The sequence below is a fragment of the Homo sapiens genome, chromosome 1 (genome assembly GCF_000001405.40).
Source record: "Homo sapiens chromosome 1, GRCh38.p14 Primary Assembly".
In the NCBI taxonomy this organism is placed as follows: Eukaryota; Metazoa; Chordata; class Mammalia; order Primates; family Hominidae; genus Homo; species Homo sapiens.
Genome location: NC_000001.11, coordinates 5,058,524 through 5,118,198, shown reverse-complemented (window position 1 = coordinate 5,118,198; position 59,675 = coordinate 5,058,524). Strand labels below are relative to the sequence as shown.

The window sequence follows — 59,675 nt, the reverse complement described above, 5'->3', positions numbered from 1 at the left end:
TGATGGCCTGGATACGGTTTTGTATGAATTGAAAAACTAAATGGAATAACAGAAGGAGAAAAACAGGTATAAAAGTTCTAAGAATTGGGACGACTCAGGATATCTGATTAGAGAGTTCTTAAGGAGATTCGGCATAGTCCTGCCAGCAAAGATTATTTATTTACTTCAAGAGTTAAGAGTGGCAGTTTGGGGATAGCACCAGGTGATATCAGCTGTGATGGCTTGGAAAAACAGTGTAAACCGGCAGTGTAAACAAGAGCAGGGCATGTATGAGTAGTTGAGAACGGTGAATAGGAGTATGACTAGACAGAAGATAGTAGGGATGACAAGTTTTTTTGTTTTTTTTTTGGGGGGGGCACAGTCTAAGTTGGTCTGGTGTCTGGAATGAGACTGGGGCCTAATAAAAAGGAGCGTCTATACAGGAGCTTAAATGGACTGTACCGTGTAGCATTCCGAGGACAGGCCTGAATTCTGAGAAGGGAAAGTGGTAAAAATATTGTCCAGTCCTTTTTAAGTTGGTGGCTGAGCTTGGTGAGGTGTGTTTTTAAAAGATCTTTAGTCCATTCTACCTTTCTTGAAGACGGAGGACCATAAGGGATATAAAGGTTTCACTGAATACTAAGAGCCTGAAAAACTGCTTGGCTGTTTTGACTAATAAAGGCCCTTCTGTTATCAGACTGTATTGAGGTGGGAAGGCTAAACTGAGGAATTATGTCTGACAGAAGGGAAGAAATGACTGCGGTGGCCTTCTCAGACCCTGTAGGAAAGGACTGTACTTATTCAGTGAAAGTGTCTATTTAGACTAAGAGGTATTTTAGTTTCCTGACTCAGGCATGTTGAATAAAGCTAATTTGCTAGTCCTGGGTGGGGGCAAATCCTTGAGCTTGACGTGTAGGGAAGGGAGGGGGCCTGAATAATCCCTGAGGAGTAGTAGAATAGCAGATGGAACACTGAGAAGTTATTTCCTTGAGGATAGATTTACACGATGGAAAGGAAATGAGAGGTTCTGAGAGGCGGGCTAGTGGCTTGTACTATAGCATAGCCTGCCTTTGCTGGTGTGTGGTGATTAGGCCTGGTGGAACTGCCATCAATAAATCAAGCGTGATCAGGGTGAGGAACAGGAAAGAAGGAAATTTGGGGAAATGGGGTGAATGTCAGGTGGATCAGAGAGATACAGTCATGGGGGTCAGGTGTGGTATCAGGAATAATGTGGGAGGCCGGATTGAAGTCCGGGCCAGGAACAATGGTAATTGTGGGAGACTCAACAAAGAGTGAGTGTAGCTGAAGGAGCCGGAAAGCAGAAAGTATATGCATCAGGTATGAGGAAGAAAATAGATTTCAGAAGTTAAGAGAACTGTAGAGAGTGAGTTGAGCACAGTTTGTGATTTTGAGGGCCTCTAAAAGTATTAAAGCAGTGGCAGCCGCTGCACGCAGACATGAGGGCTAGGCTAAAACAGTAAGGTCAAGTCGTTTGCACAGAAAGGCTACAGGGTGCGGTCCTGGCTCTTGTGTAAGAATTCTGACTGCACTAACTATGCCTAGGAAGGAAAGGAGTTGTTGTTTTGTAAGGGATTGAGGTTTGGGAGATTTATCGGACACAATCAGCAGGGAAAGCACACGTATGTTTTTATGAGAACTATGCCGAGATAGGTAACAGATGAGGATGAAATTTGGGCTTGACTGAAGTAATGGGGGCTGTCTGTGAAGGCTTGCGGCAGTATAGCCCAGGTAATTTGCTGAGCCTAATGGGTGTCAGGGTCAGTCTAAGTGAAAGCAAAGAGAGGCTGGGACGAGGGGTGCAGGGGAATAGTGAAAAAAGCATCTTTAAGATCAAGCATGGAATAGTGAGTTGTGGAGGAAGGGATTGAGGACAAGAGTGTACGGGTTGGGCACCACAGGGTGGATAGGCAAAACAATTTGGTTGATAAGGCACAGATCCTGAACTAACTTGTAAGGCTTGTCTGGTTTTAGGACAGGTAAAATGGGGGAATTGTAAGGAGAGTTTATAGCATTTAAAAGGCCATGCTGTAGCAGGTGAGTGATAACAGGCTTTAATCTTTTTAAAGCGTGCTGCGGGATGGGATATTGGCATTGAGTGGGGTAAGGGTGATTAGGTGTTAATGAGATGGTAAGGGGTGCATGATCAGTCGCCAAGGAGGGAGTAGAGGTATCTTATACTTGTGGGTTAAGGTGGGGGGATACAAGAGGAGGACGCAAAGGAGGCTTTGGATTGGGAAGAAGGGCGGCAATGAGATATAGCTGTAGTCCAGGAATAGTCAGGGAAGCAGATAATTTAGTTAAAGTGTCTCAGCCTAATAAGGGAACTGGGCAGGTGGGGATAACTAAAAAGGAGTGCTTAAAAGAGTAGTGTCTAAGTTGGCACCAGAGTTGGGGAGTTTTAAGAGGTTTAGAAGCCTGGCCGTCAATACCCACAACAGTTATGGAGGCAAGGGAAACAGGCCCTTGAAAAGAAGGTAATGTGGAGTGGGTAGCCTCCGTATTGATTAAGAAGGGGACGGGCTTACCTTCCACTGTGAGAGTTACCCGAAGCTCGGCGTCCGTGATGGTCTAGGGGGCTTCCGAGGCGATTGGGCAGTGTCAGTCTTCAGCTGCTAAGCCGAGAAGATCTGGGAAGGAGTCAGTCAGAGAGCCTTGGGCCAGAGTTCCAGGGGCTCTGGGAGTGGCTGCCAGGTGAGTTGAACAGTCCGATTTTCAGTGGGGTCCCACACAGATGGGACGCGGCTTAGGGGGAATCCCGGGCAGCGGGCATTCCTTGGCCCAGTGGCCAGATTTCCGGCACGTGTAGCAAGCTCCTGGGGGAGGAGGTTCTGGAGGAATGCCTGGCCGCTGCGGTTCAGGCGTTTGGAAGTTCTTGTGTGCTGGAGATGGGGCTGGGGTTTGTCTCACAGTGGAGGCAAGGAGTTGCAAGTTTTTTCTATTATTGTACACCTTGAATGAAGGCGAGGTTAATTAAATCCTGTTGTGGGGTTTGAGGGCTGGAATTTAATTTTTGGAGTTTTATTTAATGTCGGGAGCAGATTGGTTAATAAAATGTATTTTGAGAATAAGGCGGCCTTTTGACCTTTTAGGGTCTAGGGCTGTAAAGCGTGTCAGGGTTGCTGCCAAAGGAGCCATGAACTGGGCTGGGTTTTTATATTTGATGAAAAAGAGCCTAAAGGCTTCTGATTTGGGATAAAGAAAAGGGAGCATTAACCTTGACTATGCCTTTGGCTCCAGCCACCTTTTTAAGGGTAAATTGCTGGGCAGGTGGGGGAGGGCTAGTCACGGAATGAAACTGTAAGCCGGACCAGGGGTGAGGAGGGGAGGCGACAAAAAGATTACAGGGTGGAGGAGCAGAGGCTGAGGAAGAATTGGGACCTAGCTCTGCCTGGCGAGGAGCAGCCTGGGGAGGAAGGGAGAGGTCAGAGGGGTCTGTAGAAAAGGAAGATTAGAAAGACTCAGCGACGCTTGGGGTTGGTACTGAGGGGACAGGCGGGAGGGAAAGAAGGAAGATTTGGGATGAGTTGCACTGGGCACAGAGACTAGGAAAGGACTGATGTGTAAAAGAATGCCTGGACGTCAGGCACCTCAGACCGTTTGCCTATTTTGCGACAAGAATTATTTAGATTTTGCAGGATGGAAAAATTCAAAGTGCCGTTTTGTGGCTATTTGGAACTACTGTTGTGTATTGGGGTCAAGCAGCATTGCAGAAGACTTTTGCTGTGAAATGGTTCTGACATCTGCCTGCTTCCCTCATCTTATAAGCATAAAATACATCCTCTAGCAAGTGTTTATATTTATATCTGTCTGCTAGTCATGGTTTTACCTTTTTCTAAGAATTTCCTTTTAACACATTCAACAAATATTTGTTAAACAGCAGTTATGCACTGATATGGTTTGGCTGTGTCCCCACCCAAATCTTACCCCTCCAATAATTCCCATGTGTTGTGGGAGGGACCTGATGGGAGATAATCGAATCACAGGGGCAGTTTCCCCCATACTGTTCTCATGGTGGTCAATCCGTTTCACCAGATCTGATGGTTTTATAACCATCAGATTGGCTCTCATTCTCTCTCTTGCCTGCTGCCGTGTGAGATATGCCTTTCACTTTCTGCCATGTGGCCTCCCCAGCCATGTGGGGCTGGGAGTCCATTAAACCTCTTTTTATTTATAAATTACCTTGTCTGTCTTTGGTATGTCTTTCTCAGCAGCATGACAACAGAATAACACATGCACCAAGGATAGTGGTAGGTCCTGGGGCTGCAAAGGTGAATGACACAGTCCCTGTTCATAAGGCCATGGCATTTCCCCACCATAATAGGAAAAGGCTGAGGGAGTACAGCAAATGCCTTCACTAATGCCTGTAGCTCACCTACCTCTAAGCTGACTTTGTAAGATCTGAGGCCAGACCAGTCAATATCAGCCTAATGTCCTGACTTGATGTCCCCAATGATGGATACAAGTCATATTTTATGTGGCTGTGGTCATCTGGACTATACGTAATTATGTACACTGCTTTTTAAAAAGGTATGTTTTATAATTAAGGAAAACTACATGCTCACTGCAGGAACTTTGGGAAATCCAGAGGAGCATGAAAAAAGAAAATCTCCATAATTCTCATAAATACCGAGAAAAACCCCCAACACCCTCACTTCCTCCCCTGACCACCAAGCAGATGCCTCTACCTCCTCCAGCCTCCTATCTCTTTTCCTTCCTCTCCCTCTGCCTCTCAGTAAGGATGATCTGAACCGCATTTCCACTCCTTGCCTCCCACCCACTGTCAGCCCACACCAATCCGCTCCATTACTCACCTAGGAGAGAGACCTCCTGCTGAAGCTGTCAGTGACCTCCTTTGCCTTAAGTCCAGTGGACACTTGTCTCCTCAAGGCTTTCATCCAATGCAACCCTGTTGAGGTTGAGCACTGTCTTTTTTGAAGAACACCGTTTTGCCCTGGCTCTTCCACTCTTCCATCTTTTTTGGATTTCCTTCATATTTTCAGTCTCTCGTTGCCACTCTCATGCAGTGTAAACCAAAAATAAAATTCTAAGGCCCCTCTGCAGCCATCTGAATGGACCCCTCTTCTTGGCCAAGGGCACTCCAGAGTCAACCTGAAAAACTAGTTCAGGCCATGATGGGAAGGGAAGCTGGGCATACCTCATTATACCCTCCTTCATTTTGGAATTACTGATAGAATAGCCTCTTTCAGTCTGATAGGAAACAGTTACAATCTATTCTCTCTGAAGCCTGCTGCCTGGAGGCTTCATCTGCATGATAAAGCCTTCGTCTCCACAACCCCTTCTTGTGATCCAGACATTCCTTTCTATTGATAATAATTCATCCAACCAATCATCAATCAGAAAATCCTTGAATCCACCTGCGACCTGGGAGCTCCCACTTCCAGTTGTCCTGCCTTTCCACACTGGACCGATGCACATCTTCTGTGTGTTGATGGATGCCTTATGTCTCCCTACAATGTAAAAGCCAAGCGTGGCTCCACCGCCTTGGACACACTCAGGATCTACCGAGGGCTGTGTCATGGGCCACTGGTCACTCATATTGGGCTCAGAATGAATCTTTTCAAATATTTTGTGGAGTTTGACTTTTTTTTTGACAGCTCATTCTTCTACCCAGTCACTCAATGTGGTGGCTCCTTAAGGCCTCATTTAGCCCTTTCCTTCCTCTCCCTCCCTCTCCCTCTGCCTCTCCCTCTGCCTCTCCCTCTGCCTCTCCCTCTGCCTCTCCCTCTTCCTCTCCCTCTTCTTCTCCCTCTTCTCCCTCTGCCTCTCCCCCTTCCTCTCCCTCTGCCTCTCCCCCTTCCTCTCCCTCTTCCTCTCCCTCTGCCTCTCCCTCTGTGTCACCCTCTTCCTCTCCCTCTTCCTCTTCCTCTGCCTCTCCCTCCCATTTTCCTCCTGACTTTGCTATGACCATTGCTTCAGCAGCCACACATTCTCCAAAGACCCCAACAATGTCTCCAGCCCATTCCTTTTGTATCTCAGATCCACACACCCAATAACAACTTGTGTTTGTTGGGGTCTTTTTCCTGCCAAGCATGTTTCTAGGCACTTCCTTTGTATTATTTCATTTTATCCTCCTGACTACCCTAAGGTTGGCATTATTACTGATAAAAGTGTTATACAAATAAAGACACCCACCGATGCACAAAGACATAATGTAACTTGTTTAATGTGACAGAACTAATGAGTGGTAAAGTCAGGATTTAAAAGCAGGCAATCTGACTCTTATGCCTACAATACTATGCTGAGATACCAGCTGACTGTCCCAAATATTCACCCATATACCTCAAAAACACCTCTTCCTTAATCTAGACCTTATCCCATGCTTTATAAATCAGTGAGTGACATCATCATCCATCTAGTGAGTGACATCATCCATCCAGTGAGTGGCATCACCATCCATCCAGTGACTGACATCATCCATCCAGTGAGTGACGTCATCATCCACCCAGTGAGTGATATCATCACCCACCCAGGGAACATCACTGGCTCCCATTTAGCAAATGGCACTGTCATCTTCCCAGGGAGTGGAAGTGCTATTCCTCCAGCAAACAGCATCGTCATAACCCAGTGAATGACATGGTCCTTCACCCATCTTGGGGATGGACCTGCAAATCTTAACTTGTAGACTCCTCATTTCCTCACACCGGTTGATAAACACACATCTGCATGATAAAGCTCTTGTCTCCACATGTAGTGGAGATGACTGCTAAAATACCTCTTGAAGCCCTTATGGAAGTGTGACCCTTTCTTTCAGAGGATTGTTTCAGTTTAAAAGTAAACAGTGATTTGTCTGGTTATTTGGCTAATGTCTGAACATGGGTGCTAGACCATAAGCCACATGAGATGAGAGTTTGAACTTCTTCTTGATCTCCAGCCACAAGCTCTAGGTGCTCAATCAATATCTGTTGGAAGAATTAACTCACGGAGTTTCTCAGTCTTTTATGGTGATAGTTAATGTAAGTAAAGGATACTGTGTAGCCTGATTTTAAGTGTAGATAACGCCTTTGCAGTAGACAGAGATAGACAGAGTGAATGTTATCAAACCCAACTGGGGTCTGCTAGCCCAGGGGAAGAAAACCAAACAGGGACACTGGAATCACAGCGAGAGAAAGCCAAAGGGAGGCATTTATTGCAGGGCACCAAACGGAGCACTGGGCAGCTCATGTTTAAGACCTGAACTCCCTAAGGGTTTACAGGTAAGGATTTTAAAGGTGGGGAGGCAGAGGTTACAGGCAAAGTCATAAATCAATACATGGAAGCTATATATTGGTTTGACCTAAAAAGGCGGGACATCTCAAATCTTGAATTGGAGGAGGACAGGTCATCGGTGGATCCAGAGATTTTCTGATCTGCAATTGGTGGAGGAGGTAAAATGTTGCCTGAAAATTTGGGATCAGCCGACAACAATGTTAGCTCAAGCTCATGGGTGTGGCCTCCACCTTCTGCGGGTGCAGCCACACAGGAAGAAACTGAGACCACAGAACCCCAGTCAGCGTTCAGTCCTTGGTTCCCCCTTATCTGAGGTCTATGGGCTAGCGAATCCATTTAGTGGGAGTCTGAGTTTCTGAAAAACAACTCAGAGACCGATGTGAAGGTTGTTTCTTTCGTTTCTATAGAGAACCAAAAATTCTCTTGACTTCCTTGGCTATTGTTTTAAGCTACTCTTAGCTCCTCACTTATCAACTTGCTCATTTACTTCTGAAGGTTAGCCAGGTGCCTAGAATGTCCCTGGAAGGAATTCAAGATTTTCCTTTATTTCCATGCTTGGGTGGGTCCACAGACCCCAACAAAAGGTCCCTGCTCCATCTCATGAACAGCAGCTTTAGTGTCAGATGTATAATTGTATCATTATCAGTCTCAAGAAAATTCAGTGGCTCTGGCCCTTTAACATGAGATTTAAATTTGCAGAATATGATTTCTAAAGTTCCACGGGGATAAAAATAGCTATTGTGTTTCTTCCTGTTTCTCCAGTTTTTAGAAGGAAAAAAATATTATTCATTTTATAGAGTGCCCAAATATTATAACTCACTGGCTTAAAACTGTGTTTGCATGTTTTGTTAATTGGCAGAGTCCTATTTCCAACTAATTTCTGTGTGAAACCATAAGTGAGATATTTTATCAGTTTAAATATTTTAAAAATTAAAATTAGTCATATTTAGGGATAAATTCAACCACCGAGAAAGATGAGGACATTCTAATAAATATCGAAATTACAATCAGGGATTTTATCTCCGTGGGGCTGCCGTGTCCATCTCGGCATCTCAGTGATTTCGGTCTGTGGGTTTTTTGTTGCACAGTGCGGAGACTATCTGGATGTCTCACCTAATTACTTGTTGCCTTGGTGAAACTCCATTGTGGCCGAGTCGTGCTGGGCAGATGCCTGTTTGTTCTTGCCATTATCTCAGCTTGAACACAAGCTGATTTACAGTTTTTCCGCATCCTCATTCCACCAACCCACCCCTTTCCAAATGAACTATCCCCCAAAGCATGGGCAGGTTGTCCATATTTTACTGAAGCCTTCTTGAAGAAATAAGGAAGTGGATTCACGCTGCAAACCACACAGTAGGAACGTCTTTAAGAAACTTAATGTCCTTTGTTTACTCTTTGCACCTGATTCTCTCATCTAATGATGTCAATGGTCACATATCTCTTTGTCCTATATTTTTTATTTATTTTTTGTCATGTTGGCCAATTCAGCTAATATGATTACAATATTCCGTGCTACATACTGAATGCCCAAATCTCATACTTGGTATTAACTTTAATCGTTCTGTTCCCACTAATTCTTGAGATATTAAATTTATTATATAAATTTTAACTTCTTCTTTGAAATTTATTAAATTTACTACATAAATAATAATATAAATTTGTTATTTTATTAAAAATCAACACCATAAAGCCACCAGCTACATTGCAGTAATAAACATTTACTGTGTTTTGCTCTGCTTAAAAAACAAAACAGAAAAACTCACATAGACATCCCTGCTCACTCAACAGCCCTCTGTGCCTGCAGACCACCCCTCATTCTCTTTCTTGTCTCTCCCTTGCCAGGGTTTCTCCAGCCTTTTAGTCTGAGCGTTTCTCTCTTTCTGTCCTTTCCCCCAGCTTTCTCTCTCCCTCTGGCTCTCTCTCTCTCCCCACTCTCTTTAGTGCAGAAATAATTCAGCTCCTTAGATTCTCTGCCTTTGCATCCCACGCTCTGTCTAATACTAAAGGCCACCACTAGAACATGACTATTTACCCTGAGCAAACATGAAATCCAGTTGAAGAGTCACCTGCCCTCCAAGGCAAGGAGCATTGCAAATAACACATTTATATAGATTTCCGCAACAGATCTGTTGGCTGCTTGAAAAGCAGAGTCATCAGACGTCTTTTTGTTTCAAAGTTTAATCTATGAATGTTATCTATTCTCCTACTCCTTCCGGAGAATATAAAAGTCAAAAAAAGAGCCTGTAAGATTTACAGTAAGTGTCAGAAACACCTATAATGGTATACAATCCGGATACCTGATATTTCCCAAGTGATAGCTGTTGACAAAGTTTGTTTGCTTGGCCAAAATTTAGCCAGGCACATCACCGTACCTCCTTTTAAAATCCAGTTTTAGAAAAGAGCCTTGCTAAGTTAGTTTAGCCAGAATTCCCCACCCTCAATATCTGATTACCCTCAATTGATACCTCATCCTCCACCATCCCCCACGTGATGTCTGACCACCCTGGCCTGCCTTCAGCAAAAATCCTGTTAGGTTGGTTGAGTCAGAATTCCCCTTACCCCAGAACTGAGCCCAATCTGTCTCCTCTACTGCAAAACCCCATTGCAGTGGTCCCCGCACCAACACAATGGTCCTGAGTAAAGTCTTCCCTACTGTGCTTTAACGAGTGTTAACGAATACTTTTTTCTTTGACACGCTACAGGGTCATACATGGATCTAACCAAGCATAAATTCTCTATTGACCATAATACTGTGTACAGAAGTTAACCAGTTTCTACAGTGTTGTGAGAAAGTACATTAAAATGCCCAAATTATAAGTGGATACTTGCAAGGTGCAAACTGCTCAGTCAGTGATATACCTAGAAGTTTAAATGAATGAGGGTTGGGGGAGCAGATCAACTCTCAGCTTACCCAAGTTCATTACCCAAGATAATCTACTGGGAGTGTCTTCAATAAGTTCAATCTTAGTATTGAATACATCTCAATACACACTTTGTTTTTATAATGTTTCAGACTTCAGAATTTCATTTGTAGCACCTCAGAGGTGCTTGTATGCCACCCTGGCATCCCGTAGAATACAGTTGAAGAATAAAAAAAAAGGGATAATTTAAGCCACTGTTCAGCAAATACAGGACTAGAACGAGAATAGGTGTTTCATATATTCACCTTTTAAATGTCATCAATTTTTGGAAAATGGCTCATCTGACTTGTGATATAAAATATATTTTATAAAATAGACATTTTCAGGCAGTGTAGAAATAGATGAAGAATCACTTAGCTAGCACTTGTGAAAATATAATCGAACTTTGCTTTTTGAGTTTGGTGTCAAGAAAACAAAGTTCTTTAAAGTCACTCTTTCTTGGGTTCACTACTGGGATTAATCTGGCAGGTCTGATAGAATGAATTATATGTGACTCATGTATTTCCTGAGCATTTATAACTCTCACAATTTCTTTTAATTACCTTCATGCATGTAAGACAGATTTGTTAGGCACAGAATTTGAGTATACAACATTTACCTTCAAAACCCTATGGACATTGCACACTAAGAAAAGACAATAATTAACTTGATTTTTTTCCTTCTTCTGTTGTCCCTCCCTGGACTCCCTCCGCCTGCCCACTGGGCTGCAATATCTACGACCTTCTCCCTCCTCATTTTCACCTTGGTGACTTCTTTCTCTGTATTTTAGGAGATTGACTCATTTTTTCTTCACATCATTTGTTTAATTTTCCAAATGTCATTTTTGCTCTTTATTCCCTCCAGAGCTGATTTTGATTGTACCATTTGACAAGATTTTATAAATTGCGAAATGTAGTATGGCTACAAAAAAAGTGGATGAAATATGAATGGATGATTAAAAGTGCTAATGAAGTGCTAATGTAACATGAATATTAATTTACCCACCAGTGAAGCCAAGAAATAGCTCATAGTCATGAATGACTCTGCCCCTTGAAATGTGTTCTTTCTGGTCTCAATCCTCTGTTTACACCTCCCTTTTATAACCATACCCCAAATTTTCTGTTTACCTTTCCCTTGGTTTGATGTATATATACATATGTATTACTTAGTTATTCCTGTATTTATTTTTGTCAGTTTTGAAACTGTATGTATACAAGTAGACTAATACTCTGTGTATGCTTCTATGAATTTATTCTTTTACTTTGCATAAAGACTTGTCCATATTGATGCACATGGCTGTAGTTTATCATTCTTACTATTACACACTCAATGGTAGGTGGCAAGTGCCTGTAGTTCCAGCTACTTCATTTAACAACTGGCTCTCTAGGTAACCAAAGCTCTGATTTGTACTGTTTACCCATTTCCATGGTGTAAATACCTCCAGCACAGCTGATTTCAAGCCACAATATAAAGCCACTTTAAGCAGAGTTGGGAAGAGAGGTACACAATTGGCTCTTGCAAGACAGGATGAACTGGCTCAAGCTATCACTCTACATGAGTATTTCACTGTGACAATCTACAACTTATTTATCCATTCTGCAGTTGATGGAGGGCTGGGTTGTTCTTAATTTTGCTGCTATTATAAACAATGTTATTAAAAACAGGTTTGGCTATGCTTCCAGTGCATAGGTACAAGTTTCTTCACGATCTAAACTTGTCAGAGGCTATGAGCATGTTCAATTTATGGGTATATAAATTTATATAAAATATAAACTAGGTAGTTTATATTTTGGATGCTGTTGCAAATATCTTTTTAAACCTAAATTTCTGATAGAAATTTAGAAATGCAATAGAATTTGCCTATAGATTTTATATCTAGAAATTTTTACTAATTTCTTCTGGTAATTTAGGTATTTAATCTGTGCATTCCTTCAATTTTCAATTTCAGCCTTCTTTGTCAATACTGTCATAAAGAGTCTGGCTCTATTTTTGATGCTTGCTCCCAGATTTAACAGTACCTCTCTGACTTCCTCTTCTACCCTATGTCTGAGATCCGAGCAAGCTGATAAAAAGACAATGGCCTTTCCAGGGCCAATGGTGCAGATCAACAATTCTGTCTCCTTTCCCACATTCTGTGGTCTCTCACAGTTAGGCACAGCCCTGTGACAAGTTTCAGCCAATGGCTGTGAGTGGAAATAAGTTGTGTCAGTTAACCAAAGAATAGAGGAACCAGCACTCCACTTCCAGCTATATTTCCCTTGCTGCTGGGATCCATTATGGATGATGTATCCACTGTCAGCGCCAGTCCCTGAGTGACTGGGGTGGTGAAGGACACCTTCCACTTTCTCACTGGTCATGTTGTGTGAGGCAGAAATAAACCTGTGAGGTTTAAGTACCAATTTCATTCAGGCTTAATAAATACACATTTATATAAGTCTTGACATAAGGCTAGGTTTATTATTTATTCTTTAAGAGTACCTTCACTATCTGGAGACATTTTTACTTCCTTGTAAATTTAACATTCATCTTTCTATGTTCCATAAAAAACCTTGGAAGAGTTTTGAATAGAGTTTAATTTGGGCAAAACTGAGAGGTGGTTATTCAATCTGTAAAAAATATCTTTTATTAAAATTCTATAATTTTTCTCTCTGAAAAAATTTTATAATTTTGTTAGGTTTATTTCTAGGTAGTTTATATTTTGGATGCTGTTGCAAATATCTTTTTGAATCTAAATTTCTGATAGAAATTTAGAAATACAATAGAATTTGCCTATAGATTTTATATCTAGAAATTTTTACTAATTTCTTCTGGTAATTTGGGTATTTAATCTGTGCATTGCTTCAATTTTCAATTTCAGCCTTCTTTGTCAATACTGTCATAAAGAGTCTGGCTCTATTTTTGATGTTTGCTCCCAGATTTAACAGTACCTCTCTGACTTCCTCTTCTACCCTATGTCTGAGATCCAAGCAAGCTGATAAAAAGCCCTGGGTGCTCTATCCTTTGTCACCAGCTGTGAAGTTCAAGCCACTAGGCCCCCAGCCCCACCTATATCAATGTTCAGATTAGTTTTATCACATAACTACAATAAAAACCCCAGGTCAAGGCAGGGCGCAGTGGCTAATGCCTGTAATCCCAGCATTTTGGGAGGCTGAGGCGGGAGAATTACTTGAGCCCAGGAGTTTGAGACCAGCCTGGGCAACATAGTGAGAGCTGGTCTCTACAAAAAACACATTAGCCAGGTGTGGTGGTGCGTGCCTGTAGTCCCAGTTACTTGAGAGGCCAAAGTGGGAGGATCATTTGAGCCCAGGGAGTTGAGGCTACAGTGAGCTGTGATCATACCACTGCATTCTAGCAAGGGCAACAGTGTGAGACCCTGTCTCAAAAATAAATAAATAAACAAGCCCAGGCTCTGCTCTCCCCAGAAAGCCTCGATAAGTGAGGAATAAGCCTCCCATACCCTATGTGTACAGGCATGGTGCTATCCATCCCCATTGTGAATCTCAACCACATTTTCAATAGGGAGCTCATGGCCTCTCTGCAGGGTAACTACAACACAGCAACATTTTTGTTTCTTTCATTCCAATTTTTATGTCTTTATTTTTCGTGCCTTATTGAACTGACCAAACTTCTTACTTATAAAGTTAGAAATACAAGTGGAACAGTGAACATCATGATCTATTTCTTCACCATTAAGAATAAAATTTGCTATAATATTTTTTTAAGTTACTCTCTACCAAATTAAAGAAGTTCCTGGATTTTCTAAGTTTGGTATGAACTTTTGTCATGACTTGATGTTAGAAGTTATCAAAAAGTTTTTTTCTGCGTCTGGTGGAATAATCATATGATTGTTTTTAGTCTATGAATGTGGTAAAACGCCTTAGGTAATTTCTCAATACTGAATCCACCTTGCATTTCTGAGATAAGTCCAAGTTGTTTGTGGTTTATTGTAATTTTAAATCATGCTGGATTAAGTTTATTAATATTTTGTTTAGGATTTAAAAAAAAAAGATGGGGCTGTAACCTTCTTTATACTGTTTGATACAGATGTTGCAATTATGGTCGTGCTAGTCTCCTCAAATAAATTTGCAGGCATTTTATCTTTTTCCAAAGTTTGATATATTTTAAACTTGGAATTATTGCTTCTTAAATATTTGCTGTGGGATTTTTCATTTTTCATTTGTTTACAATTTTAAACGTATTGGAATGTGTGTGTGTGTGTGTGTGTTTTTTGAGATGGAGTCTCACTATGCTGCCCAGGTTGGAATGCAGTGGCACAATCTTGGCTCACTGCAAACTCCACCTCACAGGTTCAAGTGATTCGCCTGCCACAGCCTCCTGAGAAGCTGGGATTACAGGTGCCCAGCACCACACCCAGCTAATTTTTGTATTTTTAGTAGAGACAGGGTTTCACCATGTTGGCCAGGCTGCTCTTGAGCTCCTGACCTCAGGTGACCTGTCTGCCTTGGCCTCCCAAAGTGCTGGCATTACAAGTGTGAGCCACTGCACGCAGCCTGCAATGAATATATTCATACTATTTTCTTATTAGTTTTCATATCATAATTTTATCCTTAATATTTTTTATTTGTACTTTTTCCATCTCCTACATGAACCTTGCCAAAAATGACCAGTTCTATTAGACATATTTAAAAACCAACTGTATTAGTCTGTTCTCACATTGTTATAAAGAACTACCTGAGACTGGAAAGTTTATAAAGAAAAGAGGTTTAATTGACTCAAAGTTCCACAGGCTGTACAGGAGGCATGGCTTGGGAAGCCTCAGGAAACTTACAATCATGGCAGAAGGTGAAGGGGAAGCAAGCACATCTTCACACAGCGACAGGAGAGACAGCATGAAGGGGGAGGGGCTACACACTTTCAAACAACCAGATCTTGTGAGAACTCTATCATGAGACAGCACTAGGGAGATGATGCTAGACCATTAGAAACCACCCTCATGATCCAATCACCTTTCATCAGGCCCCACCTCCAACACTCAGAATCACAATTCAACATGAGATTTGGGTGGGGACAGAAAGCCAAACCATATCACTGGCATTTTCAGCTTTGTTGAGTTCCCATATGCTTATTTTCTAATTTTTAATTTCTTATTTCATATTTTAATATCTTACATAAGCTTATTTTATATTTATTCTATTATTCTTTCTCTGCTTTCCTAAGATAAATTATTTTCTAATTAATTTTCAGACTTTCTTCTATTCTAATATCATTCTTTATGGCTTTATATAGATGGACCTAGCATGTTTTGATATGAAGTATTTTTATTATATATCTAGTCCACATCTATTCTAATTTCTATTATGGCTTATTCTATCATTAACAAGTTATTTATTAGTGCATTTCTTGATTTCTAGACATATAAAATTTTCATAGTTATTTTTAAAAATTGATTTCTAGGCTAGGTGCTGTGGCTCATGCCTGTAATCCTGGCATTTTGGGAGGCTGAAGCAGGTGGATCACCTGAGGTCAGGAGTTCGAGGCCAGCCTGACCAACATGGCGAAACCCCGTCTCTACTAGTAATACAAAAAAATTAGCTGGGTGTGGTGGCACGTGCCTGTAATCCCAGCTACTCAGGAGGCTGATGCAGGATAATCGCTTGAACCCGGGAGGTGGTATATTAATCCTTTGTTGTTTATGGAGATTTAGTTTACAATTTATGTGTTTGCAAAGACTATGTTTTCTCTTGATTGCAGAATTCTATATGTCTCTTAGGTCAGATTTTAAAGATCAGCTTATTCAAATAGGCTACATATGAACTACTTTTTAGTCAGAGTATTCTATCAATTCCCAAAAAAGTGTTAAAAGTCTCCCAGTATGATTTTGTATTTGTGTGTTTCTCTTTTAATTGTTTTTTCCAAATTTTGCTTATGTATTATGACCTATGGTATTAGGCACATATAGTACCTATGGTATTAGGTACATATAATTGCCCCCCTTATCCATGGAGGATCCATCTCAAGACCCCAGAGGGTGCCCAAAACTGTGGGCAGTTCCAAATCTTATATACACAATACATTTTTCTATACATATATTCTGTATTAGTCCATTTTCATACTGCTATAAAGAAATACCCAAGACTGGGTAATTTATAAAGAAAAAGAGGTTTAATGGACTCACAGTCCCACATGGCTGGGGAGGGCTCACAATCATGGTGGAAGGCAAAGGAGCAAAGCCGTGTCTGACATGGTGGCAGGCAAGAGAGCTTGTGAAGGGGATGTGCCCTTTATAAGTCTCTCATGAGACTTACTGGCTATCACCAGAACAGCATGGGAAAAACCCGCCCCCATGATTCAATTACCTCCCACCAGCTCTGTCCATGACACATGGGGATTATGGGAGCTACGATTCAAGATGAGATTTGGGTGGGGACACAGTCAAACCATATTACATACATACAATAAAGTTTAATTTATAAATTAGACACAGTAAAAGATTAAGGACAATAACAAATAATAAATAGAGCATGTATAACAATATACTGTAGTAAAAGTTAAGTGAATGTGCTCTCTCTCTCTCAAAATACCTTATTGTACTGCACTCACCTTTCTTCTTGTGCTGATGTGAGATACCTCTGTGATGAGATAAAATGAGGTGAATGATGTAGGCATTGTGATGTTGTGTTAGGCTACAGTTGACTTTCTGATGCTCAGTCAGAAGAAGGATCATCTGCCCTGGGTGATTCTGGGTCCTTGGGCCATGAGGATATTGATGGTTGGATGTCAGGAGCAGATGATGTTGATGATTAATGGGGATTAATGTATACAGTGTGGATATCTCTTCCCATGTTACTCATCTATTCCTAATCACCTGAGGCACTGTTCCATGTCATTGTCACCTTGGAACCCAAGTTAACAGGGCAGGTTCTCTCTGGCCATCATGGTGGCTCTATGATATAGATGACATAGCGGTCACATGCTCACTCCTAAGGCTTTCAATCAAAAGCGGTGCATATCACTCTGCCCACCTCCCATTAGCCAGAGGAGGTCAAATGACCATGCCTTAGTAAAACATAATGGAGAGGTAAAATCCTATGGCAAGAAAAGACAGAACATTTGTGAACTATAATCAAAATCTATTTTTCATATTTGTGTACTAATTCTCAAGTGAGAAGAATTTTTACTGGGCTTCATATTCACACGCAAACATGTTGCATTGCTTTCGATCCCATTATTTCTCAACCTAAGTGTAATTTGGAATTCATCCTAAGAAGTACAGATGGAAGGGGAGAAAATGAACATAGATTATAGTCAAATTCTCAGTGTCATTCTTGTAAAGTAGCTCTTCTATGCTGAGATGAAATTTTCTCTTGTCCCTGTTACCTGCAGTCAACACCTGCCAGGATATAGGATCCATTCCCAAAGCGACCCCTGCCTACAGTCTTACCTAATTTCTGTCCTCTCAGTTCTTGCTAGAGAGGGTAGAAATACCTCTATGCCTGACAAAAGAAGCTCCCCCACAGTAAGGGGATGGCTGTCCAATTTTCTAGCTGATAAAGCAGAAGGCATTTATGTAAAAGTTGCCAGTCACTTTCAAATAATAAGACTTGTTTATTAATTTTTAGTGACCCTGCAAAGTTGATTTACTATATTTACTATTTTTTCCAACCCATTATCATTAGCTTTGGAAGTAGAGAAACTTGCCCCCAGATTCTAGAAAATGTTGATAATCAAATCCAGTTCTTGGTGGTAGCATGAATTTTCTTCCTGCTTAGTGCCGTCCAAACTCTTGGTGAGAAGCTTTTTGCCAGATGTCGTTTTAAACCAGAAGCCACTGCAAGCCTGGAAAAATCAGCTTCCTTGGGGTGTTTGAGATGTAATCGAAAGGACTATTTCCAGAAGCACTTCCATGTGTAAAACAGCATATGGCCGGTGCTTCAGCCTGCCTGGAGGGTGTTGGTGTCAGCATGAACTCCCATGCCCACAGTGGAGGTTGTATACCCAGTGAGAGGGACTTCAATATCAATGTGTTGAGGTGATTATGATGATAGTGGTGTGTCATAATGGTGATGATGATGTAACCAACAAGGTTCTTCCATATTGATGTTTCTCTATGTTGCTGCACCTAGGGTTCAATAATTACTTGCAAGACAATGTCAGATGAGTCCTCTCAATGCAGTTACTTTAATTAAATGGAACTTCTGATATTTTGGTTTTCCTCCCTGTTTGAACCACTGCTGGAACTAATGGCTACTAATTACACGCAGTGTTTACAAGAGACACCTAGAGGCCCTGACAGGTGGCAGTGGAGAGCCCTTTAGTTGAAGGACAAGAGGAACAGGTTGAGCTGAACCCAGGAACAGGCTCATTGGCTGCAACCTGAGCCTCCCATCTTGCAAATATTTATGTGGATAGCTGAGGTATCAGGATGAAGCAATCGTTGGCACTTCCCTTCCCATTTTAAAGATGACAAACAAATAGCTCTTCTGACAGCTGGGAGCTTGAAGAACCATATAGAAAACAAACAGTCAGGCTTTGAGGACTGGAGAGTTTTCAAAAGGAAAGCAAAAAGGCCCAAAAGGAGATTAGAATGAGAAGAGAGAGAAGCACAATGCTTCAAGGAAGGTTAAGATCTTCAGCCCCGGCATGTTGAAATACTGATGGATAATTGTAATTAGCTTTCAGAATTTTTAATTATAGAAGTGGTATAAAAAATCACCCGACCCAGCTTCACTAATGAGAGTCCTTGTGCTGAGACACACAGGGAGGCTTTTGTTAGGTGCCTTTGAAAATGTGGCTGTTAATTAGGTGTCTTGCAGAGGCAGGATTGCAGCAGAAGAGGCAACATTTATACACTGAAATTCGACTCATCAAAAGAGGCAGCCAATACCATTAAAAGGACTCAAAGGAAAAGCCAGACATTGGTGGGCTTTGGTTTTGACTATCAGATTGTGCAGAGTCACTCGTCTCAAAAGTGACAAAGCCATAGTGCACACCCCAGTCTTTCTGACCCCGAAGCTCCTGCTGTTTCTAATACACTGAACTGTTTTGCACAAACAGGCAAGCAACACGTATCGGCCATCTGGTCAGAATGCTCTCTCCAGCACTTTTCTTGTGAATCAGCTGCTTGGGTGTTGTGTAAAAAATGGAACATTCTACAGATTGTCTGTCTTCTAAAACACAGAAATAACAGGAATCTCATTGATTGAATGCCACAGAATCTGGAAATCATTGGTCCTCTCTTGGAAGTCTTTTTACTTTTATCTAGGTCCTAATTTTCCTATACTTTATCATTGATTTTTTTCATATAATATGCCAGCTAAATGGGATATCTTTTTTTTTCTTTTTTTGAGACGGAGTCTCACTCTGTCACCCAGGCTGGAGTGCAGTGGTGCGATCTCGGCTCACTGCAAGCTCTGCCTCCCGGGTTCACGCCACTCTCCTGCCTCAGCCTCCTGAGTAGCTGGGACTACAGGTGCCCACCACCACGCCTGGTTAATTTTTTTGTATTTTTAGTGGAGATGGAGTTTCACCGTGTTAGCCAGGATGGTCTTGATCTTCTGTCCTCGTGATCCACCCGCCTCGGCCTCCCAAAGTGCTGGGATTACAGGCGTGAGCCACCGCGCCCAGCCTAAATGGGACATCTTTTAACACTCCTTCCAGAGGTATTTAGTGAAGGAAAGAGGTATTTATTGAAGGATCAAAGACCTCCCGTCAGCCCCCTATATCTATGCTTTTTTCTTTCTGTCTTAAAAGAAACCTATATATTAGCTCGGCAGGGGCACACTGTTTCCAGCCTGTGCGGCAGCTAGGTGTGACCATGTGACCAAGTCCTGACCAATGGTGAGTAAGCGGCAATATGGATGCCAATTCTAGCTTGTGCCATAAAAATAAGGGGAACACCCTCCCATGTTGTCCCTTTTCCCTAACCCCACTAGCTGGAATGTGGGTGGGTCATGGGTCAATTTCCAGCAGCCATCCTGAATCACGAGAAGCTGAACGGCTGAAATCACAGAGGTCACTGGAGGGTGGAGCACCCCAGAAAGGGTAGGAGGCTCCACACTTATCTGGAAAGGGTGGAAAGGATGATGGAATGAGACAGAAAGAGCCTGCACCCTTGATAATAGTGGGACCACCCCTGGGCTGCAATTAGAACTTGAGAAAAATGTGCTGTCTTATTTAAGCACACTGATATGGTTTGGGTCTGTGTACTCACCCAAACCTCATGTCAGATTGTAATCTCCAGTGATAGAGAAGGGGCCTCGTGGGAGGTGACTGGATCATGGGGGTGGATTTCCCCTTGCTCTTCTCGTGATAGTGAGTGAGTTCTCACAAGATCTGGTTGTTTAAAAGTGTGCAGGACCTCCTCCTTCACTCTCTTTTCCTCCTTCTCCGGCCACATGAAACGTGCCTCCTTCCCCTTCACCTTCCGCCATGATTGCAAGTTTCCGGAGGCCTCCCCAGTCATGTTTCCTCTACAGCCTGTGGAACTCTCAATTAAACCTCTTTTCTTTTTTCTTTTTTTTTGAGACATAGTTTCGCTCTTGTTACCCAGGCTGGAGTGCAACGGCGCAGTCTCGGCCCACTGCAAATTCCGCCTCCCAGGTTCATGTGATTCTCCTGCCTCAGCCTCTTGAGTAGCTGGGATTGCAGGTGTCCGCCACACCTAGCTAATTTTTTTTGTATTTTTTTTTTTTTTTTTTTTTAGTAGAGATGGGGTTTCACCGTGTTAGCCAGGCTGGTCTCAAACCCCTGATCTCAGGTGATTTGCCTGCCTCAGCCGCCCAAAGTGCTGAGATTACAGGCACGAATCACTATGCCTGCCCTAAACCTCTTTTATTTGTGAATTACCCAGTCTCAGGTAGTTCTTTATAGCAATGTGAGAACAGACTAATACACCACTCTTATTTTGGGTCTTTTTGTAACAGCAGCCAAGGCTGCATCCTAACTATTAAAGGTTGGCTTATCAGTAATGCCACTGTACCTATTAACCTTGAAGACAAAGTCCATTTTATTAAGGCTGCCTTACATTTATCAAATAAGGTTTGTCCTTGAGTCCTAAGAATAACTATATTAAGAATAGGGAAAAAACAAAGTGCTTCTTCTATTCTCTACTCTCACACACCGTTCTACACAATGCTTCTAACACTAGATGTGTGGAGAGTTTTCTCTACACACCAAGCAAGCAATTCTCAAGCAGACATCTGCTGGGTGCTCCATAATTCAATTCTGACACTATCTCCCTGGAGATAGTGTCAGGTCTCATAGGTCAAGGGCTCAATTTTATAAGGTTGCCCCCACTCGAAATGCCAATCACAGGCAGTATAAAAAGTTGTCACCTATACTTCTGAGTGACTGGCTATAAACTGGGGTTCCCATAACCCCCTCCTCAGGTTTGATTAATTTGCTAGAGCAGCTCACATAACTCAGGGCAATGCTTTACTTACTTTTATCCATTTATCATAAAGGATAAGACATAGGATGCAGATGAACAAGCAGAGTGATGCACCAGGCGTGGTATAGGGAGCGGCATGGGGTATCAATGCACTTTCTGGGGCGCTTCACCCTCCAAGGACCTTCATGGGTTCAGCTACTCAGAACCTCACCTGAATCCTTTCCTTTTGGGTTTTTATGGAGGTTTCATAATGTAGGGTAGGCATGATTGATTACATTGTTGGCCACTGATGATCAGCTTGACCTTCAGCCTCTCTCCTCTCTCAGGAGCTTGGGGGAGGATTGAGACTGAAAGTTCCAAGTCTCTAAGCACATGATTGGTTCCCCTGACACGCAGCCCCACATCGTGAGGCTATCTCAGGGCTCACTATGTTCTCTTTATGTTTAATGCATTTGTGTCAGATTTAAGACAGTGTTCTCTATCCCAAGTTAATGAATATTTCCTAACATTATTTTCCAGAGTTTTATTATTTTACCTTTCACATTCAGATCTATAATCCACCTGAAAGTAATTTTTATGGCATGATATGTGGATTACATTTTACTTATTTTTTTCCAAATACAAATCGAAGTGTTCAGTTGCTTCCTCACACTTCCTCCCACCAATATCTCATCTCCTCTTTTCTCTCCCAAGATAACCATTTTTCCCATTTCTTTCTTTCTTTCTTTTTTTTTTTTTTTTTTGAGATGGAGTCTCGCTCTGTCGCCCAGGCTGGAGTGCAGTGGCGTGATCTCGGCTCACTGCAAGCTCCGCCTCCCAGGTTCACGCCATTCTCCTGCCTCAGCCTTCCGAGTAGCATTTTTCCCATTTCTAACACCTTAGTGCAGCTTTTCAGTTTTGAACTTTATATAAATGAAACCGTGAAGTATATTTTCCTTTGTGTTTAGCCTCCCTCATTCAACATCATGTTTGTAAGATCCGTTCATGTGTTGGATGAAGTTTGGATTGTTCATTGTCTTCGCTATAGAGTATTTCATTCTCTAATTATTCTAATTTAATTGTCCATTCTAACACCAATACTCTTTTGGATTGCTTCCCTTTAGAGGCTCTTATAAATAGTACTTCTGTGAACATTCATGTAGATGTCTTGTGCTAAGCTTGTGAATGTATTTCTGTACTGTGTATATCTAAAAGAGAAATTGTTAGAATATCACATACATATGACTTAAATAGGTAATGTTAAACAGTTTTCTAAAGTGGCTATACTAGTTTACACCTCCACCTGTAGTGTATGAGAATTTGAGTTGGTATTGTCAGAAATTTTAATTTTAGTTATTCTGGCAGGTGTGAAGTAGTGTCACATTATGGTTTTAATCTTCATTTCTCTGATGTCTTGTGAAGTCAAACACCTTTTCCAATGTTTCCAACCCTTGGATTTTTTCTTAATGACATATCTATGCAAGTATTTTGCACCTTTTTATTTCGGTTGCCTGGCTTTATTTTTATATTAATATTAAAGGGTCCTTTATATTGTCTGTGGCTTGTTTCACTCTCTTTACAATATTTTTGGATGAACAAAACTTCTTAATTTTAATATAGTTCATTTTCATTCATTCTCTTTATGTTTAATGCATTTGTGTCAGATTTAAGACGGTGTTCTTATTCCAAGTTAATGAATATTTCCTAACTTTATTTTCCAGAGTTTTATTATTTTACCTTTCACATTTAGACCTATAATCCAACTGAATGGAATTTTTTTATGGCATGATATGTGGATTACATTTTACTTATTTTTTTCCAAATACAAATCCATTTGACTCAACACAATTTGTTGAAAAAAATTATTTTCTGCCACTGTTCTGCAATGCTACCTTTTTTCATAAATTAAGTGTCCATACATGCATAATCTCTTCCTGCATTCCACTCTGCTTCACTGGTCTTGGGCCAGTTCCACACTGTCTTAATCATGGTAACTTTATAAGTCTTTGTATATAGTAAAGCAATGTCCCTACCTTGGCCTTCTTCAAAAGTGTCTTGGCTCTTTCTATCCTTTCTTCTTCTTTGAGTTACTGAAAAAGTTGTTCCACAGTTTCTCAAGGTGATTATACATTTCTGAATTTTTTATAGTTCTATTTATTTTGCTTTGAAGCTTATTCATAAGTGATAGAATTTTGTAAGCTTCACACTTTCATTAAAAATTGATGCTTTTCTCATAATAAAATGTCTTTGTATCTCTAACAATGTCTTTTGACTTTAAATTTACTTTTCTTTTATTAATATAGCTACCCAAGTTTTCTTTTGTTAATCTTGCCTGGTTAATTTTTATACTTTTACTTTCAAACTTTCTGTAGTCATACTTTATTGATTTCATATTTTATCAGTAAAGTATGAAAATCATACTTTATTGATCATATTGTACTGATGTATTATTCTCTAAGTAGCACGTTGCTATTTATGTAGTCCATTTACGTTTAATGTAAAACAGATAATTAGGTTTTAAATTAATCATATTATTAGCTCTTTTCTATTGTTCCAGCTAGCTATGTTTCTTTGTCTGCCCTTTTTCATCTTCCTTTGGATTTGTTAAGATTTTTTTAAATTTCTTTCTTCCCTCCCCCGTTTTGCTAAGTTGTTACAAATATCTTACTGTTCTTTAACTGGTTAATTAAAGAATATAATCTGCATCCTTGTCTTATCAAAGTTTAATTATTAGTTTGTACTTTTATCTCTTCTTGGACAATGCAAAACTCTAATAATACTTTAACTTCATTAGTTCTTCTCCTGAATTATATGCTATTATCTCTGTGCATTTTAATTATATATATACACATGTATCTTCATCTTAGTGTTTCCTTTGATTAAGGCCTTTATCAGGCCTTAATCAAAATTTTATGATTTTTATTTGCATAAAATTTCTTCATTCTTGAAAATATTCTCACTCCTCATAGAATCTTAGGTTTACACTTTTTTGTCAGCACATTGGATGAATGTGTCATTGCATTGTCTTCTATGATAGTTTCTTCTGTGATATTAGCTGTCAGTCTAATTTTGACTGCTTTAAATGTAATGTGTTTCCTTTTTTCTAGCTTGTTTTTAGAGGGTTTTTTTGTTCTTTGTTTTTTGATTCCAGTAGCTTTATCCTGATACACCTATGTGTCATTTCATTTTTATTTATTCTGCTGTTACTTTTATTTATTTTTAGGGCTTCATGGATTTATGGCTTGATGTCTTTCATTAGTCCTATGACATTCTCAGAAGATCTTTCCAAATATTGCTTCTAATCCATGCTGCCCCTTTTCTTGCTCTGGGGCTCCAGTTTCAGATAATTATAAGTGCTTTTTTATATCCCTTAGCCTCTGTTTTGTGTTTTCATTCCTTTTGTCACTCTTCACATTTCATTCTGGATATTTTCTTCTGACCAATTTTCCAAAACTCTGGTTCTCTGGATATTTTCTTCTGACCAATTTTCCAAAGCTCTGGTTCTCTTTTCAGTTGTGTTTAATCGATTTCTGACATCATCCATTGAGTTTTTAATATTGATCATTGTATTTTTAAGTTTCCATTTGATTCTTTCTTATGGTTTTCATTTCTTTGTCAAAAATGCTCAATCTTGCTGTTTTATTTCTTGAACTAATAATTACAGTTATAGGTCAGTATCTGGTACTTCCTTTCCAGGTTCCCTTATGGGTCTATTTCTTATATCTGTTGTTTCTCTTGGTTTTTATTTTAATGTTGTCCAGGTTTTTTCTCAACTCAGTTTTTATTATTACTATTAAGAGTTAAGAATTGTGCCCCAAAACTTTGTAGACATAATTTGTGGCCTTAGATGATGCTAATTTCCTCCACAAAGATATACACTATTTCTGGTAAGCAGTTTGGGACACTAGTAATTAAGGTTTAACACAATCCAATTTTAGAGTCTGAACATGATGAAAAGCAAGGCTTAGTCCCTGAGAGAGATAACTTACTTACAACCCAGCCTTACTGCTATTAATAGCCTATAGTCCTACAGGGTCTCAATACCAAGGAGATGGATTTCCAAGGGCTCCCCAGAGTGGAGCCTGTGTTATAATAAGAAGAAATATATTTGTGTGTTTTTGTTCTGTTTTTGTTTTTTTTGTCCCTGGTTCCTAGCACAGAGTTTTTAAACCCTTGGAATTTCCTGAGTGATAAAAATGTCTTGTTCCTCATGATGAACTCCTTTGGATTACCTGAGTTTATGCTAATGAGGTGACTTATGCTATGACCCCTAGATAGCCTCAGCATGGGGCTGGTTAGTAGAAAGAGCATGTAATTAGAGGGGTAAAACTTTCAGCCCCACCCATCACCTTCTGGGAAGGAAGAGGGTACTGGAGACTAAGCTCTATAAAAACTCTTGAACAAGGAGATTTTGGTAAGCTTCTGGGTTGGTGCTTGGGGGTGTCATGCCCAGAGAAAGCATGAAAGCTTCATACATATACCCTCTCCATACCATACCTTGCCCTCTGCATTGCCTCCATCTAAAGTGTTCCTGAGTTGTATCCTTTACCATAAGCCAGTAAATGTAAATAAATGGTTTCCCTGATTTCTGCAAGCTATTCTAGCAAATTATTAAACCTTAAGAAGGAGTCATGGGAGTCACCCATTTTGTAGCTGGTTGATCAGTAGTAGGAGAGGTCTGGACTTGCAATTGACATCTGAAGTGGGGAGGTAGTTTTATGGGACTGAGCACTTAACTCATGGTATGTGAGGCTAACTCTAAGTAGATAATTTCAGAAATGAATTAAATTGTCAGACACCTAGCTGATATCAGAGAATCTGCTGGAGAGGGAAAAAACCCCACACATGTGATATCAGAAGTGTTGTATGAGTGTAGAGAAACTGATTTTTCAGAGCTGTCAACTGTGATTTTTGCTTCTCCATTCCCTTGTGACTCTAAACAATGCTGTTCAGCTTCTTAATGTCTCAACTACCTCTTCCAAATGGGCAGACACCACTTGTGAAAAAGGAATTCTAAATGCCAAGCTTACTTCTATGGGTTTCTTTCCTTCTCTAAATTTTATTCTCCATAATTCCTCACTGTATTGTTAGTTCAAACTCTTCTGTTAATATTTTCCCAGATTTTCTATTTTTAGCAAGAAAAATTGACTCCAGTTTCCAGTTCCATCATTACAAAAAGAGAAAATCCCTGTTTAGCTCACTTTAAGCCAGCCTTGACCAACCATACATTATCACAAACATACCTTTTCCATGGAAATTTTGTTAAGGTATTGTAGAATGCAGTTTTGGAAAAAGTTTATGTAACTTATCTAGCATTTGGAGTAAAATTTTCCTATGGCATTTGGGAATTAAAAATGATTCAAAATATTATATTAACCATTTTTCTTTCTGAGAAAACACTGAACATTATGAACATTATTTTTTCTTAATAAGCTAAGGTCATTAGTGTTTGCATACTGCTGTTCATATTGTAATACTTACATACATTCCTATCTATATTTTTGTTGTCATCGAGTTATATTTTATTCACTATGCATATGCTGAGAAAATACTGAGAGTTATTTCTTTTATTCAATGGACCAAGGTCATGATTATTAGCATCAGTTATTACAGCTTTAAAACAGGGCTGCATTCAAGGGCCACTGTGGCTTCTTCATCTGCAGCATTTATTCAGCACTTTATATGTGTGAGACACTATCCTGAGGAATCTGTTCTTACTCATGTAATCCCTACAATGGCCCAATGAAACAAGTGCTGTTATTATTCCTGATTTTCAGATAAAAGGTGGAGACTACAAAGAGGTTTAGTAACACACCAGGTTGCACCCCTCACAAAGGAGGGCAGATGCCCACCTCTCATCACAGGCCCATGCTGGGGCCATGCACACAGATTACCTGGAATGACTGGCCCACAGAACCCATCATTGGATCACAGGCCCATGCTGGGGCCATGCGCACAGATTACCTGGAATGACTGGCCCACAGACTCCATCACTTGGGGGTGTTTGATGGTTAGTTTTCATTTCTCATCTCTCTCTATTTTTGTTGGGTGTCTATCATTGAATTTCTAAAAGTTAAGTACTCACACAATATGTCTGCATTTGTCCCACACACAGAGAGAGACAAAGTGAGAAGGCGAGTTAAATACGTTTTGATGAAGATAGGTAGGTACCCTCCTTTGATTAAAATACAGAGTTTTAGTGACTAAACATCTGCTTTAGTTGCTTATAGGGCTTTGCTTTGTTTTTGTTTTGCTTACTTCCTCATTTTTTTAAGTTTAACAATTGTTATGTTGATTGCATAAAAAAACAGAAGATTAGAGTTTTTGTTCCTTTTTTCTTCGTTTACCACATCTGCATACATATTATACTACGTCTCTTCATTTTGAAAGAAGAATCCCTACAGCAAAAACTTTTGATCTGAAAAGACAGGTTTATGAACACAGTCCAGTTAAATAGCAACCCTGCCTTTAGCACTGCTCATAGCAACCACCTGCCTGCCTTGAGATCTTTTTGGTTTCCAAGACCTGGCAGTTTGAGTCTGCGGTGGAAGGAAATAGGAGAGCATCATTCCAGGCATTATGGATTGGTGTTTATAATGGAGCGTGAGTTGCAGGCAGATACCACACCAAGTTCAAGGGGAATGCAGAAAAGCCAAGGAAGACATTTGTCCTGGTGCCCTAGAGAAACCCTCAAGCCACGGACACAGGAGGGCACATGTTCACTGAATCTTTGCTTACAAGAGTAAACCAGGAAACAGCTCACACACCAGGAAAGGATATGAGGAAATAAATCACAGTATACAAACACAATGAGATTTTTCACATCATTTAGAATATGTTAGTTAATAATAATTCGTAATGAGTAAGATTGTCATGTATCAGAATAGGCAAATGTTTTAAACAAAATGTTGAATTTAAAAATATAGCTTCAGCATAAAAAATATATATAAATATGATATATGTGTAGTTTACATGTATGGTATATGCAGTTGACTGTTAAACAATGTGAGGGTTAGGGGTGTCAATCCCCTGTGCAATTGAAAATCCATGTATAACTTTTTTGTTGTTAAATTGAGACAGGATGTCTCTGTCATCCAGGCTGGAGTGCAGTGGCATGATAATGGCTCACTGTAGCCTCCATCTCTAGGACTGAAGTGATCTTCCCACCTCCAGCCTCCCAAGTAGCTGGGACCACAGATGTGCACCACCATTGTAGAGAAGAAGTCTCCCTATGTTGCTCAGGCTGGTCTTGAACTTCTGGGCTCAAGCGATACTCTAGTCTTGGCCTCCCAAAGTGTTGGGATTACAGGCGTGAGCCACCATGCCTAGCCAAAAATCCATGTATAACTTCTTCTGACTCCCCCAGAACTTAGCTACTAATAGCCTACTGTTTACTGGAAGCCTTACTGATAACATAAACAGTCAATTAACACATATAGCATACATGTATATAACACATGTACCATACATAATACATGTAGCACATTTATGCTACATGTATTCTATACTGTATTCTTACAATAAAGTCAGCTAGAGAAAAAACATTAAGAACACACCGGGGACTGTTGTGGGGTGGGGGGAGGGGGAGGGATAGCATTAGGAGATATACCTAATGCTAAATGACGAGTTAATGGGTGCAGCACACCAACATGGCACATGTATACATATGTAACAAACCTGCACGTTGTGCACATGTACCCTAAAACTTAAAGTATAATAATAATAAAATAAATAAATAAATAAAAAAATTAAGAAAATCATAAGAGAGAGAAAACATATTTACTATTCATTAACTGGAAGTGGACCATTATAAAGGTTTTCATTCTCATTGTCTTCATGTTGAGTAGGCTGAGGAAGAGGAGGAAGAAGAGGAGTTGGTCTCACTGCCTCAGAGGCAGCAGGGGGACCCATGTAGTTCAAACCCCTATTGTTCAAGGGTCAACTATATATATATTGTATATGTCATATATAATATATATATCATATATATCATATATTATGATGATGACAGCATCTTGTTTCTAATTTTAGATTTGGGGAGTACATGTGCAGCTCTGTTACAAGGGTATATTGCATGATGCTAAGCATTGGGCTTCTATTGAAAACCTGTCACCCATATAATGAACATAGCACCACCCAATAGGTAGTTTTTCAGCCCTTTCCCTCTTCCCTTTTTTGGAGTTCCCGGTGTCTATAGTTTCTATTTTTATGTCCATGTGTGTCCCATTGTTTAGCTCTACTTACAAGTGACAACATGTAGTATTTAGTTTTCTGTTTCTGTGTTAATTCACTTAGGATAATAGCCTCCAGCTGCATCCATGTTGCTGAAAATGACATGACTTTTATCTTTTTTTTTTTTTTTTTTTTAGACAGAGCTTCACTCTTGTTGCCCAGGCTGCAGTACAATGGTGCGATCTCAGTTCACCACAACCTCCGCCTCCCGGGTTCAAGTGATTCTCCTGCTTCAGCCTCCTGAGTAGCTGGGATTACAGGCATGCGCCACCACACCTGGCTAATTTTGTATTTTTAGTAGAGATGGGGTTTCTGCACATTGTTCAGGCTGGTCTCGAACTCCCAACCTCAGGCGATCCACCCGCCTTGGTCTCCCAAAGTGCTGGAATTGCAGGTGTCAGCCACCATGGCTGGCTGACTTTGTTCTTTTTTATGGCTGTGTAGTATTCCATGGTGTATATGTACCACATTTTCTTTATTTAATCTGCTGTTGATGGGCACCTGGGTTGATTCCATGTCTTTGCTATTGTGAATTATGCTGTGATGAACTTACAATTGCAGGTGACTTTTTGGTAGAATGATTTGTTTTCCTTTGGGTATATACCCAGAAATGGGATTGTTGGGTTGAATGGTAACTCTATTTTTTTGTTGCTTGAGAAATCTCTAAACTGCTTTCCACAGTGGCTGAACTGATTAGGCATTCCCACCAACAGTATGTTAGCATTCCCTTTTCTCTGCAACCTTGACAACATCTGCTATTTTGTGACTTTTTAATAAAAGCCACTCTGACAGGTGTGAGACGGTATCTCATGGTTTTGATTTGCATCTCTCTGACGATTAGTGATGTTGAGCATTTCTTCATATGTTTGTTGGCCACTTGTATATCTTCTTTTGAGAAGTGTCTGTTCATGTCCTTTGCCCACTTTTTAATGGGGTTGTTTTCTTCTTATGGATTTAAGTTCCTCATGGATTCTGGATATTTGTTCTTCATTGGATGCATAATTTGCAAATATTTTCTCCCATGCCATTGTCTGTTTACTCTGTTGACAGTTTCTTTTGTTGTGTGGAAACTCTTTAGTTTAATTAGGTCCCACTTGTCATTTTTGTTTTTGTTTCATTTATTTTTAAGGACTGAGTCATAAATTCTTTGCCTAGGCCAATGGATGACAACATTTTTCTATGGCTAAAACATACTAAACTGGGCCATATGTATGGATACAGGAATTTATAGTACAAGTATAAAACCATTGATGAGAAGGATCCAAACCTACTCTAATATAGTGGTCATATTTGGAAATAGGCTCAGGCAAGGGTCTCAAGGGAGCTTCAGGCTTGGGGTGGACACAGAGATGCATCACCCAGGCTCCATTCTGGGAGGGCTTTGCTGCCGAGCAGCAGGAAGTGTGTTGGCAGACAGGCCCCGGCTGAAGCTCCTTCAGCGGCAGGCCCAGCAGCCAAACTGCCCTGCTCCAGGTCTCATCTTCCCAGGGCAGCCACACCCAGGGACTGAGCAAGGCAGGGGGACAGAGGCCACTCGCTGCTGGGCGACTTGCTCCAGGGCTCCTGGTCAGTACTCCGTTGAGCTGCCTGGTGGTTCCCTTTCCCCCTCTGCTCAGTTCTGCTCTCTCTCTCATCCCTTCCTTTGGGATCTAGTATCCCAAACTCAGTCTCAGTGACTGCTCTCTGAAAACCCCACCTGCAACAAACTGTATTGGCACTGTTACATTTCTTTAAAACCATTGTTCTAAATATAAACAGTAAATACAGCCATGCAAGTGTGTTCTGTCCTTAGGGAGCTGAAACACACAGACTTGTTTATTTGATCACATCTACATTCACTAGGGAGAAGATCACTAGAGGTTTACATATTTACAGATTTTGAGTTTTATTTTCCTTTTATTAACATAAATACAGTTTTGCTCATTGAAGTTCTTATTTCAGAGCCTGACTTTCTCATCGAAACCATGGCTGCTTGGACCCAGGCTCTCCCCATGAGGTAATAAATGTGCAAGCACTTTGCAGGGAAAATAAGTGCCTGACACCTGACATAAACACGTTTGTTTCCTTTTTATTCTCATCATCATCACCATCATCGTCATCAAAACTACCTAAAAACACAATGATGGAGCAGTGGAGTGAAAATGACAAGGTGTGTGTGTGTGTGTGTGTGTCTGTATGTGTGTGTTGCCATAGTTTCCGGATAGCCTATTAGTCTATGTTAGTCTATTCGTCGGCTTGGGCTGCCCATAACAAAACACCACAGTCTGGGTGACTTAACCCATTTCCCATTTAGGGAAAAAAAAAAAAATTGCAGCTTGCTGCCAGTGCAGTATTCTTGGGGCAAATGGGAAATGGGTTAACAACAGAAATTTATTGTCTCCGTTTTAGAGGCTGGAAGTCTCAGATCCAGGTGCCAGCTGAGAGGTGAGGGCTCTGTTGCTGGCTTACAGACAGCCACCTTCTTGCTGCATGCTCATGTGACCTCTTCTTTTTGTACCTACAGAGAGTGCCCAAGCTCCAGCATCTCTTCTTCTAAGGACACTAATTCCACTGGATTAATTCCACCCTTATGAACTCATTTAACGTTAATGACCTTTTATAGGCTGCATCTCCAAACATAGTCACATGGGGGTTAGAGTTTAAACACACGACTTTGGGAGGGACACAAATGGTGAATACAGAGAGGACTGAGTTTGATTCCCTAAGAAGCAGAATCTAAAGTCTTGAGTTGTTGAAGGTGAAAGCACTGACACTAGAGGAAAGGACAGGATGCGAGGGAGAATGCAGGAGGAGAAGCCTGCTAAATCTTTAGCATAAAAAACACAGTCAGGAAGCTAGAATTCAGAGGGAGACCCATCCATGCCAACCTCCATGATGTCAGGTGTAGCCTTTTGCTTAGTCAGAGAACTTGCCCCTACAGAAGGCTTAACTCCTGCACACGCACCACACAGTAGTAACAAGCCCCCAACACCTCACAGCAAAAATCATCAGTGAAGACAAAGGCAACAAGAAATGCAAGAGCAGAGTCATTTTTGGAGAATGATCTTGTCCAGGTCCAATGAGAGAGGGAGTTGGGACATGCCAGTAGAAACCAGAACTGTTATTCTCACTCATCTGCTGAGATCCAAGGGTCTCATTTCTTTTAGGGTTTTCCTGAAGGCATCCATTTTCAGCCTCATAATTTTTAGGCTCTGTCACAGCAGTTTATGAGAGTAATTATGTTTATCCTTTATTTGGCTAAAACTAATGAACCAATGATAAACAACTCAGCATTTTCTTCTCTGTTGAATAATGAATATTAATTAACCTGTCAAAAAAGGACTGGCACTCATTACCAAATATAGCATTGACTCATTTGCATGCCAAGGCATGGAAAGGCTGCCACGGGTTTTGAAAGGTAAGTGTGTTCAGATGCTGTCAGAGCACTTGCATTGCCTATGGAACCAGTTTGTGGTCTCAGCCACAGGAGCTACGAGGCACCGAGTTTTGGCCCCAAACACCTGACTGGAATTTGAATCTTCTGTTGGCATCATAGCCGCTCATCAAACTTCTCAGTGGTTGATTTGAAAATGTCTGTGCTTGGAAAATGTGCCACCAGCAAGCACCAGGAACTCGGCCAAGGGCAACTGCAGTGCCATCTTTGGTGACATATGGTGGTATCTGCATTTTGATAGAGCCAACATATGGATTCTAGGCTTCTCCTCTTGGGAGGAAGGATGGTGTGGTGAAGAAGGAGCTGTTGATCCATGAATTGGGCATCTGCATAAACACAGTGTATTTGGCCTGGGCATTGAGTTGGCTTTATTCTGAGCATTCTTCAGGTGGCATTTGGAAAGGCTGTATCTCCCATTAGATAAGCAATGGGCGGTTTGACCTGGCCAAAAGGGAGCAATAAAATAAGGATAAGTGTCATGTTGTTTTTGTATTTTTATAAGACTTCAGGAAACACTTTTTAAAATACAAAACAGAACTGACTTGCAGGAAATAGTAGGAAATTCAATGATTTCATATTATGAGGCAGAATTTTTAAAAATAAAAATTAATCTTGAGTGAATGGGAATGTGAAAGGAAGAGAATAAAATACTAAATTTTTTTGGCCAGACATTCCTCGACTAATGGCTCATTCCTGTAATCCCAGCACTTTGGGAGGCTTAGGTGGAAGGATTGCTTAAGGCCAGGTGTTCAAGTCTAGCCTGGGTAACATAGTGAGACCCCCATTTCTAAAAAAATTTTAAAAATTATCTGGGCATGGTGGTGCATGCCTGTAGTCCCAGCCACTTGGGAGACTGAGGTAGGAGGATTGCTTGAGTCTAGGAGTTTGAGGCTGCAGTGAGCTATGATCTTGACACTGCACTCCAGCAGGACAACAGAGCAAGACCCTGTCAAAAAAATATTAACTTTTCTGGGATCATGAGGAAGGACTCCCTCACTTTATCCCTTAACTCAGCCATAGTTTCAAGGGACCATGTGGAATCAGGAAGGTCAACTGGGCATGTCCTGACTTGCCCTTTAGGACCTGGGCTGGTCTCTGCCCCTTCACTCAGAATGCTGACACATAGGACACTCAACTGAGAATCAACTGCTCAGGGCCAATTTTTTTTTTTTAATTACCAAAGAGAAAACCAAAGTTATAAAGCATTTATGACTCAGACTGACATTGCCCCTCATTTATCTACTCCCAGGCCTGAACAGTGCTCTTTCTACTCTATCAGCTTAGCTATGCCTTGAAATTGAAGAATAGAGACGAGAGCAAGGGGTAGGAGAGAGAGAAGAAGAGAAAGAGACAGAGAGCGCGCACGAGAGAGAGAGAGAGAGAGAGAGAGAGAGAGAGAGAGAACAATACCGGGAATGAAACAGTGGTGTCATTTTTGTGCATGGTAAGGTAGTGTGGGGTTTAGAGGGAACATAGTCCACACCAACATTCTCACTTCTGACACCAATTGCAAATTCAGGAGGTTTCCAAAACCATTCTCAATTTCAATAATTTTTTAGGACTTGCAGAACTCAGTGAAAGGTGCTGTTATAGTTTATCATGAGAAACTGCTGCATATTACAATCAGCCAAGGGAAGAGGCACCTGGGCAGAGTCTGGCAGGTTCAAAATATAGTTTCCAGATGATATAGTTTGGCTCTGTGTTCCCACCCAAATCTCATCTTGAAGTGTAATAATCCCCGTGAGTCTCAGGAGGCACCTGGTGGGAGGAAATTGAATCTTGGAGGTGGGTTTTTCCTGTGTTGTTCTCATGATAGTGAACGAGTCTCACGAAATCTGATGGTTTTCTGAAGGGGAGTTCCCCTGGACACGCTCTCTCTTGCCTGCCATCATGGAAGACGTTCTCACGAAATCTGATGGTTTTATAAAGGGGAGCTCCCCTACACACGCTCTCTCTTGCCTGCCATCATGTAAGACGTTCTCATGAAATCTGATGGTTTTATAAAGGGGAGGTCCCCTGCACATACTCTCTCCTGCCTGCCATCATGTAGGACATGCCTTTCCTCTTCCTTTGTCTTCTGCCATGATTGTGAGGCCTCCCCAACCATGTGGAACTGTGAGTCCATTAAACTTCTTTCCTTTATAAGTTACTCAGTCTCGGGTATGTCTTTATTAGCAGTGTGAGAACAGATGAATACACAAGGTGTCTCCTCCCTATAGAGCCCTGGACAGTGCTAACTCCTCCAAGCCATGACATGTGACAATGCACCTGGACTATTTTCCACAGGGAAGCTCACCTGTGCCTTGGTGTCAGGAGTCCACCCTCATTGTGGCTTCATGAACAGCTGCCCACATGGCTGACCTTTAGCCTCCAGCCCTCTAGAAGAGGAGTATATACTGCATGCCCCAAAGCCCTCATCACAAAGCACATTGCTAAGCTGCGCAGTGGCCAAGGCCCCAGGTAAATAGACACATCCTTATCAGAAGGGAAATGCCAAGGGCCTACACAGCATGTCTCAGCAGCTGGGGACAAAAACCAGAACTTTCTTCGGGCAAGGTTAAGTCATTTACTGTACAGGCAGTGACAATTAGCCCAATAATTTTGGGCGGGGTTTATTGAGGAATGAACTAAGATGAGGCAGAAAAGTTCTGCAAGTCCTTCTAAAAAATTATCGAAATTGAGAATGGTTTTGGAAACCTACTGAATTTGCAATTGGTGTCAGAAGTGAGAACGTTGGTGTGGACCGTGTTTCCTCTAAACCCCACACTACTTTACCATGCACAAGTGACCAAGTTATGAAGGGCCTTGAGTGCCGTGCTGGGGACTCAAGACTTTATCCTGAGAACAGCAGCAAATGGGCCCTTAAGGTGTTCAAGCAGGATCCAATATTGGTGTTAGGAAGCCAATGACCACAGGATGGAGGAGGATGGATGGGAGGCAGGGCAGGGGCAGACAAGGTGAGAAACCAAAAGCAAAGAAGGCAAGGCAACGAGCCTCCACCTCGAAAACAACCAAACTTACCCTCCAAAGGATGAGGACTTTGTCTCTGAAATCAAAACTCAGTCTCAGAATTGATTTTTTTGAAAAGTCTATTTTTTTCTTGATTTACTTATTGTCCACAGGATTGAAAATGTAAGAAAAAAAGTTGAACTTTAGAATTTAACTTTCGACATCTCTTTATTAGCAAGGCATGCTAGTAAGCAGACTGGGCTTTCAGTGTGATGCCGTGTGGAACGTGGAGGAGTCACAGGCATGTGGGTTGTGATGTCCTCAACACAGAGTGGTGTGGGGATGCAGGAAGGATGTTCCGTAAAGGGCCAGTGTGCATAGGAGATGTGAGGGGGGAGTGTGGTTCTCCCCAGCTGAACCTGGAGGAGGGACAAACATCCCTTCTCTGTTCCATGAGCACTTCTCATGAGAGAAGCTCTAGGTCATCTGGGTTTTCCTAGATAATGAGGACCTCATTTTCTTTCCACTCAGGACACTTTATGAAGACCGCTATGTCCCTCTGAATTTCTATTAAGAAATCCATTTATTTACAGGAATCTTCTAAGAGCACTTTCTGTTAACCATACGAATGGTGTAGGTGAGGAAAAATAATATTCTCCACTTCATGAGTTCTTAGCTGAGACTCCCGGGAAGAATAAAACAGATTATCAAGAGGAAAATGGACAGAAGTTGAATTGCATGTACAAGTATATGTTCTGTACACATGAGAAATAACCCAGAGAGTTGAGTAAATCTCTAGGGTAGATCTCAAAATGGTAGTTTAAACTTCAGGCTTAAATACCATTCTTCTCTGAAACAAAGAAAGAAGGATGTGAGAAAAGACCTGTTAAAGAGACATAGCCAAAGCCTGGTGCTTTCACATGCACCTGCAGTCCCAGCTTACTTTTTCTTTAGTCGGCTCTCCTTTTTATTAAGCAATTTTATTTTTTAAGATAACTTCAATTTATCTTTAAATAGTTCTAAATCTAAAAAAGGCACCAAGATGTGAAGCCTCACTCCCCATGTCCTGTCACCCAGTTTCTCTTCCCAGAGGCAGCCACTGTTTCTACACACACTCACACACACACACTCTCTCTCTCTCTCTCTCTCCCCTTTTTCTTTTTACTTTTTTTTTTTTTCTGAGACGCAGTCTCCCTCTGTCGCCCAGGCTGGAGCGCAGTGGCACGATCTCGGCTCACTGCAACCTCCACCGCCGGGTTCAAGTGATTCTCCTGCCTCAGCCAGGATTACAGGCACGCACCACCATGCCCGGCTAGTTTTTGTATTTTTAGTAGAGACGGGGTTTCTCCATGTTGACCAGGCTGGTCTCGAACTCCTGACCTCAGGCGCTCTGCCCGCCTCGGCCTCCCAAAGTGCTGGGATTACAGGCGTAAGCCACGGCACCAGGCCCCCTTTTTCATTTTTTAAAATCATACAACAGTAGCATATGCTACACATTTTGCCCCTGACTTTTGTTTCCATTTTATTATATATCTTGTTGTTTCCCTCGTAGTTCATTTAGGAAGCATTCTTGCCCCTCCGTATAGCTGCATAACATTCCACTTCATGGATAGCCCAGTATTCACTTGATCAATCCCCTTTTGTTGGATATATAGGTTGCTTGCTGAGGGATCTCGTAAGTATGTTGCAGCCCTTGAGTCCACTGGTAAAAATCTTAGATGGGACTCCATTCATCTTATGGGATACATTGTAACATTACTGTGAATGGAAATCCAGTATCCTTTTGGGTGATTCAAAGGTTACTGTAATAACAGTCAATACAAAGGAAACAATGTTAATGAATTCTCCATAGATGCTTTAGCCTGTCCCAGGTGAAGCTTGTTGAGGCTGCTCTAGCGTGTTAAAGGCATAGTACCTCCCACTGGGGACTTTCTTGGAGAGACTCAGTATGTCAAATCATCACGGAGGGTGACAAATGTGAGTGTGGGAAACAGCCTGGTTCAAACGAGCATGTTCAGCTCAACCACCACCTGGCTGTGTGTGTCCAAACAAAACAGGTGTCTTGCCTGATTTGTGTCTCGGTTTCCTCACTAGTTAAATGGGGATTATGGAACTGGGTGTGGTGGCTCATGTCTATAATCCCAGTGACTCAAGAGCCTGAGGCAGGAGGATCACTTGAGCCCAGGAATTTGAGGCCAGCCTGGCCAATGTAGTGAGACCCCACCTCTGTTTAAAAAAAAAAAGAGAGAAAAGAAAAAGAAAAGAAAAGAAAAGAAAAAGGCAGGAAAAGGACCTTAAACAAAGCTAAGCCTTGTTATATAGATTTAAGTCGATGCCTTCTTCATTGATGAAGGCTCTTTAGTGATATGGGGGTCAACCTAGCAATTCTCTCCCTGGTGCAGAGAGGGAGACACCCTTCCAAAAGGAGATTTATTTTACAGATGTAAATCTCTCTTGCAAAAGGGTAGCTTTTTAGTCATATTTGTTTTGGGGGTGGCATGTTTTGTTCTCCAGCAATAGCATTGCATTACCAATAGTTTGAAGGCAGGTCATTGGGCTCGATATTTTTATTTCTGTTCTGTATTTCTTCATCCTTGGGGAGCCACAAAATATGTTAATGGGTAATGGAAGAAGGGTAGAGAAGGCATCCATAAAACACAAACCACACTTGAAATCCTGATGATTTGGACTGGAATATTCTGATCTGCCCCTGAGGTGAGTCCTTTGCAGGAATCCGGTGCTTTTGGATGCAGAATGTGCCATGGAAGAACTCCAGAGACACCTGGAAGACAACACTGTACATACTCTCGTTCAAAAAGCATCCACAAAAACTCCCTTATCTGCAAGGCAGGCAGCAAATCTCTAGGAGACAGGAGGAAAAGAGTCAAGGAGCCAGAGGATACCAGCTCGCTGAGCAAGCAAAGCCTTGGCAGAATCACTGAGAGGGAACCTGTACTTACATTAACACTTCTGTTATAATTCAGTGACGTTACAAGAAGCAACAAGAAATGACTGATTAAGACTCATTGGAAAGAGGTTCTAGTGCAACTTCCCAGAGTACAAACAAAGCTGAGTGATCCATAAGACACATCTCTGTCCCCCAAAGACAGACAGAGACTCCACAGGAGGGGTGTCTCCAGGGACCTCGCCCCCCAGAGAGGTAGAGACAATGGGCAATAGTGAGTTGGATGCAGAGTGGAGACACCCACAGGGTCATTGCCATCTCTCTGTGGCATGGGGATTCATTACACGTATCGCTACAGAATGGAAAATGTGCCATTGGGGGAAGCTTGGATTGATTATTTAAATGAAGGCTCATAAGATAGGTTAAAGAAGACAGTATTCTAAAAATAAATAAGCCAAATTATCCTTCATCTTCAATTTATTTAGCCACTAATAGTTTTTTAAAAAAGGTTCTCAGAAGGAAGGATAATTAGCATTTCAGGAGACTGTTGTGGTCACTGTTGCTAGAGGGCAGGTTTGGCTGATGCCGTCCAGGCTCTGATCACAGACTTGCTTTTGGCTGGTGCAGGTTGGTCTGTGTGACTAGAGTGCCATCCATCCCAGGACCACCGTTTTCCAGGTTTATGACTCATTTTTTTCCACACCAGTGATGATACCAATTGCCCAGGGAAAGGGTTTTCTAGACAAATATGGCTGCCTTTTCAAATCACCAAAATGCATCATACATATTTATTAAAATTCTTTCTTCATACCCACCCTTTTTTTGGGAGATTCTCACATAAGCTTCCTTGGCTGCCATAACAAAAAACACCACAGTTAGAGTGGCTTAAACAACAGAAATTTATTCTCTCTGAGTTCCAGAGGCAGAAGTCCAACATCAAGGCATTGGCAGCAGGTTGAATCTGTCCGTGCCTCTCCCCAGCTGCTAGTGGTGGCCGGCGATCTTTGCTTTCTTTAGCTTGTTGGAACATCACCTTGATATCTGCTTGTGTGTTTCCATGGCTGTCTTCTCCCTATGTCTTTTTGCATCATCTTTCCTCCGTGCACATCTGTCTCTGTGTTCAAAGTTCCCTTTTATAAAGACACCAGTTATGGTGGATAAAGGCCCTCATTTTGACTTGATTCTATCTGTAAAGATCCTGTTTCCAAATAAAATCACATTCCAAGGTGCTGCATTTTTGTCTTTTCTTGAGGGACATAATTCAACCCATAATAGCCTTGCATTTGATTTCTGTAATGTTTGACTTCTTTCATGTTATCAGAGAAAGAAACTGAATTCCTGATGACCAAATGAAGCGCTGAAAGACCCACGTGGAAACTGCAGACCCTTCATGAATGCTGTTGGGTGGGTGGCCACCAGATTTTATTTGTCTGTTTCCTCTATGGCTGTTTGTAGCCCCCACCCATCCAGCTGCATAGCATTGTTCATAGGGCAGAGCATTAGCTAGAAAGGGTAGAGAGAGCTGCAGAAAAGGAAGAGTCTCATCTGCCAGCTTGGCTGGCATTGTCTTTTTTTTTTTCCCCCCTGTTGTAGGATTAGGAGAGTGAGGGTTCCATACCATGTTCTGCCATATTGTCAAGGAAATTACAGATTTTGCATATAGCAGCACAGAACCATCCAAAGTCAATAATGATAATTACAGCGCCTTCAAACTTGATTTCCCTGGCACTAAATGGACTGTGACTGGTGCATTTCTGGAAAACATCGCCCCACATCTTACTTGGTGGCACTTACATACATACAATGATGTTTTGTCCCGATTGAGTACAGCAAACTGGGTTCAGTGGAGTGAGCACTCGGCAGCTAAAGGTGCTGTTGTGGCTTTGGAGGGAGAGATGACTTGGGAAGAATAAATACAGGTAGAGATGGAAAGAAAAAAAGACCCCTAGGAAATGAAGTGCCCTGGCAAAGGTTGGTGGAGCTGGCAGTGAACCTGGAGGAAGTACAGAGGCCCAGAAAGGAGTAAAGGTCTATCTTCCTGCCCAGTGTCTGCCTCAGGTGCGCTCTTCTGACTTCTGAACTTCACAGTGCAGAGTTTAGAACAGCATCAAAGAGCACTGGCTTTACGATCAGGCAGACCTGGATATAGAGCCCAGATCAGACACTTCCCAGCTGTGTGACTTTATATAAATGTTTCATTTTCCCACTTACTCTAATGGAAATGTTCAGACTTGTCTCAGAGAATTGGGATTAAAAGTAATAAAAATGGGGACATAGGAAAAATGTACAGCATATGGGAGGATAAAGTGGTTCCTTTTATAACCTGCTGCTTAGATGACAGGGTGGTCTGTGCTGGTGAATAAGGAAAGCTTGTGAACTAGAAGCTGGGCACAAGAATCTTTGGACCACTCCAAAGACTATGGGAATCTAAAAGATGTTAACTATGATATTGTGACCTGGTAGGGAGGTCTCTGTTTTGAGATTCTAGAGCTGTTTAGAACAACAGCAGCAACATAAGCATGACAAATAACACTTATTTAGTCCTCCCACAAGGGTTACAAATAAATCTACTGCATTCTTCAACCTGGTTTGGGGGTCACGGGGGGCGGGAGGAGGGCGGCTATTTTGGTCTCAGGTCAACTTCCCCCGTAAGTATGTTATTCTTTTGTATATACCAGATTTCAGAGTAAATCAAGGTACTGTTAAAGAACAAAATTATTCAATGATACTTGTTAAAACACAATAAGAAAGACTTTGTTCAGGATGATCATGAAAGGTACAAAGACTACTGCAATGCAGTCTTGCCGTGGGAGAGAGATTGGACTCAACTCTGAACACAGCCCATGCCAGAGGGAATTTATAGCCGAAGAGCAGAGTAGGAGTCAGTGGATGGAAAATGACTAGGAGGAAACATCAGGGGTAGGGGGACTCTGGCTAAACCCAATTAACAGGATTCTTGCTGAAGACAAGCCAGGTGATCAGATGTCACCTGGGGGGGTGGAGGATGAGGAAACTGATCAGATATCAAGGGCGGGGGTCTACGCTAAACTGACTTAGAAAGGTTTTTTTAAATCTATCTGTCTGTCTGTCTATCTATCTATCTATCTATCTATCTATCTATCTATCTATCGAGAGAGCTAAAACTGGATATATATCTCTATATACAGAGATAGATGTATCTATAATATATAGAGATATATATAGATATTTCTATTTATATAGAGCTATATATAGATATATCTATAGATAGACTTCCTTTTAACTGGTGCAGGTTGGTCTGTGTGACTAGAGTGCCATCCATCCCAGGACAACCGTTTTCCAGGTTTATGACTCATTTTTCTTTGGTTATACATAGATATACATATAATCTATATATTTTATATAGATTATATTTACATATTATATATAATTTATTATATATAATATATAAATATATTAAATATAAATTTATATATTAAATATAAATTATATATAATGCATTATATATAATTATATATAATGCATTATATATAATTTATATTTAATGCATTATATATAAATTATATATAATGCATTATATATAAATTATATGGCATACATTATATATAAATAATATAATATAATTTATATATTATGTATTATATATAATTTATATATTAATATAATATAATTTAATTATATATAATATAATATCAGTATCATAGTAATATTACATATAGTATATATTATATATTATATACTATAATATAGTTTAATTATATATAATATAATAATATAGTAATATATAGTATATAATATTATATATAATATGTATTATAGTATATAATATTATATATTACATTATATATATATACATATATAGCTAAAACTGGATTTTATTAGGAAGTGCACAGATAGGCTGAAGGCTCAGGAGCCTGACTAAAGTTTGGTTAAGCAAAGAGTCAGTCCTGATTCTTGTTCAAAGGAAGAAGACACATCCTTTTTTTCTCTGAACAGTGTAAGTCCACTTTCTTGTTCAGTTGCCATTTGTTCATTAATGACCGGCTGAATCATCCACTGGCACTCGGCAGCTGAGGAGATCTCCTGCATGGTAGGAGACATAGGACTTCAATGAAGGGAGTTTAGTTTCTAAGAAAATAGACACAAAACCAAAGACTAATAGCTGGAACAAATTATAAACTTGGTTTCTGAGTCCAGAGGGCAGCCAGTCAAGAAGATTTCTAGATGCTGGGTTTTAAGCATCTTCAGTTGAAGTGAGGACAGGCAGTGGCAATCTGAAAGATTTTCCTGGTGTGCGGTTTGGATGTGAGGAAGATTGTCCGTACATTAGCTCTGGTGGTGGTTTCTCTGAAGTTTACATCCACATGTCCAACTTCAACTGGCAGAGCTTCAGGGTAAAAAGCAGTTTAATTTTAGTGATTCGAAGCCAGAAGGTTGAAAGAAAATTGGAGATACTAGCTTGGAGAATCATAGTCAGATATTGAAAGAAATTAGAACATAGAATCCAGTTCAGAATGAAGATAGATAATAAAACCTCAAAGAAAACAAACAGAGCTAGAACCTAATATTGAGTGAACTATAGTTTTCTTCTAGAACATACTTTTTTTTCTCTGTAGAGTCACCCAGTTTCTATCAAAGATAATCAAAGTAAGACTAATCGGTTTGCAAAATAAGTTTGGTCTCATTAAACTTGGCCTGAATATTTATGTAAGTGCAGCAAGATTAGTGACTGACCATATAGACTCTTTTTCAGTTTGCTTTTCTGGAACTTTTAATAAGAAATAAAAGTTTAATCTGAGTCTTTTCTTGCAAAAACAAGAAAAGACTTTTAAGACTAAGAAGCAATATCAAGAACTTACTATCAGGCTGCAACCGTAACACGGATTTGAGTGAATTCCTTTCTTCATAAGGTCCTCAAAATTTCCCAGGATTACTAGGCCTTCCAAGAATTAACATGTTTTAATCACCTGTAAGTCTGAGAACTCTCAGACCAGTTTTTCCAAAGGGGGCTTTATTGGCTCTATAAAGCCAATCTCAGTTTTTAAAATCTATCTGATAATATCTGAAAATATGATATTCTAGTCATAGCCTTGGTAATACAGCAAGTGTTTCCAATTATGTCCTGTTATAAGGACAACTGATTCTTACTGAATTTGTAGTTATTTGCACAACTATATTATTATAAAAATAAAAATATTTACGAATAGTTTTCAAAGTCTGGAGGGATCACCAGGGAAAATGTGCTTCAATTTTTGTTCACAAAAGTAAACATTACCAAGTTGCTGTAAACTAGAGATAGCTTAAAAATGTTTCCTAAAATCTAGAAAACAAAACATTTTAAAAGTTGGCAATATTTAAATAAAAAAATCATTTAAAAATTACCCTTATGAGTTCATTCAGTCTCACATGATTAATTTTTTTTTTTTTTTTTTTTGAGACGGAGTCTCGCTCTGTCACCCAGGCTGGAGTGCAGTGGCGTGATCTCGGCTCACTGCAACCTCTGCCTCCTGGGTTCAAACAATTCTCCTGCCTCAGCCTCCTGAGTAGCTGGGATTACAGGTGCCCGCCACCACACCCAGCTAATTTTTGTATTTTTAGTAGAGACGGGGTTTCACCATGTTGGTCAGGCTGGTCTCGAACCCCTGACCTCGTGATCCACCTGCCTTGGCTTCCCAAAGTGCTCGGATTACAGGCGTGAGCCACCGTGACCGGCCCTCATGTGATTAATTCTTATTCTGCTTGATCTTAGGATAGCAGTTTCATGAAGTCGTCAGTTTAATTAGAGTTCTGAAAATTCTTTATCCAGTCCAAAAGTATTATCTTAAAGTTGTTAGAAATCTGTAATCCAGAGTACTTGCAAAAGTCTTTTTTAATGAATCTCCTCAATGAGAAAGCAATTTTGAACTATTGCTAACTGCAAACACTTCTAGAGAAAAAGTAAAGTAAAATAATATCTGTCTATGAATGACAGAAACTTAAAACTACCATAGTTTAAAGTCTGATGAGAGCTCGTATAATAATCATGCAACTGATCAGGAAATTTGATTATTTCTGTGGCAAACAACATTTTAATATAATATCAAGATTTTGACCAATAACATATCAGAGTTCTAGAATATAAAATGTTTAACAATTGTATATAATTTCTGGGACATGTATTTACAACATATCCATAAAATTTTAAGTCAATGAAGGATTACACAATTTCTTATTTAACAATGATTCCCATAGAATTTAGAAATCAAATTAACCTTATTAGTTTAATACCTTTATTTGGAAGTTAAGAGTCGCATTCTTCGAGCTCTCCAGGGACTCACCTGGAAATCTCGAAGTTAAAGGTCAAAAAGACGCAATATAAAATTTTATTTTGGAAATGTATCAAAAGCTCAAAAGGGTTTAAACAATTGAATTTATTTTGGTTATATATTTAATCAAAGTGACAATAAAAGATTCCAAAAGCAAATACAGAAAGTTACACAGTTGTGATTTAAACCATGAGCTGTTTTAGTTTTGAGAAGACTCAGTTTTCTTACATAATTGAAGACCTAATAAAATACATCAAATTCAAGAAATTTTCTTGATAAAACACAAAATCTTTGCTTCCTAGGCCAATTACTTAAAAGAAAAAAAAAAAAAACCTGGATATTCTCACCCACATACTTCAAGAAAACTTTGTCATTTTAACAGAGAAGACCAGATTCTACTTTTGTATCAATCCACTATTAAAACTAATTTTTATTAAAATAGTATAAATACATTTATGCAATCTCAATCAGCTTTGATGACACAAGATTTTCACAACATTTTCACAGACTCTCTCTTTTTTTCAACTTTTACAACTGACGTGTTTCAGGCAATTATGCAATTCACTTTTATTGTGCAGTCTGCTCTCAGGTGCGATTGACGGTTTTATGGCCTCAAACATCTATCACAGGCAACACAAACCTATGTGACCAGCAAGGCCTGGCCAAAACAAACAAACAAAAACAAACAAACAAACAAACAAACAAACCCAGTATGCTGACAATTCTCAAGACATTTGTATTTTTATCTTACCAACGATTTTTAAACTGGCTTTTATTTATCAGAGATTATCCCTGATCACATTAACTTAAAAAACAGTTGGGCTGATTTCTGTTTTTCTGAAAGTGAGTTTGGTAATACCATCAGAGATAAAAAAAATATGTATGCATAACATACAAACAAACATACATACGTGCACAAATAAATACACATACAGATAGATCCAACCAGATCTTACAGCTTTTAATTTAAAAAATTTTAGCCATGAAACAGTAAAACAGAAAAATATAAACTCACTGGTTTATCTCCACTTTATATAGTTATCCAAATTGTGTTTTTTTTGCAAATGAGACAAGTTGAGGTTACCTACTGAGTAAGGGCTGAAGCTTTTTACCAGTATTTGTGAATGTCTTTCAGATTTTTTATTTTTCAAGTTTCCAAATAGTTCTTTTTTTATTTCTCTCTTTTCAGCCTTCAGCTTGCTTTTAAGGGAACTCTGAGTCCCCTGAGGTGCTGAAATGTGAGGATAGGAGGCTTAAAATTCAAATGGCCGAGGGGCTGAAGCAGGGAGGGAAGGGGTCCAGAGTTAGCAGAGTGTAGAGCCAACAGGGTTTCAAGTAGATGATACAACTGATAAAGAAATTTGATTATTCAAGTGATGGAGAAGTTCCCATGGGAAAAGCAGGATTCAGTAGAGAGAACGCGGAGTGTAGAGAGAATAAAGAGGCCCCACAGAGCCAGGAAGGAGGACCACCAGCCCATGAGGCACCTTTCAAAAGAAGCCTGGGACTCTAATCCAGCATCAGAGAGTTACACCCATGGCTTAAGAAGAAAAATCTGTCCTCACCAGCTTCAATAGATGTTTGTCTGGAAAAATGTTTCAGGAGTCAGACTCACCAATGGATCTCTCATCAGTTAACCAGGAAAGATGATAAAGGCCTTGAAGGCCTGAACCTGGGGTCCTGAGTAAGAGCCCCAGGTGTGGAATAATAAATCTGATTCTATCCTACTTATGGCACTATAACTGGTAAAGAAAAAATTATTCAGTGCTACTTGTTAAAGCCTGATAAGGAAGACTTTATATTCAGGACCATTGCAATAGATGTAGGGACCACTATGATGGAGTCTTGCAGTGCAGGGAGAGAGTGGGCTACACTCCTAATGCAGCTTGGGTAAGTGGGGATTCATAGCCAAGGAGCAGGATGGGGTCCATAGACAGAAAATTATTTATGCCTGTAATCCCAGCACTTTGGGAGGCCGAGGCAGGTGGATCACCTGAGGTCAGGAGTTGAAGACAAGCCTGGCCAACATGGTGAAACCCTGTCTCTAATAAAAATACAAAAATTAGCTGTGCATGGTGGCACATGCCTGTAGTCCCAGCTACTTGGGAGGCTGAGGCAGAAGAATTGCTTGAACCTGGGAGGCGGAGGTTGCAGTGAGCTGAGATTGTACCGTTGCACTCCAGCCTGGGTGACAGAGTGAGACTCTGTCTCAAAAATAAAAATAAGTAAAAGAAGAAAAAAGAAAATTATTAAAAAGAAACATCAGGGGTGAGGCAGATTCTGGCTAAATCCACCTAACAGGATTCTCTCTGAAGGCAGGCCAGGGTGATCAGCTACAACCTGGGGATGGTGGAGTATTAGGAGTCTGATCAGGTATCGAGGATGGTCAGGATGAGGGTGGTGGTTCTTGGCTAAACTGATTTAGCAGAGTTCTTTGCCAAAACTGGGTTTTCCAAGGAAGTGCACAGATGGGCCTAGGAGAAGGTTCAGGAGCTTGACTACATTTTGCCTAAGCAGGGAATCTTTGTCAGTACCTGGAAGTGAAGGCTCAAAATTAATTGGCATCTTTGTATATAGAGAGACATGGCTGTATGCTTTGAATGTGCATAGCTAATGTCCTGTCATTGTAAATTAGGACACAAATTGCTTCAGGAATATTGATGGGCCATGAATTCTGGAATTGCCAGAGAGAACTGGAATCACTTCATGAATGGGATCGTGACGGGAAAGGCATAGGCTTACATTTCCATTTCCCTCACATCTTTAGGCAAGTGTGACTGAAACATTTTCTTGGCATTTATGTTTAATATATACACTGACTCCCAGCATTTGACTCCCAGCATTTGACTCCAAAAATTTGGAAGCCCTCCTCCCTTAAAAATAATGTATACACTTGTGCATTTATGCCCACCCTGACCTATCAAGATATTGATCTTTGAATTCCTACTGTTCATGTATAATTTTTAAAAAGTTGAGACATGAGCCTTATACCAAAATAAAATAAACACATATTAAGGATTTTATTTGATTCTTTAATTATAGAGGAAATTAAGATGACGATAAAGCTGACTTGAATAGCACCGAAGGAGCAGGAATTTTACTGGCCAACAAAAAAGTTAAAAACAAAACCAGTTAATGTGCTATAGGACAATAAAACCATTACCTTTGGGGTTAGAGATACACAACAGAAATCTACAAGTTAAGATGTAGCTTCCCTGTAAGTGAGCAAAGTCAATCACAAATATTCCCCTAGAAACCAGCACTATTCAATAGAATTTTCTGTGGTGCTGGAAGTGTTCTTTGTCTGTGTTGTGTAATGTGGTAGTTACTTGTTCAATAACTTTATGTGTCACTTGAAATGTGGCCTAGTGTGACTTGGAAAGTGGATTTTAATTATATGAATTTAATTAATTGTTAATTAATTAATTAATTAATTAATTAAAACTTGATTTTAAATAGCCACATGTGTCTGGTAGCTATACTATTGGACAGAAGAGCATGATAAAATGTCATTGGGAGAACGTGCTAAGCAATACTCCAAGATGACATTGAAAAGGTGTGCTGCTCTTCTTTGTGCCTTATTTCCAAGTTTTACTTGTGTTAAATAAAACATTTAAAAGGCCATGTTTTAGACTAAGCTCCTGCATGAGGCCCCAACAGATCTGACTAAATCAAAATGGAGTCACCCACGCTAAAGTTCCAAGTCGCCAAGCTGAAACTAAAATGTCGTCTGACCTTCCAAGAAATTGGGAAAAAGAGATGACAGCCAATTTCCAAACAAGCCAGTTTCAATCTTCAATCAGCATGAAAATGAAATTCCCTTTGTTTTAATTCTTATAACAAAAGGTAGCCTGAAGTCACTTGATGTGAACTGATCCGTCATTTCTCTATTGTTCTGTCTCCCTGTCCCTGCTTTACAGAGAAAGTAACTTTGAAATGACCAATCTGCTTTTTGTTCTTCCTTTCTGCTTTCTTCATCCCTTTCTGTCTGTAAAACAAACACCCTCTGCTCAGCTCATCTGAACACTTATTCAATTTTATGGAATAACATATTACCTGATTCTAGAATTGCAATAAAGCCAGTTGAGATCTTTAAACTAAATTTGTTGTAATTTTGTCCTTTGATGCTTGATATCATCTATACGGTTTGGCTGTATCCCCACCCAAATCTCATCTTGAATTGTAGCTCCCATAATTCCCATGTGTCATGGGAGAGACCCAGTGGGAGGTAATTGAATCATGGGGGGCAGGTCTTTTCCATGCTGTTCTCATGATAGTGAATAAGTCTCACGAGATCTGATGGTTTTATAAAGGGGAGTTCCCCTGCACATGCTCTGTCTTGCATGCCACCCACGTAAGACATGACTTTGCTCCTCTTTCACCTCCTGCCATGATTGTGAGGCCTCCCCAACCATGCTGACCTGTGAGTCAATTAAACCTCTTTCCTTTATCAATTACCTAGTCTCAGGTATGTCTTTATTAGCAGCATGAGAACAGACTAAACACATTATCTTTGTAAGATATAATTATTTTGGTTTGTTTTTGGCTTAATGGCTGTTGTTTCTCCCCAGCCAAATTTGTGTGACCAGTGCCTGTGGAACTATTTAGCCTTTTACACCTGGACAACCAATTGAGAGCATGTTTTGCATAGAGAAATCAAACAGACAACAGCTAGGATGTAGAACAGATCTAAGTTAGTGCAGTGTTTTTTCTATTGTTTAAAAGTTCTTCCCAGTGTTTATCTTTCTCCTTCTTCCTCCAGGTAAAGGATAATTTCCTTACTAGAAACGATTATCACATCAAAGTGGCAATTGACAGCCTGACATACAATATATTGTATTTGTATTTTATTAACTTCAATGGTCTTTGATGTTGAGGAGCTCTCAGTAAAGGCAGTTGAATAAACAAGCTAATTGACTGAGCATATTGATCCACATTGGCAGTTCTGTTTTTAATTGCCAGGTTTTGATGGGCATCTTCAATATATCTGTTCTGGGTAGTACATGAAACTCAATTGTAGATCAATTGGCAGGGGTTTGTGGGCCTGCCTAAACAGAGAAACGTGAAGTTCAACAACAACAACAAAAAGTGAGATGCTTAATTCTGATTTTGAATGAACAGAGAGCATCCTTTCCTGAGAAGAATTAAATGTTTTTGCTTTTGTGACTCATCAAATCCAAGTTCTTATGTTGGAGTCTGTCCACAGGTAGGTTTGAATTGGACAACTGGGCTTATTGCCAGTTCTTGATTCTACATATCTGTGTTTCTGACAGTATGTTAACATTCCTTTTAGGTTGGAATGGTCAATATATTTTTTCCTTTCTTTGGGTAGAGTTAAAAGCAATTGATGAAGCACCTGCCATGTGTCAGATTCTGTTCAAGGCTTTGGAGATACACTGGTGAGAAAACCAGGAAAAGTTCTTGCCCTAAGACAGTCTGGATTCATGAATAGGTCCTGAGAGTGACTGTGAAACATGACACCTATGTCAACATGCCAAAGGCATTTGTCTTCATGCATATGAACATTCCATGGTGTTTCTAGAGCTAATCGGGGAAGACTAAAGACCTTGTGACTTTTTATTCTCTGGTCCTTGGGTGGGCCTAATTATTTCCATCTTTTAGTCCCCTCAACCATATTCAGTTCATCAAGAAGCCAAGGGTACCTGTTAGTGTATCATTTATCACACACTAAAGAAGTATCCATAATGAGACTGCTGAATGCATTTTCTGACAAAATTTACTGGAAAGTAGCAATGAGAAATTATACAGAGAGAGCTATTAGAGCTTATGAAAGATTAAGCATCTTACCTGCCCCATTCTGCCAGCCCATGATTCCAGGTGATAAATTTACCTCTGCTGGAGGATGTCATGGCTATCATTAACATCTTCAATGTAGATTGGACCATTTTCAAGAGCCACCTCAGCTACAAAAAACAAATACCCTGAGTAGTCAGTTCCAGGCATGGACCAGCCTGGCGTAGGTGACCAGAATACGCCACTCGCAAAATATTCCACCTTGGCATAGCATTTTTCTGAGCTGAAGACAATTGAGAAGAAGCAGACAAACTCTCTGCCCTCCCGCTATTTGCCTAAAAGCAGGACATAAATATATAAAGATGTCTGCTACTTCCCCCTATCAGTATGAACAAAGATCAACCACTGAATACTTTAGACCCTGTATTAGTCCATTTTCACACTGCTGATAAAGACATACCCAAGACTGGGAAGAAAAAGAGGTTTAATTGGACTCTACAGTTCCACATGGCTGGGGAAGATTTCACAATCATGGCCGAGGGCTAAAGGCAATTCTTACATGGTGGCAGAAAGAAAGAATGAGGAAGAAGCAAAAGCAGAAACCCCTGATAAATCCATCAGATCTCGTGAAACTTATTCACTATCACGAGAATAGCACAGGAAAGACCAGCCCCCATGATTCAATTACCTCCCCCTGGGTCCCTCCCACAACCGTGGGAATCCTGGGAGATACAACTCAAGTTGAGATTTTGGTGGGGACACAGCCAAACCATTTCAGACCCTCGTCAACCTGGAGGCAGCACCAGAGGATTCTACCTAACAAGCTTTATTAACCAGGCTTTATCTACCCTCTATTTGCCTTCCACATTTTGCCACCCCCTAGGCACCCAAAGTCCTATTCCTGGGTCTCATCACTTCTCTAAAAATGTCTTATTCTTGGCCAAGGATGTTATTTAATACAGTGTTAAGCCATTTCTTTGAGAATGACTCATTCCCTGGGTATCTCCCATGTATATATGAATTATATGTGTTAATAAACTTCTGTTTGATTTTCTCTTGCTAATCTGTCTTTTGTTACAGAGGCCCAGCCAATGAACCTAAGATTGGTGGAAGGAAAAAATTACTTTTTCCCTCCCTACACTGAGAAAGTCCTTTCCTGTGGGAGATGGATAGCCATGTTGAAAGTGTTGAAGTGTGGAAAATAATAACACAGGGTCATGAAACAGTGAAACTAGCTAAATCCTCATAATTCTTTTGGTCTTGAGGGAGGAAAGTGTCCATTGCAATTGTTCGTTGACTCATAAAATAATTTCAAAATATTTGACACTCCATGTAACCAGCACTCAATCATAAACCAGAATGTTGGTAGCATCTTGAAGCTCCTCATTCTTCCCTCCATCACTAACACTCCCCCATCTACCCACAGGTAAGTACTGTCTTAACTTCTAACATCACAAATTAATTTCACCCTTATTTTTAACTTTGTATAAATGGAATCATGCAATATGTACTCTTTTGTGCCTGGCTGCTTTCACTAAACCTATTGTTTGTAAGACATTTCCATATTCTGTGTTGCTGAAGTTTATTTATTCTTACTGAGAATATACCAAAATTATTTTACTGCTGATGGGCCTCTGAGGAAATTTTCTGTTTAAGGTAATTGCAAACAATGCTACTGTCTTCTGTTTTTCTCTTCCGGGGGAATATAGGTACTTATCTATTTTAGGTATGTGACTAGGCATGGAATTGTTGCAAAGCAGGGTACATAAGTCAATTCTCACTATTCACAGAGTCTACATCTCGAAGTCACCACAAACGCTGAATTAGCAAACACAGAGCATTTGCTCTTAGGGAAGTTACAGGGTTAGGTTCCTGTGAGCCTCTTTTCAAAACGTTTTCATCAACAGATCAATACATAACCCTGTTTTGTGTGCTTCTATTTAAAGACATCTTATTTAATATATACTCTTGATTCATTAACATTGAACCCACCACCAACAGTGCTGTAATCCATACCTGAACAAAGCTTCTCTAACACACATATTTTCTTTGGGAGACACACCACAGCTCTCTTATGCTTCAAACCCCTAGACAGCACGTCACTACTGTGCTTGGGAGCATGTTAAACACCAAAATCATTCACCAGGAGCACCCAAAAGTAAAAAACGATGACACCAAGTAGACCATAAAAAAGATACTTGTTTACAAAATGAGAGTTGAAACAAAAAGGCAGAGAGTCACCTTGTTTGACCTAAGCTGGGAAGATGCATATCAGGTGACTCAAATTCTTTGCTGCTCTGTGCATATCCATGAATGCAAGTGAAAGTATTGAGTTTTGGAATTACAAAGAAATTTTAGTGAGTTGACAATTTGCAAATAAGAAATTCGTGAATGATGAAGATCAGCTTTATGCTCAGTTTTTGTAGATCCTGAGAGAGTTTCTTAAAATGGTTATACAAATGTAGTTTTTGAGAAGTGCATGGGTAAAAATAATATATTATTTTAATTTGCATTTTACTAAGGACTATTCTAATTAAGTCAGTATGTGAGAGATCTGGTTGTGCCATACTGATACTTGGTTATTTTTTGCCTTTTTCTTTTTAGCCAGTGTGGTGGGTGGAGTTGGCTGCCCAATAGAATAAGTTTGTTTGTTTGTTTTATTCTGACATCCAAATTCTCTTTTTGATTGTAATTCTATGTATATTGTATTTTTACTGTATCTCTTTCATTGTTTCATTTCTTTGAAGATGGTGAAATTCATGGTAGTTTGAAGACTAGAGATGATTCAACAAATGGCATCACTTAGTGCTGTTAAAATTCCTCCCTGAGGCACATCCTCTTCCCCCAAGGTGGGATAGGGCCATTAGGAAATGAATCTTCCTAGTGATGTGGAGCTAACCTCCTAAATATAAAAGAAGCCAAAGCCTTTTGAGTGTATCTACAAGGCTTTCATCAAAAGATGTTGATGAAAAGGGGGAAAATGAGAAAGGGAAAATAGCTCAGAGCATTCTGAGATATGTAAAGTGTGCAAAATTTATCAGGCCCACAGACACCTGAGGATGGAACTTCAGTCATGGCCCCTGCACCCCTGTCTGGGGCAATTGTTTAAAGGCATTTTGTTTCTCAGTAGCTGCCTCATACATTATATTCATGTTCCTGGAATTTGTTATACAAAGAGCAATATATAGCCAATCAATAGCTCATGTTATTTAAATGCAAATTCTTGGTAACGAACTTAGGAACTTCCTCTTCTTTTTCCTTAAAAACTCACTTGTAAGTGCTGCTAATGAGACTGTATATTCAGGGCAACTTGAATCTATGCTCCCAGGTGTCCATCCTCAAGCTTTGGGCTCAAATAAACTCTATACTTAATCATATTTTCTGAATCTTGTTATTTAAGATGTATCTAAAAGGTTCATTGTTTTGCCTTAGACAGTTAGGTCTCTTATGCATCATACAAATTTTTGAACATGGTGTGAGGTTGGGATTAAAACCCATTTTATACCACATAATGTCAACCAAAGCTAGCATTATCTACAAAAAGACTACAGTTTCTGACCAGACATGGTGGCTCACGCCTGTAATCCCAGCACTTTGGGAGGCTAAAGCGGGCAGATCATGAGGACAGGAGATCGAGACCATCCTGACCAACATGGTGAAACCCCTTCTCTACTAAAAATACAAAAATTAGCTGGGCTATCTACAAAAAGACTACAGTTTCTGGCTGGGCACAGTGGCTCATGCCTGTAATCCCAGCTACTTGGGAGGCTGAAGCAGGAGAATCGCTTGAACCAGAGTTGGAGGTTGCAGTGAGCAGAGATCATGCCACTGCACTCCAGTCTGGTGACAGCGTGAGACTCTGTCTCAAAAAAAAAAAAAAAAAAAAAAAAAAGATTACAGTTTCTTTACTTCAATCCCTTGTTCATTAAATACATTGAATTAAATCTCTTTCCACAAAGAATATTCCAGTCATAATTGACTTCACTGGTGAATGCTTCCAAATGTTTAAGGAAAAAAAATAACACTACTCTTATACAAACTCTTCCAAACAGTAGAAAATGAGGAAATACTTCTTATTCTTTTTATGAGGCCAGCATGACTTTGATAGAAGATCTGGCAAGAACAGTATATGAAAGGAAAATACAGACTTATTCCTCATGAACATGGATGGAAAATTTCTAAATAAGACCAGATTGAGTTTAGAAATGTATAAAAAAGGAAAATCACTCATTGGGTTTTATTTCATGGATTTAAAATTTTAAAGAATTGATCACTAAAATGTATATTATGTACAGAAATATGGGAAAATTTATATCTTCATTTCAATAAATGCAGAAAAATAAAATTAAACACCCATTTATGGGGAAAAAAAGCTCTCAACTGACTACAAACAGAATAAAACTTCTTTATCTGGTAAAAGCTATTTCCTGCAAACATTAAACTTAGTAGTGAAATAGTGAAAGATTTCCCCTAATGTAAGAAATGAAACAAACAGGCACACTTCACTAGACATTGTAGGAGAAAATGCTAAAGTCTGTGAATATAATTGTAGATTTATTTAATTCATCTTTCAGTTATTTAAGTTTTTGCTCCAGTGTTTTGAAGCTTTGTTGTTAGGTACATGCATATTCAAGATTGTTATATTTTCTTAGTAAATTGCCCTTTTTTATAATTATATTATGCCTGTATTTATTTCTGGTACTATTTATTCTTCTAATGTCTATTTTGTCTGATATTAATAAAGCCACTCCAGCTTTCTTTTGTTTATTGACTGCATGGTACATCATTTTCTATTTTTTTCTTTTTTTAAAAAAATTATTTTAAACTTTATAAAGATATAATTCACACCATAAAATTTACCTGTTTAAAGTCTACAATTCAGTGGGTTATCGCATATTCACAGAGTTGTGCATCTACCACCATATTCGAATGTAGAACATTTTAATCAACATAGAAGTAAACCCTGTACCCACATCAGACAATCCTTATCTCTCTCATCTTCCCCACCCATGCTTCCTTCACCTCCAGCCACAGGTAATCCCTCATCTTCCTGTCTCTGTAGATTTGCCTTCTCTGGACACTTTATATAAATGAAATCATACAGTATGTGACTCTTGGTGACTGGCTTCTTCCACTTACCATAATGTAATGTTTTCAATGTTGATCTGTATTGTTGCATGTATCAGTTCTTCATTTTGTTTAATTTCTGAATAATAGTCCATTGTGTGGATATATTTAATTTATTCATTAATCTGTTGATGAACATTTGGGTGTTTCCACTTTTTAGCTATCATAAATAATGCTGCTATAAACTTTTGCATTTCCCTGTGGACATACACTTTCATCTATATTAGGTATGCATTTAGGATTGGAATTCCTGGGTTATATGGTAGCTACATGTTTAAGTTTTTAAGGAACAACCAGACCTTCTTCCAATGTGGCTATACCATTTTACATTCCCACTAGCATTGTATGGTTATTTAGATTTCTTTGTGTCTTCACCAACATATATTAACTGACTCCTTGATTCTAGCCATTCTAGAGGGTAAGAAAAAGTATCTCGTCATGGTTTTGATTATATTTCCCTGGTAACTATTGATGCCAAGTATCTTTTCATGTGCTTATTGGCTGTTTATATATCTTCTTTGTAGACATGTCTTTTTAGACTCTATTTTAAAAATTAGACTCTTTGTCTTTTAATTATTGAGTTGTATAAATTCTTTGTATATTCTAGATATGAGTATCAGTCAAAGAAAAAATTGCAAGTCTGGACATTAGTAAGACAGGCAATTCTCAGAAGGGATGTTCTTTGTTGCAGTGATTGTTTTAGCTCAGGAATAAGTCAAGATCCAGGGGCTTTGGGAAAGAAGAGAAGCCTAATTAAATTTTAGTCCAGTCAAGTTAGTGAGCATTATATCCAGATTGCTCAGTGTGGACAAACAAGTCAAGTAATAATTTATGAGAAAAAGAACGGGAATCTTGAAGGTCTGTGTCTGGCTTCATTATAGGTAAAGAAGGAGGTTATCTTTGAGTCTTATCTAAATCATATGGGAAAGGGTAATTCTTTGCAATAAGCTATTTCATGGAACACAAAAAGGTGGGGGTATTTCCTAATCACTCTGTTAGGAGCACAAGGCTCATTTCAAATTCAACATTTTCATCTCTTATCAGATATCAGATTCTTAAATTTTTTTCCCACTCTATGGGTTGATTTTCTCTTCATGGATGGTGTTCTTAAAAGGGTTCTTAACTTGGACAAAGTGCATTTTATCTATTTTTCTTTTGTTTCTTTTGCATTTGTTGACATATGTAAGAAATCATTGCCTAATCTATGGTCATGAAGATTTACATCTGTTTTCTTCTAAGAGTTTATAATCTTAGCTTTACATTAGGGCTTTGATTTATTTTGAGTTAACTTTTGTATATGGTGTGAAGTAGGGGTACAGCTGCATTCTTTTGCATGTGAGTATCCTGTTGTTCCAGCATAATTTGTGGAAAAGTCTACCTTCCATTGATTTGTTTTGGCATCCTTTAAAAAATCAATTGGCTGAATATGAGAAGTTTAATTTTTGAACTCTCCATTCGGTCCCATTGATCTATATGTCTATTGTTATGCCAGTACCATATTGTCTTGATTACTATACCTTTGTTGTAAGTTTTGGAATCTGGAAGCATGAGTCCTCTAATGCTGTTCTATCTTTTTCAAGATATTCTGGCTATTTTGGGTCTCTTGAATTTTCATATAAATTTTAGGATTAACTTATATTCCCACAAAAAGTCAGCTGAAATTTTGACATGGCTTGCATTAAATCTGTAAATCAATTTGGGGACTGTTATTGTCTTAACAATATTAAACTTTTTAATACATGAACAAGGGATGTTTTTGTGTTTATTTAGATCTTTAATTTCTTTCAACAATGTTTTTAAGTTTTAAAAGCATAAGTTTTACATTTCATTTCATAAATCTATTCTAAAGCATTTTATCCCCTTTCATGCTACTGCAAATGAAATTGTTTCATTAATTTATTTTTTGATATATTAATTGCTACTGCATATAATTAATTTTTGCATATTGATTTTCTTATACCCTGTAGCTTTTTGAATTGATTTATTAATTGATACAGTTTGGTTATGTCCCCACCCAAATCTCATCTTGAATTGTAGCTCCCATAATTCCCACATGTCATGAGAGGGACCCATTAGGAGGTAATTGAATCATGAGGGCATGTCTTTCCCGTGCTGTTTTTGTGGCAGTGAATAAGTCTCAGGAGATCTGATGGTTTTATAAAGGGGAGTTCCCCTGCACAAGCTCCTTTGCCTGCCACCATGTAAGATGTGACTTTGCTCCTCCTTTGCCTTCCCCATGAGTGTGAGGCTTCCCCAGCCATGTGGACCTGTGAGTCAATTAAACCTCTTTCCTTTATAAATTACCCAGTCTCAGGTATATCTTTATTAGCAGTGTGAGAACAGACTAATAAATTAATTCTAATAAATTTTCAGTGTATATTTCAGGATGTTTTTCTATACAAAGTTCATGTTTTCTCTTTCTTTCTTTCCATTCTGGGTGCCTTTTGTGCTTTTTCTTCACTAATTGCCCTGGATACCCAATACAGTATGAATATAAATGTCAGCAGTGAACATCCTTGCCTTGTCCTTGATCTTATGGAAAAACATTCAGTCTTTCATTATTAAGTATGTTGCTAATGCAAATATTTTTTGTAGGTGCTCTTTATCACATTTAGGAAGTTCCTTTCTATTCCTAGTTCATTGAGGGTTTTTGTTCACTTGCTTCTTTTTTAATTATAAAGGGGTGTTGAATTTTGTTCAATAATTTTCTGTGCCTATTGAGTTCATGTAGTTTACATACTTAAGTCTATTGAAATGATGTATTACATAAATTTTTAAATGTTAAACCAATCTTTCTTTACCATGTTAATTTTCACTTACTTGTAAATTTCCAATATTCTTGCTGTTATCAATTCCTAATTATATCCTATTGTGATTAGAGAACATACCTGGTTTGGTTTCCAACCTTTTAAATATACTGATGCTTATTTTATGGCCAAGTGTATGGTCTATTCCATAGACTCTTTCATGTACTCTTCAGAAAAATGTGTATTTTGATGTTATTGGGTGGAGTGTTTGTAATGTCATTAGGTCTGCTGGGTATACCATGTTGTTCAAGTCTTCTGTTTTTTTGTTGATCTTCTAGTTATTCCATTCATTATTGAAAGTGGAGTATTGAAGTCTTCAGCTGTTTTCATTGAATTGTTTATTTTCCCTTAAATTCATTTACAAAAATTTTTTTTATTTTATTTTAGAGATGAGGTCTCACTGTGTTGCCCAGGCTGGTCTCAGACTCCTGGGCTCAAGTGATCCTCTTGCTTGAGCCTCCCAAAGTGTTCAGATTACAGGAATGAACCACCATGCCTGGCTTTTCTCTCTTAAATTCTGTCAGTACTTTATGCATTTTGTGGCTCAGTTGCCAGGACAATATATGTTTATAATTGTTATATTTTCCTGAAGGATTTATCATTTTAACATTGTAGAATGTCCCTCTATATATCTAGAACAGTTTTCTTATTTTAATGTCTATTTTTCTGATGTTAGTATAGCCACTCCAGCTTTCTTATCATTGCTGTATGCATATATGTATATCATT

General features: G+C 39.6%; 1 long non-coding RNA gene across 1 annotated transcript, besides 1 other annotated feature; it reads left to right on the top strand.

Moving 5' to 3' along the window:
• Positions 1–19,650: 19,650 nt before the first annotated feature.
• Positions 19,651–31,740, top strand: LINC02782 (long intergenic non-protein coding RNA 2782). The gene is made up of 6 exons (NR_183671.1): positions 19,651–19,747; positions 19,839–19,925; positions 27,234–27,466; positions 27,572–27,619; positions 29,826–29,948; positions 31,630–31,740. It is a non-coding gene; the product is annotated as a long intergenic non-protein coding RNA 2782 (long non-coding RNA).
• Positions 33,490–34,689: an enhancer, noted in NCBI's record as "MED14-independent group 3 enhancer chr1:5143570-5144769 (GRCh37/hg19 assembly coordinates)". NCBI's record gives its function as "activates an origin of replication core promoter dependent on BRD2, BRD4, P300/CBP and CDK7 cofactors, and independent of MED14, by STARR-seq in HCT116 cells {active_cell/tissue: HCT116}" and the evidence as "EXISTENCE:reporter gene assay evidence [ECO:0000049][PMID:35650434]".